Here is a 72089-nt window from a genome sequence, read left to right as displayed (position 1 = left end):
GGGATAGAGTCAAACTAAAAAGCTTTCTCTCAGCAAAGGAAACTATCAGCAAGTGAAAAGAGAGTCTACAGAGTGGGAGAAAATCTTTGCCACTCATACTTTAGATAGAGCACTAATTTCCAGAATATATAAAGAACTCAAAAAACTCTACACCAAGAATACAAATAACCCAATCAACAAATGGGCTAAGGAAATGAACAGACACTTCACAGAAGAAGATCTAGAAGCAATCAACAAACATAAAAAAGTGTTCAACATCTTTAGTAATAAGAGAAATGCAAATCAAAACTATGCTAAGATTCCATCTCACCCCAATTAGAATGGCGATTATCAAGAATACAAGGAACAATAAGTGTTGATGAGGATGTGGGGACAAAGGTACACTCATACATTGCTGGTGGGGCTGCAAATTAGTGCAGCCACTCTGGAAAGCAGTGTGGAGATTCCTTAGAAAACTTGGAATGGAACCACCATTTGACCCAGCTATCCCACTCCTTGGCCTATACCCAAAGGACTTAAAATCAGCATACTACAGAGATACAGCCACAACAATGTTCATAGCCACTCAATTCACAATAGCCACATTGTGGAACCAACCTAGATGTCCTTCAATTGATGAATGGATAAAGAATCTGTGATATATATATATGCAAATGAATGTTACTCAGCCATAAAAATAATAAAATTATGGCATTTGCAGGCAAATGGATGCAGCTGGAGAATATCATGCTAAGTGTGATAAGCCAATCTCAAAAAACCAAAGGACGAATGATCTCGCTGATAAGAGGATGATGACACATAGTGGGGGGTAGGAGGGAGGTAAGAATCCAGGAAGGAGGTACTGTATAGAGGGATAAGAGGGCTGGGAGGTGGCGTGGAGGGGGGCGGGAAATAACAGAATGAATCAAAAACTATTGCCCTAGGTAAATGTATGATTACACAAATGGTATGCCTCTACTTCATGTACAAACAGAGAAACAAGATGTATCCCATTTGTTTACAATAAAAATGAATTAAAAAGATAAAGAACTGAACCCAATTCAGTGTTTCAGGTTGTAAATATCAGGGTGGTTCAGAGGAAAGTGAGACCCATGCAGGCTCCTGGGAGGAAAATAAGCATCATGAGGGCTGATGGCTCTGTTGATTTTATTCAATGGTGTACCCCTTGTGCCTATAACAGAGTCTGGCTCATAGTAGGAGCTAGGCAAATATTTGATAAATTAATGAATGAAAGATGACAGGGCCTAGATCTCTCCCGGATTTAGAGAATCCAAAAGGAAAAGAAGCCATTCCAAATAGTGTGTGCATTACTTTTCCAAATCACCTTGCAAAATGTTAGGAATTTTTGTGAACTATTGCTACCTGACCACTCCAAAACTCGCTCTTTATCCTTGCTTGTCTCACTCTACAAAGTCCTGCTTTCTTTTACTGCAGTAAAGGAACAAGAATTCTTTCTAATGCTAGAATGCAGATAGACTCCATTAACCCAAAGAGTATTTTGGGTGAAATAAAGAAGAGATAAGCTAAGTTAAATACCTAAACTAATTACAGGGTATCCATGTGTTTAGATGAACTTATATCTTGATGTCCTTAAGCATATAACTGCTCATTATGTCTTCATTAAAGTATTCAAAGGTATTCCCAGATGAATTATAATGCTTAAAAATAATACAAAGGCAAAAGCTTTTGAATGCACATCTCTGAAAGAAAAAGACCCTTCTTAGAAGGAGATAGTTTAGTATTTTTGGCTCTAGTATTTTCATGAAACAGTCTAACATGAGGAGAACTCTATTACAGAAAATCTTTAAGGTAGAAAATATCTGATGATGGGAATATAAGAAGGCTTACCTTTAAAGAAAATCATCAGGGAATGTAATAACAGTTTACAAATCTTAGCAAGAAGTGACTTTTTTTTTTTTTTTTAATAGCTGGAATAAGTGAGCCATGGACTTCTTCATGAATTTCCTCTAAGACAGTAGATCTAATCCTCCTATTGTCCACTCTCACATCTATTGAGAGATTAGTTGGTAACCAAATAAGTTAAAGAAAAATTACCTCTTAATTTTCTAGGACAGTCAGAAACTAAAATTAATGATGAAATGAAGAAAAAAAAAAAAAAACTGCTCATCTCCTGTGTGAACTCAAATGACCTTCTGGCTTCTCAAAATGAGGAGTCTGACATTTTTTTCTGGCAGTCTGACTGAGAAGATAAGATAAATTGGAATTCCTGAGATGATCAGGGATACTTATCAGTAGGAATAGCTTCAAGGGAAACGTCTGTTTTCTATCTCCTAGATACTATGAAAGCATTGACAGGAAAAAATTTTTGTATTTGATTAAAAAAAAAAGCAACATGTATCAAAATATTCTACAGCATATCAGTTCAGTGTAAAAACAAATTTATCCTCGTAATAACTGAAGGTCTTTAAAACACTGTCCCCTGCCCCCTTACTCCTTAGCCACCCCCTGCTTGGCCACTGTCTTCCACAGAGATAGTGTTAGTTGGCCTCTATCCTGTGTTCATTACAGACATCATTACTTTAATCTAAACCTGACCATTCCGTGACATTCACAAGTATTCCTTACAGCTGGCAAGGGCCAGTAATGTAGGTAGTGACAATTGGTGACTGAGGAAATAGTTTATGGTGACAGTTTATTCCACTCTCTGTACTTCAGGGTCCATTTCTGCCCACTGGGGCCACCTATGGGAGTAACATTGGCAGTGTTCCAAATAGACTATGCACAATTTTTGGTTCTTTCCCAGCACCAGACTCAACCCCTAAAGGTCAACATTTATTTCACTTATTTCCTTAAGGCTCAGTGCTAACACTCTAGCATATTTTCCTGCTGTAAGATTTCAAGTTTTTATTACTCCCAAAGGGGCCAGAAAAGTCCTTCCTTGCTTGTAATGTCAGTTGCAAAACATTTGAGCTAAAAACAAGAAACTTAAAAGCATCAGATATAGTTTTTAATGGCTATTTGGATTTAGAGACATCTTTCAAATTTGCATCCTGATGTGAATCCTGATAGCATGATTAACACAATTCATATAAAGATAAATCTACATGGGAAGTGAAATAATTCTGCCTATTTATTTCCAGTGAGAGTGACCAGGATATGCTAGAAAAAACTGAGTAACAGCACTGCTCTCTCTGTGTTGCTGTCTTGCTTACACCCTTTCATAGTTTCCTTACAACATTAGCACATGTTCATCAGAATTTTGCTAGTAGCAAGGAACAAAAAAGCAACTTTAGAATGGTTAGGTAAAAAAATAGGCTCTTGGGTCACATGGATGAAAATTCCAGAGTATAGGACTGGTTCTAGATAGATCCAGAATTTAAAAATACTTCCAAGAATTTGTCTGTTTTAGTGTGGGGTATAGGCAAGTTGGGTGTCCAAGGTACAAGACTTGAGGCAGCCAGATTGTGTAAGCATTGAGTCCATGAGTCAGAGCCCACTTGCACAGCCTTCCCTTCTGAAACTGGTTCTTTAGTTATCTCATTTGCCTCATCCTAGCCTGATGATCGGCTCCATCTCTCAGCTCTTGTTTATGTGTTGCCTTCTTTCTCAGGTGAGTTTTTTTATAGGAAGTGCCCAGAAGCTCACCAAAGCTCCAGGCACAGTTCCATGAGTTTAGCAAGCTTTCTCCTCACCACGTGTGCCTGCTATAAAACCCATTCCCCAGTAATTTCAGGAAAGAATAATCCCACAGTTTGTGCACATTGGTTCCGATTAACCCACCCCAGATGTGTGAGAATCACTCAATGCACTCTGCTCCCCAAACTATTTCCTTTTTCTCCAGGATATTCAGCTAAACTACACTTCTCAGTTTCCTTGAACCTAGCTCTGCTCACATGACAAGTTCTGACCCATGAAATGTAAGTGGAAGTGAAGCCTCATCTCCTCTAGATCCAGACCCTTTCCATATCTGTTTCTTCATTCATTGACTGCTGGACACAGAACATTCAGCAGGTGACCCAAGGACTCTGAAGCTCCAGTGTATGGCAGAGCTAGTAGAGGAAAAGAGTCCTGGGTCCCTGTTTGGAGGAAGTCATCATTCCAGTGTATGGCAGAGCTAGTAGAGGAAAAGAGTCCTGGGTCCCTGTTTGGAGGAAGTCATCATTCCAGTGTATGGCAGAGCTAGTAGAGGAAAAGAGTCCTGGGTCCCTGTTTGGAGGAAGTCATCATTCCAGTGTATGGCAGAGCTAGTAGAGGAAAAGAGTCCTGGGTCCCTGTTTGGAGGAAGTCATCATGAAGCAGCACTTGATCAGGAATACATGAAATGGTGTGTGTGTGTGTGTGTGTGTGTGTGTGTGTGAGAGAGAGAGAGAGAGAGAGAGAGAGAGAGAGAGAGAGAGAGAGGTGGGGGGGAGAGAGAGAGAGAAACTACCACTGAGATTTGGGGAATGTTTGTTATGACAGCTAGTATGAAGTGTTGAGATGAAACTAAATTCCCTGCTTTGTCAATTTCCTCTGGGTTCTTGTCTTGCAAATTTTGAAGAATAAAATCCATGGATAATCATAGAAAAGTAAAGAGAGTAGGATTTATTTAAACAAGAAGAGATAGAACTCCTGCCATGCAGGAGGGGACTTGATAGCAGAAAAATCCATTTTGGTGTGCCAGCTTAGGAGTTTATACATGGTTCTGGGCAGAAAATGAAGCAAAACTATGTAAAATAGGTATTGAAAAGGCATCCTGGCCACCATCTGGGTTCATTTCCATTCTCCTTCCTGTAATTTCCATCTGGGTTCCCCCCCATCTTCCATTTTCCTCCTCTGGGAAAAAGGAGTTGGCTGGAGGTGTTCCTGCAGTTGAGCCTCAAGATCTTTTATATGTGAAATAGGCCTTGATTGTCTACCAGTTAGGCTCCAGGTGTGGTTGAATGAGGCCCATTATCCTGACTGCCTGGTCATTTTATTGTCTATTATTTCATCTGGATTCAGTATTACTTGTTCTATACAATCCACTGGGTACATGCCTTGTTTCTGAAACCATTACTAGTGTCAAAATAGATTGGATATGTTGATATTTAAAGTGTGACATATGTATAAAGCATATAGTTATTGTTTGCTTTTTACACATGTTGAACTTTTATACCTTTTAATTACAATAAAATAAAAGAGATTGAGTAAAATGCCAAAAAAAAAAAAAAAAGATTGGATATTCTGAATAGCTAAGCATGGGTCATGTGTTATCTTTGGAGACCCAAGTTAGGTTAGGTACAGTCCACAGAAAGAGCCATGAAGGAGCACTATCACAGAAAAAGGACATATGTTAGGAGAAAGATAAACAAACAAAACCAAATGTCCACTTGCACATAACTCTTCCTACTTTAAGAATATCCAACACTGAAGTTTCCTTTGCAACCTCTGTTGTTTCTATCTTTCATCTTCCTGTCTGCCTCTTTCTTTGACTCATCTTCTTGGTCTACTGTCTTATGTACCTTTCACTTTCATCTGAAATATTCCTACTTAATCTGAAAACACAGTATGGATCCTTGTCTTTCTTCACAAAGTTTCTTCACGTCCAAGGTAAGTTCCATGCTCTTCTTGCTCTCCTGAGGCCCTGTTGTTTCTCTTTTGTTGTCTGACCTCATTATAAATTATTTAACTGTGGAAGGCTCAAAGGATGAATGGGCCTAGTCATCATCTTGTTCCCAGCCCCTGGTGCAGTGCTTCCACCTGGTTGAAATATTCAGACGAAAGCAGAAAAGAAATAGTTCAATTATTCCACTCACTTTTCCCAGAGGATATCTACAAGATATGCATTGGCACTCCTATTATGGGAGAAATAAAAAAAATTCTAATAATAAAAAAATCATTAACTTCATGGATGTTTCTAAAGCATTTGTCTATTTTCCAAATCTTATTATGTTACTGAATCTAAGAGCTAAATTTAAGATAAGGTACACATAGTTTATTTCATGTAGGAGACATTATGGGAATTTAGTTATGTCAAGAACTTACCTGTATAGTTGCTGTGTTTGTCACGAAAAAAACACCAAGACAAAGAAAAATTTTGAACTAAAAATTTCTTTGTGGGAGTAGAATTCACTTATTTTTCTGTTTTTCCCACTTCAGAAATTCACAAAAGAGCCAACTAGTACCCAACACATGCCTGATAGAAGAATAAAACTGTAAGAATTTTTTAATTTTCTTGTGATCTTTCTCTCAAATAAAGATAATGTACTCATTGTCTGATGAAAACTGAAACTCTCCCTACCTCCCTATTAAAAAATGTAAAAAAAAAAAAAAAGCTAGTCAGAGGTTTCTGAAACCTCCATTGATAGCACACAATGGCCCGTTCTTACAGGACGTTTCTTGGCCCTTAAGCAAGTCAGTGTTAGTTAATATGATGAAAGGGTGAGAGATGAGAAGAGGGTCACTGAGGATTCATCAGCCACACCCTGTCCTGGCAGGGGACGTCGGGCAGACTGGGATAAGAGAAGCTGAATTTTTATCTTAATGATAAGAAAAAGATAAACCTTCAAAGTAATTGTTTCTCAGTATCTTTTAGGTTAGAGAAAGAGAAAGGAAAAGAGAGGATGGAGGAATGAATGAGCAGTTTCCATGAGCCAGAGCCCATGCCAAGGCGGTCTTGTACCCTCTCTCCTCATGAACTTCTTGGTGCCACTATGGTTGAGACCATTTTCCCACTATCTCAGGGTGCCTATGAAGATGTGTAATGCTGAGTAGTATTTTCTAAACTACATACCTGGGAAATAAGACTGCCACTTTCTGTCACTGTGACCTGGTGTTCATTCTTTGTGAACATACTGAGTCTAATCCCTAGAACCTGTGAATATGTCATCTTGCATGGCACCAGGGACTTTGCAGATGTGAGACTTAAACATGGGAGATTATCCCAGGTTATCTAGGTAAGCCCAACCTAATCACAGGAGAACCTTTCCTAGCTGTGGTCAGAAAGAGAGATGACTACAGGAGGTCAGAAATACAAAATTGCTAACTTTGAAGATGGAGGAAGGGCTATAAGTCAAGGAATGTAAGCAGCCTCTAGAACTGAAAAGAACAAGAAAATGGATTCTCCTCTTAAGCCTTCAGAAATAAAGTAGCCCTACTAAGTGAATTTTAGCCCAGTCAGATCCATGACCTATAGAACTATATATTACAAATTTTTCATTGTTCCAAGCCACTAATTTATGATCTTTCATGTTGAGTATCCCTTATCTGAAATACTTGAGACTAGAAACATTCCAGACTTCAGATGCTTTTGGATTTTGAAATATTTGCACATTCTTAATGATATATCTAGGAGATAGTACCCAAGTCTAAGGATGAATTTATTTATGTTTCATTTACACTTTATGCACATATCCAGAGGGTAATTTTGTATAGTATTTTTAGTGCACCTGAATTTTGGCTGTGACCCGTCACATGAAATTTAAGGTGTGGAATTTTCCACTTGTAACAGTAGGTCAGCATTTAAAATCTTCATATTTTGGAGCACACAGGATTAAAAATCTTGGGATAAGAGATGCTCAACCTGTATGTTAATTTATTAGTGCTATTAAGTTGTCCACTGGCATTTTCATGTCACAGCATGGTTGTGTGATAAACCTGTGAACCCCTAATCTGATTTTAAATTCACAATTAGGTGGTGAGATCCTTGAGGAATCTGTCATCCACTGGTGTCCCCACAGTGCTGGGCACCAAATAGGTGATTCTGATTTGCATCATATAGCAGGGCATTATTCGACCAGTGAGGAACTCCTCAAGAAGGTGGGCAAGTAAAACTGAATAAGAGATATGGTTGTGGAACCCCAACCCAGTCTATGTCTTTGCAACTATTGAATACTCAGGAAAGGCTTGGAACAGGGTCATCTGTGACACTTGGTGGCCTCTTCACAAATGTTTCCCTCTAACTACTATACAAAGATAAGCTGTAATATTCTAGAATTAGTTTGGAGAGCAAAATGAAGCTAGCAAGATGAATCCAAATGGTAAGAGAGAACAAAATCAAGAGGTGATGGGCCTGAAGCCACCCTGCCTCAGGAAGGAGCCCTCTAGGTCATAGTCCCACTGAACACCACTCAAACCTGAGTTCTGATACTCTGCAAAACTGAGAAGGCTTCTGATCTTCATGGTGTTACCTCATTTTTTTTCTAGAACTTTCCAGAAAGTTTCTAGAAATAGTTATTTTGTATGGAAGAATCCTAGGGTCCTTTTCTGGTTAACTTTGGCTTAAGTTCTTCCTCCTATCCCAATAACTCCCTTTCAATCAGTGTGACAACTACCTGCCCTTGAGACTGAGAGGCCAAAGCAAATAGATTAGTGCTGCTATCTTCAGAGTGCTGACGGCACTCTTGCTATTGGACAAGTAGCACAGTGGTTTCTGAATTGTCCACCAACCAAGTGCAGCCAGCCCAAGTCACTCTGCCAAATTTGGTTCCCAAGGGACCTTACAGAAACTATAAAACAAGAGAGAAAGATGTGCGTATTTGAATAATAAATGCATTTCCACTAGCACCCTTTTTCCCAGTCCCAATTCAGCAATATTGGAGGCTATTACAGAAGACTATGTTTTATCTTTTTTATTGCAAGTTCAGGCAATTATCACTTTATTGCTATAGAGTCTCATTTCACCCAAATATGCCCAAGAGTCAAACTCCTATATCTCTTTTCTCTTTCATGGATTAAAATCAATTATTTATCCAAATGAGACTTTTTCGTGTGCTGTATTGCCATGGCCACCTCCCCTCAGTATCTAATGTCTCTCATCAAGAGAATGGCTCTGTCGTTCTCTCTTCTCAGACTGAAGTCCAGAACAGCGACTTTGCCTACTCATATTGGCAGCCTCCACATTGAATTTGTAGGACTGGAAGTCTATGAATTCTTTTGATAACTCCACTTCCTTCTTGTTGCACTTCTCAATGCATCTAGTCTATCATGTTAGGATAGCTATGATCAGTTCCTGTCGTGATAATTGGGATATATTCCATTCTACTTTAAACATGGTTGTTTTATATTTTGTTGAGGAGATGGCAATTCCTACTTCCTTAAGCCCAGAAACATAGAATAACTTCAATTTCCAGTCATTGTATCATTTGAACTGGAGTTAGAAGGGACTCAGAAATTATCTGACTCAAATTCTTCATTTTTATACAGAAACAAAAGTCTCTTCCAAAGCCAGAAATTCATCTGGACAGTAGAATTTGCCATAGAATCAAACTCATTTGAAGCTTTTGCCATTACTTCAAGCCATTCCCAGAAAATGGCTGCTGGAAGCCTCTTGGTCATTCCACATCTCCTTGACCATAACCCCATATCACATGCTGCTCACCCCAAATTATTTTTCTATCTTTTTATTTTAATAAAGGACATCTTTATATCATTCAGCATGAGCTGTAGGATGGCTTCTATCTATCAGTGAGGTGGGGGCATATTGTTTCCCAGCCTAATGGCTACTCAGGCCCCAAGACTCTAGGTGTTAGACTGATGTCACTACTGAACTGGATTTTGGTTCTTTGTGCCAACATCATTCACTCTTACTGCTATGATCCATGTGGCAGCATTGTGGCCCTGGGATAGACACAGGTAAGTGTGCTAACTTGTCAGGTGGCATCTATATGCCGAACCTATTAAGCTCAACAGATTATGCAGAAAGACCTGAGTAAGCAAAATATACTTTGCCATAAAAACACCATTGAATCATCCCTCAGACAGAACTTCTTGGTAAGATACATAATTCTGTTTTACTTTCTGAATAGTCTTATGGTGAAGATGAAATAAGATGGCATGAGCAAGCACAGAAACTTTTCATCAGTAAAAATCAATGTAGTCAACATTGCTGTTAAGTACATATCTTTATTTTACTGGTCGCTTTATAAATTTTTCCTTAAAATGTGGACAGAATTGCCACATGTAAATGTAATAAAAATTATCTGGGAAGAATTTGCTAATTCTCTTATTTTGGTCAAATGATTCCCCCAGATGGATGTGGAACCAAGACCCAAATCCAATATTGGCTGTGTCAAATGAAGAAATGGAAATAAATTTGAAAAGTGGGAACTTTGAATGGAAAATTTTTTTCCTTGCTTTCCAACTTAGGGTATGCTTAGAAGTGTTAGTCAGCTTTCAGATTCCAGAGTGGGAGAACGGGATTTCAAATGGAAAATTTTAAGTGCCAAGAGCCTCTCCTCTTCAGGATAACCTTTTTTTTCCCCCTTGAATTCTCTGAGTTCTTTTCCTTTGCTGAACTATTTTCTAACCATTTTATTAGTCTTTATATGTCAAAATGGGCACACTTACGTTTAGATATTTCTGCAGTTTTTTCGATGATGCGAAATGTAAGTGTATTTTGTAAGATTCCATCAATATATTATAAATGAAGAATTTAAAGGGTAACAATAGACAGAGAAAATCAGGGCACTTGCTTCATCATAACCCTCTCCTCTTTCAGCATACTGGGTTTTAGGCAGGAGCAAGTCTTTCATAAACGTGAAAGGTAAATACCTTTAACTGGGTTTGATTTGAGTTTGATTGGTGTTTTTTGTTTTTTTCTCGGCACCTGTAAGTTGTTACAGTTGTGTTAAACTCTTAAGGAAATAGATGCACTCTACATTCAAGTTGTTGAAATTGTAACTACCTTGTTTGTATAGGTGGATTCCTGATGTGATTTATGGGATAATTAGTGTAAGAACATATTATGTATGCATTAAGATTTTAGATTAACTTGCCTCAAATGCTATGAGAGAAATAGGAAGTCTTTAGTCTTAAATTCAGTGTTGTACAACTTGCAAGATTGATGCACTGAGAACACACTCATCTTAATTCCTCACCTCAGGGAAATGGCAATCTTCCTCTCCTGCCCTCTGATGTGTTACAGTTTGTATCATCACCTGAGGAGTTCATCTGGGTATAATGGTGGTGTTTGCTTCCAAATACACCTCTAGTGATTACAGAACAGAAGGCCTCCAGACCAAATTAGTGTCCTTGAGTCATATGGTTTATTCAATCAATTTAAAACACAGTGAGAAGCAAGGGGAAAGGGCTGGGGTAAGAGTTTAATACACTTATATTAAGGAGTAGAAGGACCATTCTCCCAGAGTCCTCTGTCTTTAATCCAAAAGCCAGAGAACCTGGAGTTTTGTTGTCCAAGGGCAGGAGAAGATGGATGCCCCACTCCAAGAGAGGTACATAGAGGAAAAAGAGAAAGAGAGAGAGAGAGAGAGAGAGAGAGAGAGAGAGAGAGAGAGAGAGAGAGAGAGAGTATTAATTCCCTTTTTCTCTTCTTTTTTTATTCTGTCCAGTCTCTTGTTGAATGGATAGTGCCCACTCACACAGAGGATGAATCTTCCCTAAACAGTTCACTATTTCACATGTCAACCTCCTATAGACACACCCAGAAATAATGCTTTACCAGTTCTCTCAGTATTCCTTAATCCAGTCCAGTTGACATTTAAAATTAATCATACCCTATCTTCTGTCTCTCTTTGATATATACCCTTTTTATTTTGTCTATGTATAATGTCTTCCAGTTTACTCATTTATCTAAACCTAATACATGTCACAAATTGTGTATATTTCTCATAAACTACTTGTCTACATATCTTTGTTTTGCCCTATACATCTTAAAACTTGCATCTATTTCATTTATTTTCTTGTTTTCTATGGAATAATTAAATATTATCAAATATGCAACATACTTAACACAATATAGCACCTTCATAACTGGTTGAGCAGTGTGATAAGAAAAAGTAGAATTACTAGACATTCAATAAAACATATTATTTATTGCTGGGGGATATTTCTTTGTGTTTGTGTCCTCTTAATGGCCAAACAATAGGACCCCAGAAATCTAAGAAATTATTTCTTATTTCGGTTAATAGCACTATGATTGTCCCAGGTGCTTAAGTTCAAAACCCAGATACCATTCTTATTTCTTTCTAGTCCTCACTTTCCCATATATCAATACATCCTGTTGGTTATGCCTCCTGTACATATCTTAAATCTATCAACTTCTCTCTATATTTAATATTATCACTCATCCTCATTTAGGACACAATTTCATCATCTCTTGCCTTGACAAGACAATAGCCTATCAATAGCCAAGCATCGCTGTGACCTCACCTGTCCTTCTGCAGTTCATTTTTCACACGGCAAGCACGAATATGTAAATTGATGTGGGTATCTTCAAATTGCTTTTAATCAGTGTAAGTCAAAGTGAAGTCAGTGGAAATGGCAACAACCCAAATGTCCACAAGTAGACAAATAGGTAAGTAATATGTAGTATATCCATACCATGGGATATTATTTATTCAGAAAAAGGAAGAAATCTGAAACATTCTACAACATAGATGAATTCTTAATTCATTATGCTAGAGAAAAGAAGCTAGTTATAAAAGATCACATATTGTATGATTCCATGTATCTAAAATGTTTCAAACAGGCAAATCTCTAGAGACAGAAAGAGCAGTAGTGATTGCATAGAGCTGGGGAGGAGTGGATAAGGGAGTGGTGAATCAATTGCTAAAGGGTTAGGGTCTTTGTAGTGATGAAAATGTTCTAAAATTCACTATGGTAATGGTTGTACTTATCTGTCAACATATTAAAAATAAATGATTTCTTACTAAAGGTATTTATTAAAAATAGTCAGTGGACAGACTTGTAATTCATATGGGAGCTTGGAAAAGTACAAATTCTCTGGCCCTACCCAGATCCACTAAAAAATCTCTAGAGGTGAGCCCAGCAATTTGTGCTTTAACAAACACTAAACTTAGAGAAACACAAACATAAATTGCAATGCAAATTCCCTACCAGGTGCTACTGGGCCCCACAAGACCTCAGGAATGATTCTTTATTTGAGGTCTTTGTGTTATCAATTCACCTTAGCTAGAATGCCCTCCCCTAAGATCTATTTAGGTCTGGTTCTTTTTACCATTCAGTTTTTAGCTTAAATGTCATTTCCTCAGAGAAGTCCTCCTAGACCATCTCACCTAAGTTACACCACCCTGTTATATTTGTCTTCCCTACACTTTTAACTATATAATATCTTTTATTGTATTTATTTGTGGATTGTTTGCCTGCCTTCCAGAACATAAGCAGGTTCTTCCATCTAACTTAATAAATTTTGTTGAATTGATGAGGAGACATGAATATTAAGCCCAAGTGCCTGCGAATGGACAGTTTACCACTCAATACACCCTGTACCTGGTTTCTGAATCCTTTTAGTCTTGCCAAGGGATTGTGCTGAAAACTGTCCTACTTCAATGAGCCACATTTCCTAGAGGCACAAATGACCACCCTAAACTAAGGACAGAAAAGAAAGACAAGTAAATGAATGAGGAAGCAATTTTCCTTCTTAATCACACAAAAAAATTCCTCAGGAAAGGACCCCAAACCTGCTACAAATTAGATGCCAAAAAAGTATTTGGTTAACTCTTAACTACACGCTTAAGAAATTAAAAAAAAAAAAAAAAAAAAAAAACCTCAATTCATCCTGGCTTTATAAGAAACCAGATCCCTGAGAAATGTCCCCTATATTTCTCTAACTCCTTTGAGAATCATGTGGATGCTCTATTCCCTGCCCTCCCTGTCCTTTCTGTTAAATGAGATATTTGTGTTTTAAATGAAGACCATTGTTTGCCCATCACTAGTGGAAAAGAATCAGTGAGCACGCATTCCTCGTGTAATAAGAAATAAATCCCTTAAGCCTATAATTTGCTCCTACAGGTTTAAAATCTTGAGGTCCAAGAATGCATTTGCCATCAAGGAAGCTAATTCTGGGGCTGACTGGTTTTGCAGCTATGTATGTGGCCTTTGTTTGTGCCAGGGAAATGTTAGGAGGGGCCCAGTGCTCTGTTCTTATAATGAACCTTATGTTTCTAAACACAGGTGTGTTTAGATGTAGACATCTGTGTCATTAAATGGGGGAGAGAAGAAGGCATACAATAGCAGGTCAGAAGTAGACCTGCTGGAAATGCAAGACGCTATTATTGTAGTAGCGCTTATCAACATCATCGTCATTTCTTTGATGACATATCATGGCACAGAGATGGTGGTGACAAATTGAATTATCTCATGCCTGTTTTCAACATGCCACTCTTCGTGGCAGGGCAGGGGAAGGGTATCTTGCCAGGATTCACCTGTTGAAAAGTCATCCTATTGAAAAGTTGTCAGAGGGTTCCATTCCACACTATTATAATCTTTTCAACGTGATTTATACCCCAACTTTGTATTTCTTCTCAGCTGTTTGATGTATGTGAATAAAAGAGTTCTTGAGAAACACTTGTTCCCTGATGGTTCTGATGGGATGTCCTGGGAACTTATCAGAAATGTGCAGGGTGAGGAAAGGAAGGCTATCAAGTGACCCATGGGCATTGTCCTGCTGTCCCCGCTGAATAGAGCATAAATATGCTTGGTGTCTCAGTTACAGGATTCCTGCAATTCAGACATTTTAGGTATTCAAGATAGCACAAGCCTTATAACAATTGACATTCCTGGCCATTTCACAAGTACAGATTCTCTGAAAATTTAGATGCTTGTAGTTAGTTATATAGCACACTATAATTTGTACTTGTCCTATAATAGTGGATTTTTTAAATATGACAAAAGCATATTTTAATTTTAGTAAATGAAGTTAATTTTATTTTCATTTTTTATTAGAGCATTATAATTATACTTAGTATTTGGGTTTATTTGACAAAATCATACATGCAAGGAATTTGGTTTCAATCCCTGTCCACCCGTCTTTTCCTCCCCTCTTCCCTCCCCCTATTCTTTCTCCTCAATTCTACTATTCTTCCTTTCACTCCTTTATTAGTTAATTTTTGGCTGCTACTTTCTACATATACATAAAGATGAAATTCTCTTTTTTACTTTTAATGCACTTTATTGAGGTATGATTGACATACAATAGGCTGTCTGCATTCAATGTATACAAACTGATAAATTTAGATAAGTATATACCCATAAAACCATCACCACAATCTATACAATATATCTTTCCATCACCCCCCACTTGCATTCTTTGATTTCTAATTACTTTTTTTTCAATAAGAACACTTAACAGGAGAGATAATCTTTGGCCAATTTTTAAGTATGCAACACAGCACTGCTGATGCTATAGAGTAGATACTTAGGACTTATTCATCTGATGTAATTGACACTTTGTACAGTTTGACTATTACCTCTCTATGCCCCTGAAACCACTATTATACTCTCTGCTTCTATGAGTTTGACCATTTAAGTTACATAAAAAAAAAACAGATACCATATAATAATTATCCTGTGTGGGACATTGCATAATGTCCTCCAAGTTCAGCCATGTTGTCACAAATGGTAGGATTTCCTTCTTTAATAATGCCAAATAGAGTGAGAGCCTTTCTACACAGAGCCAGCCACAAGTCCTCAAGCCAGCAGTGACCTCCGGCCTGCAAGCAGCCTCTGGGACCAGGGCAAGGCAGCCAGAGACCTCTCCAGGGGGACCTGCCCCCCGCCCCCCCCCCCCCCCGGCTGCAGGCTTTTTCCACGGGGCGATCGAAGATGGCGAACTAGAGGGTGACTGCATCTCCAGTCACCCCAGAACTCAGGATTCAAGAAGGGGAGGCATTGAGACACTCAGACTAAAATAGAACCAAGGGGTGAGTCTCCCCCACCTGGTGAAGCACTGCCCGGGCAGCAGGCACAGATTCGGGTGGCTTATTAGAGTAGGGTAGGGCAGCTAGAGTCTTCCCCAGGCAGCTCTGTGCACTCCAGCAGTGGGCTCCTCCCACAGGGCCAGATTCTCCAGCATCTCGGAGCAGGCTCCCCAGTGAGAGTCTTTCTGCACAGAACCAAGCTTCAAATCCCTGAACCAGGGTGGCGAGTTCCTGCCCGCAGGTTGCTTCAAGGACCAGGACAGGGCAGCCAGGGACTTCCCCAAGCAGCACGCAGCCCGGCCCCCTCCGGTAGGAAGCGCCTTTCCAGGGTTGCTTCTCGGAGCAGACCCCCCAGTGAGAGCCTTTCCACACAGAGCCATCTCCAAGTCTTAGAACCAGTAGTGGGCTAGGGGCAGCTTTCCTTGGAAGCACTGCATTATCAAGTTACTCCAAGACCTCAGGACACTGAAGGCAGGAAGGTGATACACTGGAAATCTACAGGGACACTATAAGCCAATAGAAGAATTCTGCAATATCACAAAGTCCCACTGACATCTGACCAATATGAGAAAACAAGGGAAGAAAATGTCTCAAACAAACCTAGATACTATATCAATAAAACTCAATGAGAGCACAGTAGAAGAAATGTCAGAAAGGGAGTTCAAAATGTACATGATTAAAACAATCAGGGAAGCAAATCAGGGAAGCAATGCAGGCATTGAAGGAGGAGATGAAAGAGCAAATGCAGGCATTAAATGATCACACCAATCAACAGTTAAAGGAGCAAATACAGGAAGCAAGAGATCATTTCAATAAACAGTTAGAGATATTGAAAAAAAAACAAACAGAGATCCTTAAAATGAAGGAAACAATAAACCAAGTTAAAAACGCCATAGAAAGCATAACCAATAGGATAGAACACCTGGAAGACAGAACCTCAGATATTGAAGACAAAATATTTAATCTTGAAAACAAAGTTGACCAAACAGAAAAGATGGTAAGAAATGATGAACAGAATCTACAAGAATTATGCGATATCATGAAAAGGCCAAATTTAAGAATTATTGGGCTTAGAGAAACAAACCAAAGCAATGAACAATCTATTCAACGAAATAATATCAGAAAATTTCCCAAATCTGAAGAATGAATGGAAAAGCAAGTACAAGAGGCTTATAGGACTCCAAATACACAAAATTACAACAGACCCACAACAAGGCACATTATTATGAAAATACCTAACATACAAAATAAAGACAGAATTTTAAAGGCTGCGAGAGAAAAGAATCAGATTACATTCGGGGAAAACCAATAAGAATATCAGCAGATTTTTCAATCCAGACCCTAAAAGCTAGAAGGGCCTGGAACAACATTTACCAAGCCTTGAAAGAAAACATATGCCAACCAAGAATCTTATACCCAGCAAAACTTCCTTTCAGATTTGACGATGAACTAAGATCCTTCCATGATAAACAAAAGCTAAAGGAATTTACAAAAAGAAAGCCAGCATTGCAGAACATTCTCAGCAAAATATTCCATGAGGAAGAGATGAAAAACAATGATGCAAATCAGCAACAGGAGGAACTAGCCTAAAGGAATAGCCAAATAAAGGGGAAACCAAATCATGTCAAAAAACAAAAATGAGTCAAATGACTGGGAATACAAATCATATCACAATAATAACCCTGAATATTAATGGCCTGAACTCATCAATCAAAAGACATAGACTGGCAGAATGGATTAAAAAGAAAAATCCAACAATTTGCTGCCTGCAAGAGACTCATCTCATAGAAAGAGATACCCATAGACTAAAGGTGAAAGGATGGGAAAAAACATACCATGCACACGGACACAGCAAAAAAGCTGGAGTATCCATCCTCATTTCAGATAATGTGGACTTCAAGCCAAAACTAGTCAGAAGGGATAAAGAAGGACATTACATACTGCTTAAGGGAAGCATAAATCAGCAAGACATAACAATCATAAATATCTATGCCCTGAACATTGGCTCATCCATGTACGTCAAACAAATCCTTCTCAATTCCAGAAATCAAATAGACCACAACACAATAATATTAGGCGATTTTAACACACCTCTCTCACTGCTGGATAGATCGTCCAAACAAAAATTGAATAAAGAAACCATAGATCTCAATAACACAATCAACCATTTAGACTTAACCGACTTATATAGAATATACAATCCAACAAAGAACGAATACACTTTGTTCTCAGCAGCACATGGATCCTTCTCTAAAATAGACCATGTTTTATGCCACAAAGCTACTGTTAGCAAATACAAGAAGATAGAGATACTACCTTGTACTCTATCAGATCATAATGGATTGAAATTAGAAATAAATGACAGAATAAAAAACAGAAACTTCTCCAAAACCTAGAGATTAAATAATACACTATTATATGATGAATGAATAACAGAAGACATCAGGAGGGAAATAAAAATATTTTTAGAACTAAACGAGAACAAAGACACATCATATCAAAATATCTGGGACACTATGAAAGCAGTACTTAGAGGAAGATTTATTTCATGGGGTGCATTCAACAAAAGAAGTAGAAATCAACAATTAAACGACTTAACACTACAGCTCAAAGCCCTAGAAAAAGAAGAGCAGAGCAACACCAAAAGTAGTAGAAGACAGGAAACAGTTAAAATCAGAGCCGAAATCAACAAAATTGAAACAAAAGAAACAATCGGAAAAATTAACAAAATAAATAGTTGGTTCCTTGAAAAAATAAACGAAATTGATAAACCTTTAGCCACACTAACCAAGAGAAAGAGGGAGAAAACTCAAATTACTAAAATTCGGAATGAACAAGGAAATATCACAACAGACACGAGTGAAATAAAAAGCATAATTAGAAGCTATTTTGAAAATCTATACTCCAACAAAACAGAAAACCTCGAAGACATCAACAAGTTTCTAGAGACATATGAATTACCTAAACTGAACGAGGAGGACATACACAACTTAAATAAATCAATTTCAAGCAATGAAATAGAACAGGTCATCAAAAGCCTACCAACAAAGAAAAGTCCGGGACCAGATGGGTTCTCAGACAAGTTCTACAAAACCTTTAAAGTAGAGCTCATTCCAATACTTCTCAAAGTATTCCATATAATAGAACAGGAGGGAACCCTCCCAAACTCATTCTATGAAGCCAATATCACCCTGATACCTAAACCAGACAGAGATACATCAAGGAGAGAAAATTTCAGACCAATATCCTTAATGAACATCGATGCAAAAATTCTCAACAAAATCTTAGCAAATCGCATACAAAAATATATTAAAAAGATCGTGCACCACGATCAGTGGGTTTTATCCCAGGGATGCAAGGTTGATTCAACATCCAGAAATCAATAAATGTCATTCACCATATCAACAGACTAAAAGTTAAGAATCACATGATTATTTCAATAGATGCAGAAAAAGCATTTGATAAAATAGAGCATCCCTTCATGCTCAAAAAACTAGAGAAAATTGGGGTAGTGGGAACATTCCTTAACATTGTAAAGGCCATCTATGCTAAGCCCATGGCCAATATGATTCTAAATGGTGAAAAACTGAAAGCATTTCCCCTAAAAACTGGAACAAGGCAGGGATGCCCTCTTTCACCACTTCTATTCAATATCGTTCTTGAGACTCTAGCCAGAGCAATTAGACAATCCAAAGAAATTAAAGGGATATGAACTGGAAAAGAGGAACTCAAACTATCCCTGTTCGCTGATGACATGATTATATATTTAGAGGAACCTGGAAATTCCACCAGAAAACTCTTAGAACTCATAAATGAATTTAGTAAAGTAGCAGGTTACAAGATCAAGGCTCATAAATCCAATGCATTTCTATACATAAGTGATGAATCTTCAGAAAGAGAAATTAGGAAAACTACCCCATTCACAATAGCATCGAAAAAAATAAAATACTTGGGAATCAATCTCACAAAAGAGGTGAAAGACCTCTACAATGAGAACTACAGAACACTAAAGAAAGAAATTCAAGAAAACCTTAGAAGATGGAAAGATCTCCCATCTTCTTGGATAGGCAGAATTAATATTGTCAAAATGGCCATACTACCAAAAGTGCTATACAGATTCCATGCAATTCCAATTAAAATCCCAATGATGTACCTTACAGAAATAGAGCAAGCAATTATGAAATTCATGTGGAAGAATAAGAAACCCAGAATAGCTAAAGCAATCCTCAGTAGAAAGAGCGAAGCAGGGGGTATCGCAATACCAGAACTTCAACTCTATTACAAAGCAATAGTAACAAAAATGGCATGGTATTGGTACCAATAGACAGGTAGATCAATGGTACAGAATAGAGGACATGGACACAAACCCAAATAAATACAATTTTCTCATACTAGACAAAGGTGCCAAAAATATGAAATGGAGAAAAGATAGCCTCTTCAACAAATGGTGCTGGGAAACTGGAAATCCATATGCAACAGAATGAAACTAAATCCCTATCTCTCACCCTGCACAAAAATCAACTCAAAATGGATCAAGGATCTTGGAATCAGACCAGAGCCCCTACATCTTATAGAAGAAAAAGTAGATCCAAACCTTCAACTTGTTGGCTTAGGATCAGACTTCCTTAACAGGACTCCCATAGCACAAGAAATAAAAGCTAGAATCAACCACTGGGACAGATTCAAACTAAAAAGCTTTCTCACAGCATTGGAAACTATCAGTAATGTGAAGAGAGAGCCTACAGAGTGGGAGAAAATCTTTGCCACTCATACTTCAGATAGAGCGCTAATTTCCAGAATCTATAAAGAACAAAAAACTCTACACCAAGAATACAAATAATCCAATCAACAAATGGGCTAAGGAAATGAACAGACACTTCACAGAAGAAGATGCACAAGCAATCAACGGATATATGAATAAATGTTCAACATCTCTAGTAATAAGTGAAATGCACATCAAAACTACCCTAAGATTTCATCTCACCCCAATTAGAATGGCGATTATCAAGAACACAAGCAACAATAGATGTTGGCGAGGATGTGGGGAAAGAGGTACACTTATACATTGCTGGTGGGGTTGCAAATTAGTGCAGCCACTCTGGAAAGCAGTATGGAGATTCCTCAGAAAGCTTGGAATGGAACCACCATTTGACCCAGCTATCCCACTCCTTGGCCTATACCCAAAGGACTTAAAATCAGCAGACTACAGAGATACAGCCACATCAATGTTCATTGCTGCTCAATTCACTATAGCCAGATTGTGGAACCAACCTAGATGCCCTTCAGTTGATGAATGGATAAAGAAACTGTGGCATATATATACAATGGAATATTACTCTGCCACGAAGAATGATAAAATTATGGTATTTGCAGGCAAATGGATGAAATTGGAGAATATCATGCTAAGTGTGATAAGCCAATCTCAAAAAACTAAAGGACGAATGATCTCGCTGATAAGCTGATGAGGACATATAAGGGGAGGTAGGAGGGGTTAGCATTAGGGTTGGGGTTGGGTTTAGGGTTAGGGATAAGGAGGGAGGTAAGAATGGAGGAAGGAAGGACTGTATAGAGGGAAAAGAGGGGTGGGAAGGGTGGGGGATGGGGAAAATAACAGAATGAATCAAACAAGATTGCCCTATGTAAATTTATGATTTTTAATTAAAATAAATAAATAATAAAAAAATAATGCCAAATAGTATTTCATTGTATGCATAGACCACATTTTCTTTATTCATTCATGCCTCAATGGGTATTTAGATCACTATTGTGAATAATGCTGCAGTGAACAAAATTTGTTGCAAAATTCATTTTAAGCTTTCAAACTTTTGCAAAAAAAATATTGCTATGGAAATTTAATTTTAATAGATGTTTTAGATACATAAACACATTTGACTTAAACAATAACTTTTTTTCTAGTTGTAAAATTCTGGGTAATATCATGTCTTGATAAGTTTTGAATGCTATGGTGATATTTCACAAACTTCCTCAAACTTGGAGCTGGAGTTACCACTAATGCTCACTTAATCTGACAAAACAGAGATGCAGAGAAATCAAGTGATGGGCCAGATCCACACAGCTAGTCAAGGCTTGGACTTAAATTCATTTTCCAATGTGAGTCCATCATCTCCATCATACCATGTGTATTGGTCAAGGTGCAACTGGAGAGGCAGAACTATTAGAGTGATAGGGAATAAGGGATTTTTACAGGGACAAGATTCTCCACAATCATGGGAGCTGGTGAAGAGGTCTTTAAAGGATGTTGTTTCTGTGCTTGGGGTGAACCTGAAGTAGCTGCACGACAGCAGGGAAGACAAGGTAGATGTCAAGTTGTAAAGAATAAGAGTCAACTGGAATCCATGGGAACAAACTCCAATCTGCTTCTCTCCTCCCACCCCCAGCCTTAACAGTGTGAGTGACTTGTAATTCACTCATCCTTTTCACAAAAGCACACACACACCCAGCCCAGGACACAGGACAGCAGGAGGAGGAGATGGGCAGAAGCGGAGATATCTGAGCCCACCAAGGGAAGCTCTGATCAACAGTCCTGTGGAGAGCCACAGTGGCACCAGGCACCCTGCACTGGCCTTGGGGATACAATGACTATTGCTTCACTACCACCTTCCAAATCTCACTCAGATTTATCTTATGACCAGCTCTAAGAACCAAACAACAAAGTGAAGTCTAATGAAATTAACACTATCACACCACATTACATTTTGTTGATATATTCATAGAGTATATTTTTCCTTGGTTGTGTAGCCTTGAGTACTCAATTGCTCTGGATTGTTTTCTGACCAAGTTGTGTTTTCTGAGATGAATTTTATCACTTACATGTGAAAAGTGGAGTTGATCATAACTGCTGTGAAAATGAGGCTTCCAGTATTATGCATATCAGATAAATGAGAATTAGACAAAATTCAGAATACATTTGTTGTTACTATTTATATAACTATGTATTTGTGCAATTATTTATACAGGTATGAGTGTGAATGTGTTATATCTACCTACCTACCTATCTGTCTGATCACCTCTTTCTAAAAGAAGATAGTGCTACATAAATTTAAGAAGAACCATTTTGAGGAGCACACAGATATCTAAAGACTGAGGGCTAGGAGACTGAGAAATTGGGGTAACTTCTGAGTTATTATTTCAACTACTAAACACCTGTCACTAATCTGAAAAGCTGAAAGAACTGACAACTAGAAGTTGTTTCTTCACTTTGACCTTTGGAAATTACCAAAGTAACTATAGATAGGAAATGCAGAAACAATAGACAAACAATCATAAATTTGTTAAGATCTCAAACTTTCAGCTTCTGACTTCAAACACTTGTTAGAGTCTCTAGTCTGGTAGTTTGTTTTTCTTTTTTTCTTTTCTTTTCTTTTTTTTTCTTCTCTTTCTAGGGGAAAAATACAAAGTTAGGACTAGGCAAATAAATTCTGAGATTTTGACACAATACACTAAGATTATAACAACCTTCTTTACCACCAACCCAGAAACAAAAGTTGGAACAAATGGTTTCCATAACACTTGATAAAACATGGATTGTGGTTTTGGGCCTAGAATAACCAGATTCAATCCATTTATCCATTTGTTACATCTTAAGCATTATTTAGTAGGGTTTGTGTTTCCTTTTCTGCAAAACAACTGTAACTTTATCTGCTTTCCTTGGAAGATGTAGGGTCGAATGTATTAACTCACATGTTGTCTTAGTCTGTTTCTTTCACTATAATGAAATGCCTGAAACCAGGAAATTTATAAAAAAGGAAGTTCATTTGATTCATGGCTCTGGAGACTGGGAAGTCTACAAGTATGGCACTAGCATCTGCCTAGAATCTGCTGAAGGTCTGTTGCTGCATTATAACATGGAGAGGACATCATATGGAGGAAGAGGGCCAGCGTACTAGCTTGGTTCTATCTTTCTCTTCTTATGTAGCCACAAATGACATCATGAGAGCACCACCCTTTTGAGCTTATCTTATCTGAATTAGTTCCCAAAATTCTGACCTCCAAATACAAATGACTGCAGATTAAATGTCCAACACATGAATTCGTGGGGGAAGCATTCAAATTATGACTATGTCTACCTCCTAATCTTCCTCAGTACCTTTGACTCCACCCATCTTATAATTTCCCAGGGATCATAAAATGACTGATATGTGTAAATTAGACCAGCACTAGGTACGGGGTCATAGTAAATAGTGAAATTACCAGCTAAAAGCAAAAAAAAAAAAAAAAAAAAAAAAATGTGGCATTAAATACACTGAAGAGGAATTTGTTTATAGAATAAGAGTTGAAACATAAAGGTGGAGCTATGCTCCTGTGACCTCAACGGGGAAAGTACTTGTTGGTACTTTACCGCTTTGCTCATTCAGGTTTGCAGATGTCTGCAAATATGCCAGGAGTATTGATTTGTGGACAAGAAAGAAACATTAACAAATAGACATATTCACAAGTACTAAATCAGCAAACAATGACAACTGATCATATTGTGTCTAATGAAGACACAATCCATTTCTTTCCACACCTCTCATCATGGAAGAAGCCAGTTTTACAACTAATGACCAAATTTATTTTGTCCACTCCTGAGCACTTATAGAAGACACATGTTCACTCCTTGAATTCTCTTCATTAATTAGTGAGATAAAAATATTTCCCAGGTGTTCCCTTTATATTTATACAAGAATCATGGTTTTACCATTTTACAAGAAGATCCTTAAACTATTTAGTCTGAATAACATTTTTGGCATGGCAGTTTTATGTAATTCTGTGAAACCACCTTCTCAGAGAACATTCAGAACATGACTTTCAAGGTGTCCCAATTCTTTTTAGGAGACCCTGGATTTGCAAATAAGACTAAGGAAACTTACATTTAAATTATGTGACTTGCCCAAGGTCACATAGGTAGAAAATTTTAGTGTGTTGTTAAAGCATAAGAAGACAGGAGTTTAACAAATCATAGATTCAGGAATTTCTGTGCAAATAATGAAGAAATCAGTCTCATTTGCCATAAGAGTTAGAATCCTCTTTCACCTTTTTGCAACTAAGGAGAATGATTGTTTCTGGGACTTGTTATGCAGATCAAAGGGAAATGGGTGGTTAGTGGGGATTAATGAATAGCCTCTATCCTGACTTACTTTATTTACATTGAAAAGTCAGTCACTATAAAATAAGAAAATAATGGATTTTTGATAAAAGCTAGTGAAAGGGGTCAGCAAGGGCTAGATTGGGTTTTGGTATTTGGGAATGATGAGGAGGTGGGTGGGCAGTTTTCCTGTTGCCATGAATGGGACTTTAAGTAAACAGGAGACTGGGTGTTGGACTTTAAAAAGAAAATTCTAAAATTTAAGTACTTGTCTTGCTGGAGGGTTACTGACATCTAGTATTACCTAAATTAGGCTCATATACTTTTTCAATGACGCAATGTTACCAGGTACCTTTGTGAGGTGAAACAGAGGCAGCCATGGAGGCCCCCTTTTCACCTTGGTTCTTGTGATCATGCCAAAAAGATTTCAGACATGTCTCTCCGAGTAGCAAGCATGCGTGTACTACGAGTAAGAAGTGGGAAAAGGGGACACTCTCAAGGGAAAGACAGTGTCTTTTAGAGAAGAGAACAATGCACACCCATCCTGTCCTCTACCTTTAATGGGGGTCCCAGGGAAGTTTCCAGAGAATCCCATCAAGGTCTATCTCTTGATTTTTGACTGACAGCAGGACTTTTGGTTGACTTCAGACTTTCAAGGCCCACTGTGCGTAACAAGTCTAGGTCACTTTGGCTCATGCTGACTGATTCTAATTGGAACCTGTTCTTACAGATTTTCTGGTTAGTGGGAATTATCCTTATCTCCCTAAGCTCTGAGATCTGGTCTGTTTAAGGGAAACAAAATTCCGTACCTCAGGATAACTTATGGTTTTCTTAACAGGATTTCAGGCTTGCATTTCTCCTGAAAATTATCGGTAGTTTTCTACCTGAGGACTGTAACATAACCTGTGAATTTAAGCCAGAAGAGCTACAGGTAAATTGCTTTCTAAAAGAAAGCATGTGGAAATCAGCACAATTGGACCATTTTATAGAATTAGTCCCTTAAGCTTATGTTCTTACCATTCACATTTGTCTGTTCCCAATCAAGAGGATCCCAATAAGAAGAGTTGAAGGAACTCTGGCCTAGGATTCAAAGTTAACCTGGGATGATAAAATTTTGGCCACTAATTCTATAAGGAAGAACAATTTTCTCCAGCTAACTTTTATTATTTTTAATTCTCTTTCTGTTTTGGGGATTCAGAAAATGATAGCCAAAGTATGTCACCTTGGCTTGTAGAGTACTTTGAAGAAAAGGACATTAGAAGGCCCAAGATGCATCCTCAGAACCATGGTCTGTCTCTCACCCCTCACTCTCCCCCAAAGTGAGTTATGGAGACTAGAATTCCTCTACCCCACAGTGGGTCCGAATCTAGAACCCTTTACCTTAGAAGCACAAGCCACAAAACCTAAAAGTATTCCTCTAATGTTCCTCCACACTTTTTTGTAACAGTTGGCCAGAAAGAAATTCCCCAACAAGCCTGATCTTAGAGTAGACCTTAAGACCATCATTCCAGAAGGCTCCTGCCCTATACCTGGAAGGAAAAAATATTGCACAGAGAGGCCAAGATGATTCTGAACAGATAGGCATTACTGGTTTCCTCACTTAGTCTACTAACATTAGGTCACATCCTTTGTGCCCAATTGCATTTCTACATGACTTTCCATTGTTTATCAAACCTAAAGCTAAAAGTAGTCAGTTTTCCCTGGGTCTTTGGGTGTTCAATCAAGATTCCCTCATATAATTTTTTTTTCTCTTTTTAAAATTCATTTTAATTAGTTAAACGTGACAGAATGCATTTTAACACATCATACATAAATGGAGTATAGCTTCTCATTCTTCTCGTTGTACATAATGTAGAATTACATTGGTCATGAATCATATATGTACATAGGTTGATAATGTCTGGTTTATTCTACTATTCTTCCTACCCCCATTCCCGCTCCCCTCCACCTACTCCCATCTGCCTAATGCGAAGTACCTCTGTTTTTCCCTAGCCCCACCCCCTTTTTGTGAATTAGCATCTGCATATCAGAGAAAATATTCAGCCTTTGGTTTTTTGGGATTGGTTTATTTCACTCAGCATGATATTCTCCAGCTCCATCCATTTACCTACAAATGTCATAATTTTATTCTTCCTTAAGGCTGAGTAGTATTCCAATGTGCATATATGCCACATCTGCTTTATCCCATCATCTGTTGAAGGACATCTAGGTTGGTTCCATAGTTTAGCTATTGTGAATTAAGCTGCTATAAATATTGATGTGACTATAGTATGCTGAATTTAAGTCCTTTGGGTATAAACCAAGGAGTGGGATAGGTGGGTCAAATGGTGGTTGCATTCCAAGTGTTCTGAGGAATCTCCACACTGCTTTCCAGAGTGGTTGCATCAATTTATAGTCCCACCAGCAATTTATGAGTGTACCTTTTACTCCACATCCTTGCCAACATTTATTGTTGCTTGTATTCTTAATAATTGCTGTTCTGACTGGAGTGAGATGAAATCTTAGGGTAGTTTTTACTTGCATTTCTCTAATTGCTAGAGATTTTGAAAAATTTTTCATATATTGTTGATTAATTGTATTTCTTCTGTGAAGTGTCTGCTCAGTTTCTTAGCTTTATTGATAGGATTATTATTATTATTATAGTGTTGAGTTTTTTGAGTTCTTTGTCTATCCTGCAGATTAATGCTCTATCTGAGGTACATGTGGTAAAGATTTTCTCCAATTCTGTAGGCTCTCTCTTCATATTATTTATTTTTCCTTTGCTGAGAAGAAGCTTTTAAATTTTAATCCATCCCATTTATTAATTCTTGATTTTACTTCTTGTACATTAGAAGTCTTGTTAAGGAAGTCAGATCCTAAGCTGACATGGTGAAGATCTGGGCCTACTTTTTCTTCTGTTAGGTGCAGGGTCGCTGGTCTGGTGCCTAAGTCTTTGATTCACTTTGAATTGGGTTTTGTGCATGTTGAGAGTTATATATGGATTTCCAATATTCCTGGTACCATTTCTTGAAGAGACTATCTTATTCCAGTGAATGTTTTTGATGCCTTTGTCCATTATGAGATAATTGTATTTATGTGAGTTTGGCTCTGTGTCTTCTATTCTGTACTATTAGTCTACATGTCTGTTTTGGTGCCAATACCACGACATTTTTGTTACTGCAACTCTGTAGTATAGTTTAAGGTCTGGTATTGTGATGCCTCCTGCTACACTTTTCTGAGAATTGCTTTGGCTATTCCAGGTCTCTTATTTTCCAAATGAATTTCATGATCACTTTTTCTAATTATATGAAGAATTGTCATTGGAATTTTAATAGTAATTGCATTGAATCTATATGATGCTTTTGGTAGTGTGGTCATTTTGACAAATTAATTCTGCCTATACAAGAGCATGGGAGATCTTTCTATCTTCTAAGGTTTACTTCAATTTCTTTTTTAGTGTTCTGTAATTTTCATTGTAGAGGTCTTTTACCTCTTTTGTTACATTGATTCCCAAGTATTTCAATTTTTTTTTGAGACAATTTTGAATGGGGTAATCTTCCTAACTTCTCTTTCAGTCAAGTCAACACTGATGTATAGTAGCACAATTGATTTATGGTATTAATTTTATATCCTGCTACTTTGCTGAATTCATGTATGAGTCCTAGAAGTTTTCTGGCCTAGTTTTTTGGGTCTTCTAAATATAAAATCATGTCTTCAGCAAATAGGGATAGTTTGAGTTTTTCTTTTCCCATTGGTATCTTTTTAATTTCTTTCTCCTGTCTAATTGCTCTGGCTAGAGTTTCCAGGACTATGTTGAATAGAAGTGGTGAAAAAGGGCATCCCTGTCTTGTTCCAGTTTTTAGAGGGAATGCTTTCAATTTTTCTCCATTTAGAATGATGTTGGCCTTGGGTTTAGCATAGATAGCCTTTACAATGTTGAGGTATGTTTCTACTATTTCTAGTTTTTCTAGTGTTTTGAACATAAAGGGGTGCTGTATTTTGCCAAATGCTTTTTCTGCATCTATCAATATAATAATATGATTCTTGTTTTTATGCCTATTGATGTGATGAATTACATTTATTCATTTCTGTATGTTGTACCAACCACACTTGATTGTGGTGAACTATCTTTTAAATATGTTTTTGTATTCAATTTACCAGAATTTTATTGAGAATTTTTTAGTCTATGTTCATCAGATATATTGGTCTGAAGTTTTCTTTCCTTGATGTGTCTTTGACTGGTTTGGGTATCGGAGTGATACTAACTTAATAGAATGAGTTTGGAAGGATTCCTTCCTCTTCTATTTCTTGGAATACTTTGAGGATAATTGGTGTTTTCTTTGAAGGTGTTGTAGAACTCAGCTGGGTGTCCATCTGGTCCAGGGCTTTTCTTGGTTGGTAGGTTTTTGATGGCGTCTTCTCTTTCATTACTTGAAATTGATCTATTTAAATTGTGTATGTCCTCCTGATTCCGTTTGGGTAAGTCATATACCTCTAGAAATCTGTCAGTGTCTTGATTTTCTATATTTGGAGTACAGATTTTCAAAATAGGCAGCATACTGTTGGGTCTTTTTTTTTTTTTTTTTTTAAATCCAATCTGCCAGCCTATTGATTAATGAGTTTAGGCCATTAACATTCAGGGTTATTATTGAGATATGATTTGTATTCCCAGTCATTTTGGCTTATTTCTGGTTTCGATGTACTATTATTCTAGTGTATTTCCTCCCTTTTCTGGTTTTCACTTTTTCTTCATGAAATATCTTATTGAGTATATTTTCTAGAGCAGGAATTCTAGTTGTAAATTCTTTTAACTTTAATTTACCATGAAAGGTTTTAATTTCATCATCAATTCTGAAGTTTATTTTGCTGGGTATTGTATTTTTGGGCTGCATCCATTTTCTTTCAGAGCTTGGTATATATTACTCTAAGGCCTCCTAGCTTTGAGGGTCTGGGTTGAGAAATCAGCTGAGATCAGGGTTGGTTTCCCTCTAAATGTTATCCATCACTTTCTCTTGCAGGCTTTAAAATTCTATCATTCTCTATGTTAGGAACTTTCAAAATAATATGACTTGGTGTAGGTCTGTGATACTTTTGTCTATTTGTGGTCCTATAAACCTCATGTATTTGATTTTCTGTTTCCTTCTTTGGATTTGGGAAATTTTCTGATATGATTTCTTTGAAAAGATTCTGCATTCCTTTTGTTTGTATTTCCAAGACTTCATCTATCCCAATAAATCTTAAATCTTTTTCACATTATCCCACATTTCTTGGAAGTTCTAATATCTTTTCTCCATGGTCAACTTTATTTTCAAGATTATATATTTTGTCTTTATTGCCTGAAATTTTGTCTTCCAAGTGATCTAGTCTGTTAGTGATATTTCAATTGAATTTTTAATTTGATTTATTGATTCATTCATTTCAAGAATCTCTGCTTGATTTCTTTTTCAGAATCTTTATCTTTTTAGTGAAGTGATCTTTCACTTCCTGTATTTTCTCTCAAATTTCACTCCTTATATCATCCTTTACCTCATAGATCATTTTATCTATGTACATTCTTTTTAAAAACTTGTTCTAATTATTTGTACATGACAGTAGAATGCATTTATACATTTTGATAGATCATGCATAAATAGAGTACTATCTCTCATTTTTCTGATTATACATATTGCTTCTAAATTCCTTCTTGAACATTTCTTCCACGATGGTGTCAATGGCTTCTGTTTTTAGAGTGTTTTAATGTGTTTGGGGTGATTTGTTCCCTTGCTTTTTATGTTTTTTGTGTGTCTATCCATCTAAAAGTATGGATTTGAGGTAGTAGAGTTTCTACCCTGTGGACTTATAGGTCTCTGAAGTTTTCTAGTGCCTCACCATTTAAGGGGGAACAAATAATAACAACAAACAGTACAAACAATATTCACCATTAAACCAAATAGTTACTGCTAAGATGTTTGCAATGTTGATTGTCACAATAAACAGAAATTATATGATCAGTCATTACCTATAATAAAAATGATAAGTTTGCGAAAGTGTTTACAATTTTGAATGGTGAACAGGGAGAGAACAGAAGTGATACAGGATGTGACAATTATGAGGGGAGGGAGAGAAGATAGAAGTAAAATATTAAAAGAAGAGTAAAAGAAAGAACAATAGAGATTAGCAGCTAGCAGAAGAAATGTGAGAAAGCTAATCAAGAGAAACAAGTTAGAGAAAAATATATATAAAGTAAAAATTTTAACAAATTAAAAATAAAAATAAATACAAAACAAACTGAAATATACTAATTAAACATCCTAGTCATCAAAAAAACTGATCTATGAAAAATAATTGGTTTCAAAAATTCTAGAAATGAGAAAAAATATGAATATCTATAAATGTCCATGAACCATTAATGTCACAGTTAAACAGAGAAAAGAAGAAAAAGAAAAGAAAATCATGATGAAAAGTTATAGAATTGTTTCCATTGGCATTCAAAAGGTTCTCAGATTCTCTTCTTAGCAGTTTTAGATGGAGTCATCTGAAGCATGGTGTTCCACCCTCCAGGTGGATTGCTGGAGTGATAGAGGTAAACTCACAGGTGGAACTCCTGGAGGCAGGGTTTAGGCTTAAGTGGACTCCAGGTTTTTGCTTAATGCCAATTGGTCTGAATATTTTAAATCAATGCATCTCCAGAGCCCAGAAATTGCTAGTCCACACTGGAAAACTGCACCCCAGTGATCTCTCCTGAGTTCTCATGTGGTGGAGGAGCCAAAGCTTAGTCCTCTAGGTCACCTTTGGACCCCAGGTTTACCTGGTCTCAGATTCAGTCTTCAAACTCAATCTATCCCACTCCCATCCTTTTGAATTCCCAGCCAGATGTGTCCCTCCCAACCAGTCTTGCAAGCAAAATTGGGGTTTGAGGGGGATCTAGGTGGGTTTCCATGACCAGTTGTACCCTGTGTAAACCTCTCTCCACATTTGATTTTCTCCTGGTCACTTAGGTACACTCCAGGCCATGCAGTGTGGGTTTATCAGGCCTGTATTTCAAGTGAAACTCAGGTTTGCTCTGAATTGGCTCCCTCAGCTGCCAGACCCCATGCCACAACTGCAGAATGGTTCCTTTCTCTGTCCTCCATACACTACTAGGAGAAATTGTGGCTTCTTTACCACACAAGGATACTGTGTAGCTCATCTTTCAGTTTAGTCAGTGTCTTTGATCTCTAAACTCTCCATACTCAGACCCAGAGTCTCATGAATTCCCATGTTAGCCTCCTGTAAATCTAAATTACTCAAATGAGAATTAGCATCATGCATTATGCAATAGTGGAAATTTTTATTTTGTCTTCTTTAGTATCTCTAAATGTGCACAGTAGTCAATAATTTTAGTGCCTTTGCAAATTGACACAAACCTAACTATTAGGTAGATTATCAAAGCAAAGTAAAAAAAAACAAGTCATATTAGTTATTTTACTTGTGAATGCTGAAAGTAACGATAATTGATAGTTCTCACCTTCACTGTGACTGAGAGGTCTTTCTCCTCTGTTTTCTTAGGTTATTGATGAAATTTCTTCTCTTGGTAAAGATCAGGCTAATCCCTCAAAGTCTAATTCTTGCACATTTTTAATAAAATTATAACATAACATCTCCATTATAAGTTTGGATTAATAGAAAAAGACAAACTATGTTAGTTTTCCATCACTATGACAAAGTACCTGAGAAAATAAACTTATAAGGAGGGAAGGTTTATTTCAGCTTATGGCTTCTGAGGCTTCACTCTTCTGTCTTTGAGCCTGTGGCAGCACACTACATTATGTTAAGAGTTCATGATTGAACAAAACTTCTCACCTCATGGTGGCTGGGAAGCACACCAAGAGAGAGGAAGGAAATGGTGCCCCAATATTTCCTTCAAGTCTAAAGACCTAGCTAACTTTCACTAGGTCTCACCTCCTAATGGTTCCACCACAGACTGGAGAGCACACCTTCAACACATGGCCTTTACAGGGGACATTTAAGACCCAAACCATAACACAAACCCATGATGACTCATCATATTGCCCCTTTTACCAGTCTATGAGTTCTTCAGGATGGAAAACATTCTTAATTCTTCACCCTGTCTAATTGAGCCCAAATAGAAATGCTTAGTATTTTTAAAAAATTTTATTTAATTTTAATTAATTGAATAGTGGACAATACAGTTTTAATGAATTGGTACACATTTGGTCTGGATAAATATTTTGGTCCTTTTTAAAACCAAAAGCATTTTCTGGATAACCCCATTCAGTGTTAAAAAATAAACTAATTCAAATGCCAGCTTGGAGAAAGTGCATTCTACTGTCATGTGTAACTATTTAAAAGAAATTTTTAAAATTCTCATAAAAAAGGTTAAGTTTTTTGAGTTTTATAGATATAGATATAGATATAGATAACCTGGAGATTAATGTTCTATCTGAAGTGCATGTGGTAAAGATTTTCTCCCATTCTGTAGGCTCTCTAAAAGAGTGAGATTTTGAAAACTGGTCTTCCTTATTCTGTCACGAACAGGTCCTAGGACCTGCTCTTAAGTCTCTTCTGTGCTAAATTAACAGACAGAATTTCAGTGGATTGAACTAAATTTTAAAATATAAATGATAAAGTAGTTACTGGGTCTCTCTGAGCTACATAGCTTCCTTTGTACCCCATAGATGGTGGATCAACTAACAAAATGAAAGCAAGAACTGAAAATGTTAAGACTTCCATATTTGTTCAACATGGAGTTGGGGCATCTAGTCAAACCACTCTCTGCATCTGCATAAGGTAAGGGATAAAATTCCCAAGTGCTTCTCCTATGGTTAAGTGACTCTTTCAAACTATATTTATTTCAGAAATCATTCACTACTCATAGCCAGATGCAGTGGCACTTGCCTGTAATCCCAGTCATTTGGGAGGCTGAGGCAAGAGAATTGCAAGTTCAACGCCAGCCTCAGCAACTTGGTGTGGCCTTAAGCAACTCAGAAAGACCCTGTCTCTAAATAAAAATTTTAAAAAGGTTGGGGATACCTGTCTTCAAAAGCTGGCAAGTTGCCTCACTATGTCATCCAAGTCATCTATGGTTCTGGATTATTGGGATATTCGTAGGCTGGTGCATGCAATCTGCCTGCTCCTGGAGTTCACTGATAGGATGCTATGAGGAGAAACGGTACATTTGCAGAGAAGCTCCTATGATCAAAGTCAATGGCTGGGTGCAAAGTTCAAGCTAAACCTGGACTTTCCTAATCTTCCCTACCTCATGGAAGAACAAGATCACCCAGAGTAATACCATCTTAGGCTATATCATTCACAAGCACAACATGTGAGGTGAAAGTGAAGAAGAAAAGATTTGAGTAGACATTATGGAGAACCAAATAATGGATTTATGCATGCAACTAATTCACTTCTGCTGCAAACTTGATTATGAAAAAATGAAGCCTCAGTACTAGGAACAGCTAACTGGACAACTGAAACTATTCTCCTTGTTCCTGGGGAAATACTCATGGTTTTCAGGGGAAAGCTTACCTTTGTGAATTTTCTCACCTATGATGTCTTAGACCAGAACTGTATGTTTAAGCCTAAGTGTCTGGATGAGTTCCCAAATCTGAAGGCTTTTAAGTACCACTTTGAGGCCTTGGAGAAAATAATTGCCTACTTACAGGCTGACCTCTTCTTCAAGATGCAATAACAATTACAAGATGGTCAAGTGGGGCAAGAGAAACTTCTTGTTTTATTCCATCCTATACACAGGGGCCTGTACTCTTCTCTGCTTTTTCCAATAAATAGCACTTAGTTTAAAAAAAGGTGGTGGGAGGAGATGTTGGGATGTGGCACAATGATTAAGAGCCCCTAGGTTCAATCCCAGGTACAAAAAAAAAAAAAATATATATATATATATATAGAAAAGGAAAGAAAAGAAAAAGAAGAAATTTTGGGGTACCAGGAATTGATCCCAGAGGAGATTAACCACTGAGCCACATCCCCAGCCTTTTTTAAAAATTTTGAGACAGGGTCTCACTAAGTTGCTTATGGCCTTGCTAAGTTGCTGAAACTGGCTTTGAACTTGTGATCCTCTTGCCTCAGCCTCCTGAGGCACTGGTGTTACAGACACGCACCACCATGCCTGGCACTATTTATTTTTCAAAGACTGTCTTAGAGGTTCAACTAAGAGTTTTCCAGATGCAAGTCCACAATTAATCACTATAATAGGTTTCACACATAGTATCTGTTCAATAAATATTTAAGCAAGTGAATTTATAAGTAGTCTATAAAAGAAGAGAACATGTTTAGTTTTTAAAGGTCAGTTATCTCAGTAAGTTCTTAATAACCATTGCTTTGAATGATCCAGAAGTCCAAATGCAGAAATTCCTGTATTTGTAGTTTCATATTTTTCCATTAAAGGATTTCTAACTTCCTATTTTTAGAGAAGCCTATGCTTAGATGTCTGTCTAAAAAGCATTTTCCAGAGACATATGTAAATTTTTGCAAAGAATCTACAAAGTCTGGTATCTTCCAAGGACTATAACACAGAGTATAAATTTAGGAGCCAAACAAATCTGGGCTCAAATCCCAGCTCTGTTATGATGTAGCATGATCTTGCTCAAATAAGCGGACTTGTCAGTCTTAGCTATAGAAAGAGAGGAAAAAGGAAAGAAGGAAAGGAGGATGGACGGATGGGAGGAGGTAGGAGAGAAGAGCAAAGAGAGGAGGGAAAATGGAAAGAGAAAGATGAAGGGAGTAAGAGGAAGAGAGAGAGAGAGAGAGAGAGAGAAGGATAGAGAGGGAAATAGAGGAAGAATGAAATAGCCTCTTCAGGGTTGGTATGGCAGGAGGGAGATTAGAGATAAAATAAGGTAAAAGGAAATAGTATGGTTCTTGGCACAAAATATATATTCAAAATGTTAATTACAGCAGCAGCAGCATCATTTGTGATGAATGATTTGTCATTCTAAATAAAACACATTATTTTATGAAAAGATACAATTGATCTTTTGCTTTGATAATTCTTCACATTACCTACTTTGTTGCACTTATTGCAATTATGATCTGAATGACACTGTTGATTCATAAACTGATCCGTTTGTCTAGGGGTTGGATTTGACCCTGACCTTTCATTATGTCACTTGATTGCTTTTTGTACAATGGTTCAATGGTTCTTCATTTTACTCATCAAAAACCTCACCTTCCCAGAGATGGCTTTGGAAGAAATAGGGAGTGGTAGATGAACCTGCAGTAAGAACCTTGCAGAGTATATTGAAGTACATAGCACAGGGCATTCACCGACAGCACCAATTAATATTATCATATATTTCAATCAATATCTTGTCCATCAGATGAACCATAGGCAACTGCAATTGAAAACACTAAGAGCTGCACAAAAAGCACTGTGTAGATTGTTGAAGATCCTGAAACAAGCAGGACACCAACCCTAGAGACTATGCTGTAAGGCAAGAATAGGAGGGAAACTCATGTGGAGAGCTGACCAGGACTAAATGAGAAGAAGAATCCAGAATTGCTCAAGGCTGAAGCAAAAATGAACCTCTTAGGCTCTAGACTTCTCACTAATTCGTTAAGGAAAAGATATCCTCATTTTGATCTTCCTGCTCTACAGAATTATTTTCTTGTTTATATGTTTACATTCAAATTAAACTTAAATAAAACGCTGATGGTTATCATTGCAAAGTATAGACCGGTTTGCACTCATGCAACTCAGGACTTTATGAAGACAAAGAACTGCTTCAAGTGTTAGACAAAGGAACTTGGATGATTTAGTCTATATCTTACAATTAATATCAACATTTCAGTGCTCTGAGAATAGATGTTTTACTTTGTGTCTCTCCAGAACGTGATCCTGAGCTAAACACTTGAGTGAAAGTAGTTTATCTGTGAGGTGAGCACAGAATTTATTTGTAGGGAGAAGGGAGTCGACATAGGGAAGGGAAACATAAAGAGTGTGGAAACTGGAGGCCAGTGTGGAGCCAGTACTGAAGAAGGAGGAATGGGGATATTTATAACAAGCATGGGAGTGTCATAATTCCAGGGCAGCTCCCAGGGAGCTTTAATTCCTCAGGACTACTGATATTGATCAATATGATTGTTAATCATGTTTTCATTGCTGTGACCAAAATATCTGACAAGAACAACTTAAAGGAAGAGAAGTTTATTTTGGACTTAGAGTTACATTCTGCTGGGCCTTCCTTTTAAATCTTGATGGACGCCTCTGTGACCCCCTACCTCCAGCAGCCTGCTCTCTTGTCGAATCGACACCACATGAACAATGCCAAGGTCTGCCACCAGCTCCAGCAGAGGCTGGGCCCCTGGGAACATGGCTTCAGGGATCTCAGAGTGCCTGGACAGCTAAGCATGATGAAACAAATCCTGGGGAAACAACTCCTGGGCACCCTATGCAAGCAGAGGGCCCCCGTGATTCACACCCCTGAGCCCGTCATGTGTGTGGTCTTGCTAATTCTTGAGAAGTCCTCAAATCATTTTTCCTACTTGTCTCCATGTAAAGTACTTAGCTTCTCTTTAATGATGGGACTCTCTTCTGCAATCACAATTTCCTTGGCCCCAATTTTACATGTACTTTTCTGGCCAAATAGGAAGTTTTTAGTTTCTTTCCTCTCTGCTCCTTCCTCCTGATTTTCACTGTAAACTTGGGTAAAATTCGACAGTAATATCTATGCCATATATATATATATATATGGATAAAATCTCTGGCTACATACATATATATATGTTATGTATGTACTTTACACAGATTCAATAGGAAAGATATATATACATTATACATTATATATTATATAGATTTTTTTTCATTGTACACAAATGGAGTACAACTTTTCATTTCTTTGGTTGTTCATGATGTAGAGTAAAACCATCCATGTAATCATCCATGTACATAGGGTGATGATGTTTGTCTCATTCCACCATCTTTCCTTCCCCCTGCTCCCTCCCCTCCCCTCATTTTCCTCTACACAATCCAAAATTCCTCCATTCTTCCCTTCCCCCCTGCCAACCCCCCTTTATGTATCAGCATCCACTTATCACAGAAAACATTTGGCCTTTGGTGTTTTGGGATTGGCTATTCTCAGCATGATATTGTCCAACTCTGTCCATTTATGTGCAAATGCCATAATATTATTCTTCTTTAAGGCTCAGTAATATTCTGCTGTATATATATATATCACATTTTCTTTATCCATTCATCTGTTGAAGGGCATCTAGGTTAGTTCCAAGGTTCAGCTATTGTTTATTGAGCTGCTATAAACATTGATGCGGTTGCATCACTGTAGTATGCTGATTTTAAGCCCTTTGGGTATAGGCCAAGGAGTGGGATAGCTGGGACAAATTGTAATTCATTCCAAGTTTTCTGAGGAATCTCTATACTGTTTTCCAGAGTGGTTGTACCAATTTGTAATCCCACCATCAATGTATGAGTGTACCTTTTTCCCCACATCCTTGCCAACATCTATTGTTGCTTGTGTTCTTGATAATCGCCATTCTAATTGGAGGGAGATGAAATCACAGGGTAGTTTTGATTTGCATTTCTCTAATTACTAGAGTTGTTGAATATTTTTTCATATATTTGTTTAACAATTGTATATCATCTTCTGTGAAGTGTTTGCTCAGTTCCTTAGCCCATTGACTGATTGGGTTATTTGTATTTTTGGTGTTAAGCTTTTTGAATTCTTTTTTTTTCTTTTTTTAATTCATTTTTATTGTAAACAAATGGGATACATCTTGTTTCTCTGTTTGTACATGAAGTAGAGGCATACCATTTGTATAATCATACATTTACCTAGGGTAACAGTTTTTGATTCATTCTGTTATGTTTCCTCCCCTATCCATCCCACCCCTCTTATCCTTCTATACAGTACCTCCTTCCTCCATTCTTGCCCCCATTCCACCCCCCATTATGTGTCATCATCCTCTTATCAGTGAGATCATTTGTCCTTTGGTTTTTTGAGATTGTCTTATCTCACTTAGCATGATATTCTCCAATTTCATACATTTGCCTGCAAACGCCATAACTTTATTATTCTTTATGGCTCAGTAACATTCCATTGTATATATATATATAAAACAGTTTCTTTATCCATTCATCAACTGAAGGGCATCTAAGTTGGTTAGATATTTGGCTATTGTGAATTGAGCTGCTATGAACATTGTTGTGGCTGTATCTCTGTAGTATGCTGATTTTAAGTCCTTTGGGTATAGGCCAAGGAGTGGGATAGCTGGGTCAAATGGTGGTTCCATTTCAAGTTTTCTAAGGAATCTCCACACTGCTTTCCAGAGTGCCTGCACTAATTTGCAGCCCCACCAGCAATGTATGAGTGTACCTTTGTCCCCACATCCTTGCCAAAACCTATTGTTGCTTGTATTCTTGATAATCACCATTCTAATTGGAGTGAGATGGAATCTTAGGGTAGTTTTGATTTGCATTTCTCTTATTACTAAAGATGTTGAACATTTTTTTCTTATATCTGTTGATTGCTTTTAGATCTTTTTCTGTGAAGTGTCTATTCACATCCTTAGCCCATTTGTTGATTGGGTTATTTGTATTCTTGGTGGAGAGTGTTTTGAGTTCTTTATATATTCTGGAAATTAGTGTTGTATCTGAAGTATGAGTGACAGATTTTCTCCCACTCTGTAGGTTCTCTCTTCACATTGCTGATAGTTTCCTTTGCTGAAAGAAACCTATTTAGATTGAATCTATCCCAGTTATTGATTTTTGCTTTTATTTCTTGTGCAGTGGGAGTCCTCTTATGGAAGTCTGATCCTAAGTCAACATGTTGAACATTTGGACCTATATTTTCTTCTATAAGATGAAGGGTCTCTGGTCTGAATCCAAGGTCCTTGATCCATTTTGAGTTGATTTTTGTGCAGGGTGAGAGATAGGGGTTTAGTTTCATTCTGTTGCATATGGATTTCCAGTTTTCCCAGCACCATTTGTTGAAGAGGATATCTTTTCTCCATTGCATATTTTTGGCACCTTTGTCTAGTATGAGAAAATTGTATTTATTTGGGTTTGTGTCTGTGTCCTCTATTCTGTACCATTGATCTACCTGTCTATTTTGGTGTCAATACCATGCTGTTTTTGTTACTATTGCTTTGTAGTATAGTTGAAGGTCTGGTATTGTAATATCCCCTGCTTCACTCTTCCTGCTAAGGATTGCTTTAGCTATTCTGGGTTTCTTATTCTTCCAGGTGGATTTTATGATTGCTTGCTCTATTTCTGTGAGATATGTCATTGGGATTTTAATTGGAATTGCATTGAATCTGTATAGCACTTTTGGTAGTATAGCCATTTTGACAATATTAGTTCTGCCTATCCAAGAACGTAGGAGATTTTTCCATATTCTAAGGTTTTCTTTAGTGTTCTGTAGTTCTTGTTGTACAGATCTTTCACCTCTTTTGTTAGATTGATTCCCAATTATTTTATTTTTTCGAGGCTATTGTGAATGGGATAGTTTTCCTAACTTCTCTTTCTGAAGATTCATCACTTATGTATAAAAATGCATTGGATTTGTGAGCATTAATCTTATATCCTGCTACTTTATTGAATTCACTTATGTGTTCTGAAAGTTTTCTGGTGGAATTTTCTGGTTCCTCTAAATATATAATCATGTCATCAGGAAATAGGGATAGTAAGAGTTCTTCTTTTCCTGTTCATATCCCTTTAATTTCCTTGGTCTGTCTAATTGCTCTGGCTAGAGTTTGGAGGACAATGTTGAATAGAAGTGGTGAAAGAGGGCATCCCTGCCTTGTTCCAGTTTTTAGGGGGAATGCTTTCAGTTTTTCACCATTTAGAATCATATTGGCCATGGGCTTAGCATAGATGGCCTTTACAATGTTAAGGAATGTTCCCACTATCCCTAATTTTTCTAATATTTTGAGCATGAAGGGATGCTCTATTTTATCAAATGCTTTTTCTGCATCCATTGAAATAATCATGTGATACTTGACTTTAAGTCTGTTGATATGGTTAATTACATTTATTGATTTCTGGATGTTCAACCAACCTTGCATCCCTGGGATAAAACCCACTTGATCATGGTGCACGATCTTTTTAGTATATTTTTGTATGTGATTTGCTAAGATTTTGTTGAGAATTTTTGCATCGATGTTCATTAAGGATATTGGTCTGAAATTTTCTTTCCTTGATGAGTCTCTGTCTGGTTTAGGTATCAGTGTGATACTGGCTTCATAGAATGAGTTTGGGCGGGTTCCCTCCTCTTCTATTTCATGAAATACTTTGAGAAGTATTGGAATGAGCTCTTCTTTAAAGGTTTTGTAGAACTCGGCTGAGAACCCATCTGGTCCTGGACTTTTCTTTGTTGGTAGGCTTTTGATGACTTCTTCTATTTCATTACTTGAAATTGATCTATTTAAATTGTGTATGTCCTCCTGATTCATATGTCAGGCAATTCATATGTTTAGGTAATTCATATGTCTCTAGAAAGCTGTTGATGTCTTCAAGATTTTCTATTTTGTTGGAGTATAGATTTTTAAAATAGCTTCTAATTATGTTTTGTATTTCACTCGTGTCTGTTGTGATATTTCCTTGTTCATTCTGAATTTTAGTAATTTGGGTTTTCTTTCTCCTTCTCTTCGTTAGTGTGGCTAAGGGTTTATCAATTTTGTTTATTTTTTCAAAGACCCAACTATTTATTTCGTTAATTCTTACAATTGTTTCTTTTGTTTCAGTTTCATGGATTTCAGCTCTGATTTTAACTGTTTCCTTTCTTCTACTACTTTTGGTGTTGCTCTGTTCTTCTTTTTCTAGGGCTTTGAGCTGTAGTGTTAGGTTGTATATTTGTTGATTTTTTCTTCTTTTATTGAATGTGCTTCATGAAATAAATTTTCCTCTAAGTACTACTTTCATAGTGTCCCAGAGATTTTGATATGATGTATCTTTGTTCTCGTTTACCTCTAAGGGTTTTTTTTATTTCCCCCTGATGTCTTCTGTTATCCATTCATCACACAATAGCGTATTATTTAATCTCCAGGTGTTGGAGTAGTTTCTGGTTTTTACTCTGTCATTTATTTATAATTTCAATCCATTATGATCTGATAGAATACAAGGTAGTATCTCTATCTTCTTGTATTTGCTAACATTAGTTTTGTGGCATAGAATATGGTCTATTTTAGAGAAGGATCCATGTGCCACTCTTTGTTGGATGGAATATTCTATAAATGTCTGTTAAGTAAATTATTGATTATGTTATTGAGATCTATGTTTTCTATGTTCAATTTTTGTTTGGAGGATCTGTCCAGTGGTGAGAGAGGTGTGTTAAAATCACCTAGTATTATTGTGTTGTAGTCTATTTGATTTCTGGAATTGAAAAGGATTTGTTTGACGTACATGGATGAGCCACTCTTTGGGGCATAGATGTTTATGATTGTTATGTCTTGCTGATTTATGCTTTCCTTAAGCAGTATGAAATGTCCTTCTTTATCTCTTCTGACTAACTTTGGCTTGAAGTCCACATTATCTGATATGAGGATGGATACTCTGACCTTTTGCTGTGTCCATGTGCATGGTATGTTTTTCCCCATCCTTTCACCCTTAGTCTGTGGGATACTCTTTCTATGAGACGAGTCTCTTGCAGGCAGCAAATTGTTGGATCTTTCTTTGTAATCCAATATGCCAGTCTATGTCTTTTGATTGATGAGTTCAAGCCATTAACATTTAGGGTTATTATTGAGATATGAATTGTATTCCCGGACATTTGGCTCATTTTTTTTTTTTTTTGACATGACTTGATTTCTCCTTTTTTTGGCTGTTCCTTTAGGGTTGTCCTCCCTTTGCTGATTTACATCGTTGTTTTTCATCTCTTCCTCATGGAATGTTTTGCTGAGAATGTTCTGTAATGTCGGCTTTCCCTTTGTAAATTCTTTTAGCTTTTGTTTATCATGGAAGAATTTTATTTTGTTGTCAAATCTGAAGGTAAGTTTTGCTCGGTATAAGATTCTTGGTTGGAATCCATTTTCTTTTTTGAAAGTGTGGTTCCAGGCCCTTCTAGCTTTTAGGATCTGGATTGAAAAATCTGCTGATATCCCCCTGAATGTAATTTGATTCTTTTCTCTTGCGGCCTTTAAAATTCTGTCTTTATTTTGTATGTTAGATATTTTCATTATAATGTGCCTTGGTGTGGGTCTGTTGTAATTTTGTGTATTTGGAATCCTATAAGCCTCTGGTACCTGGTTTTTCATTTCATTTTCAGATTTGGGAAATTTTCTGATATTATTTCATTGAATAGATTGTTCATTCCTTTAGTTTGTTTCTCTAAGCCTTCCTCAATCCCAATAATTCTTAAATTTGGCCTTTTCCTGATATCCCATAATTCTTGTAGATTCTGTTCATGATTTTTTACCATCTTCTCTGTTTGGTCAACTTCATTTTCAAGATTAAATATTTTGTCTTCAGTATTTGAGGTTCTGTCTTCCAGGTGTTCTATCCTATTGGTTATGCTTTCTATGGAGTTTTTAATTCGGTTCATTGTTTCCTTCATTTTAAGGGTTTCTGTTTGATTTTTTCCAATATCTCTATCCTTTATTGAAATAATCTTTTGCTTCCTGTATTTGCTCTTTTAACTGTCGATTGGTGCGATCATTCAATGCCTTCATTTGCTCTTTCATGTCCTCCTTCAATGCTTGCATTTGCTCTTTCATCTCCTCATTTGCTTCCCTGATTGTTTTAATTATGTACATTCTGAACTCCCTTTCTGACATTTTTTCTGCCGTGCTATCATTGGGTTTTATTGCTATACCATCTAGATTTGTTTGGGACATTTTCTTCCCTTATTTTCTCATATTGCTCAGGTATCTACCCCTCTTGTAGTGAAACTCTGGGATATTGCAGATTTCCTCTATTGACTTATATTGTCTCTATAGATTTCCAATAACTCACCTCTTAGCCTTCAGTAGCCTGAAGTCTTGGAGGAACTTGATAATGGGTTGCTCCACCAGGAAGTTGCCCCTCTAGGGGTGGTGGCCTTCTGGTGGGGTATATTCCCTATCAGTGGGCAAAGGTGCCTCCACTTGTTGACTGATGGTCAGCTAAAGGGGGACTAGACTGCAGACTGGGGCACGTCTGATCTGGGCCTGTGTCTCTGGTTCTACTGCCCTGGTGGGAAAGCCTCACCCAGCAGGGAAGACTCACAAGGTGGGGAAGTTTCGCTGGGCAGCTCCCTTCTAAGCAGTTCCCTTCAGTCCAGAACTACCACCTGGACTGAGAAGCCCTCCTCTGTGACGTTCCCACGGGTCCTGACCTACCACCTGGACTGGGGAGCCTAGACCCGTGAGGGATTCCCTCACTCAGCGGCCCTCCTCTGCTACGTTCCCTGGGGACTGGAGCTACCACCTGGGCCTCAGACCCTCACTCTGCATCAAAGCGTCTCACTGTGCGGCCCTCCTCTGCAATGTTCCCGGTTAACTGGGTTCTCGGTTCCAGCAGGGAAGTCTCACTGGGCCACTCTCCACGAAGTTCTCTGCATTTCGGGACTGCTGTCCCATCTGGGGAGCCTGACCAGTGGGAGCGACTCACCCGGTGGCTGTTGGGTTGGTTCCGAGTCTCTCAATACCTCCTCAACTCCTGGGTCTTGCCAAAGGTCCTCTAGCCTCCTGTAGGTGTCTCAGGGAGGGAGCTGCCCTTCCAATGATGATGGCCATGCCCTCAGGAATAATTCAAAATGCCTGCACCAGCCTATAAAGAAGCCTCTGGCTAGCTCTGCGATGCAGGCGGGCTGGCTCATCTGCTGGCTTGTTCCATGATGGCAACAGACTTTGGCGTGGTGATCAAGCGGGGTCCCTCAGTGATGGCATCTGTGCTTGGCCTGATGGGCAGGCTGGCTGCCGGCACCCAGCTCCGCAAGGCAGGCGGGTTGGGTGCCCACCTGCTACCTCTGTGGTGCAGGCGACATGACTCACCTGCCAGCTCGCTCTGCGACTGCGAACAACCTGTGATGGCGCCGTCCCCAGTGCAGGGGTCAATTTTTTGAATTCTCTATAAATGTCCACATCCTTATCCACATCCTGAGGTTCCCACCAAAATCTCCCATTGACTCTGCTTACAACATTCTAAGTATTCTTCATCCTGCATCTTTAAACTTTTCCAAACTCCTCCCACAAACCTCTTTCAAAGACTTCTGAATTGCATGGTCAGATTAGTCACATCAGTGATCCCATTTCTTGGTTCCAATTTCTGTGTTAGTCAACTTTTCATCGTTGTGAATAAAATAATCACTATCGATATTTCCAATTTCCATTTTCAATGAAATGGAAATTTGGTACACTTACAGTAAAGAAAGGAAAAGAGGATGATGAAAAGGAAGTGACTGAAACAAAGTTTCTCCCACACCCTACCGTCATCTCTTACTCATGCCCAAACACTATGCACCCTTCTTTCTTCTTGTGCTTTGCTCCAGTGTGCAGTTTCAGCACCTGGAGCACACACAGAGTTCATCACAGATGGTAGTTTTTTTTTTGTTTTTTTTTTTTTTTTGTGGTTGTTTTTGTTTTTTGTCATAATAAGCCTGTTTCCATGATGAGAGAAATCTGAAAGGCCCACATCAAAATATAAATTATAGTCCTTAGAAAAGTAAAGAACAAATACCAGCAAAATATTTAAGCATGTACATTAGACTTGTAAACACACTATGCTTTCCCTATTACCTGAGATCAAGAGTGATATTGCCAGCAGAAATCAAACAACTAAAGTTCAAATTCCACACTGAAAAGGATTCTGTTACCTTGCTATCACATCAGATGCCTGATACTTAAGTGACTCCATCTCTCCAGATGTGCAGTAGTCCAGTTTCCTTAGCTCATCTTGTCCCCAGCTCCCACTCCTGGAAGCTGTTACATATCTTGGGAGCTGTGCCTTTTGGCTCCTACCCAGAGAACAATCATTTCCTACAGAGTACTTATGGGCCCAGAGTTCATGGGAGCCTTCAAACTATGCTCCTCTCTTCCCAGGACTTGACTCTGTCCTGAGAGACTTGAGTTACATAAAAATTTAAACCCAGTGTTCTCTTTGAGAAGGGAAAACGAGTGATTTATTGAAATTATAGACGTGGTCTTACTGCTTGCATGGGGAAAGATAAAATCTCTGGCTACATTGACCTGTGTATCCTTGGACTCTAGCTTCCCATTAAGTAAAAATAAGGAAAAATCCAAATTCATAACATAAGGAATATTTTATTATCTGATTTCCTCTACCTCTGTCTTTTGTATGGAGAAACTGAACTGACTATGAAGAGAGAAGGACTCAAACAGACCATTGTGACTGATGAGTCCAAATGCAGATAGGAAATTACTGTTCAGGTGAGGACTGAGTCTAAACACAGGTTTTATTAGAGTGGCAGAATTTCTCCCCAAAATGTCACTTAGTTTCAAGTGATCTATCTCCTCCCCACCACCAGGGTTGCTGGGGATTGAACCCAGGGCCTTGTACTTATGAGGCAAGCACTCTACCAACTGAGATACATCTGCAGCCCTTGACCTGTCTTTAATGGTGGAATTCTTGAATCCTCTCAAGTATGTGCATACACACACACACACACACACACACACACACACACACACACAAAGACACATAAACACACACATACACAGAAACACAGACACATTGAGACAGATAGAGCTCTTTCAGCCTGGAATTTTACTGGTTTGATTTTAAGCTAAAAGAGAAATTTTACTGGGAGAAAGTTTTAGATAAATCATCAAACTGCTAGAGAATTTCAGCACTTTTAAAAATGAGAATGTGTGGAGGGATTTTTTTCCTTTGCTATATTTCAATTCCCCCATCCATAACTCAAAAAAGATTGCCCTTTTATAAGGTCAGACTTTATGTATTCAGTTTTCATGTCAGATTGTTAGGGAGAAATATAAATTTCTTCATGTTGCCAATGTACCATATTTTAAAGAAACACAGAATTCCATACACTTTTGAAGCTGACATTGTTAGGAAAAAAAAAACTGAGTTATCCTATGACTTAGGCCATAAAGTATCAGGTTGGGAACAAGATTTCCCCTGTGAACATAAAGTTCATTACTGTCCATAGATCCCCGCATAATTGGTTTAAATGTTTCCCACTGTTGCTGAAATAGTAAGTTGTGCTAAGATGAGCATAAAACTGGATATTTGTTTTTCATCCTAAAATATGTTCCCCTTGCCATGTTTGACCTTAAATGGTTTGTACTATGTCTGATTCTGTTTTGCTGATGCTCCTGATCTCCTGATAGAAAACGTGCTGGATGAGTCACGAGTGACTGCTTTTAAACATCTGTGCCTACAAATAGTTACTGTATTTAATATTCACTTAGTTGATATTCTTTTTGTTCCTTATTCCTATGTGTTAAATTATGCACATCTCTTAAAATAGGCCTCTTAAAGACCTAAAAAATAAAGAGAAATGCATGTAAAAAGGAGAACATTTAATAGTTCATTTTGGTTTCCCAAATACAAGCCCATGTGGAAAATCTTTTACTTACCACCTCAGTCTCTTCCATCATGGGGTATACTCTCATTGATTCTGGAAAGTTCTATAAAGAAAAGATATTACAAAAGGAGAGACAAAAACAAGGGATGGTGAAGTTTCAAACTTGACTAGCTTGACAAGATTGGCCTAATTCCTGCTTCAAAAATGTGCATGTATCTACAACATACTTGGTTTTGCTTACTTGCCATCACTGACATCAGGATAGGGACTCCATTCTTACACTGCCCAGTCAGGCAGTTCATACTGAAATTCAAAGGAAGAATCATTTTTATCAGCAATGGACTAGTTAATACTGGTAAGACCTCAGAAAAGAGAACAATTTTAATGCCATTGGACATCACAGGCTTACCTGTTGATTAGATTATTGTTTGCCTGTCCCTGGGGTCTCTAAGGTCCATGTCGACCTATAGTCTTATGATTTGTTTTCAGTTCTATCTCAGCACCAAATTAGTCCTCACACATACTAAGAAAATACCAACAAAAAGGGTCCATGGATGTGTCTCTTCTCAGTTCAGATGTCCTCAACTACTTGGACATGGATGCCCTTGTGTTCCATGGGCTTTATCCTCTTAGCCTAAATCCTGACAGAGTCTTCTCCAGCCCCTCTGTGATATATTACAATCCCTTCATCACTCTGGCTAACTGAATTTGAGGACTGCTGCTTCTACTTCTTCTCTCACCTTCCCCATCTTTTTTCCCTTCCCTTTCTACTTCTCCTGTTTTCTTCCTTTGGTTCAGTCATGCACCACTCAATGACAGGGACACATTCTGAGAACTGTGCCATTAGGTTATTCTGTCTTTGTGTGAACATCATAGAGGGCATTTATACAAACACGGATGATAAGACATACTACACACATAGGCTATATGGCACACATTGCTCTTGGGGCCATGATGAACAAACAATATGAGACTAAATTAAGCACTAGAGAAAACGATGCAATCGAGAGACTCAATAAACATGAGATGTGTTGAAGCTACCAGCAAAACATAACATACTATTTTACAGTGCATTGTTTTTATATACACTCATTATGAAGTTTAGTATATTAAATGCATCATATTATATGCTGAACATATTGTGTGTGCTATAGTTTAACATGACTGGCAGCACGTAGGTTTGTTTACACTAGCATCACCACAAACCTATAAAAATTTCATTTAGTTTCCATAACATAGTTGTATTAGCATGATAAAATTATGTGGGTAGTTGACCATTTTAGATTTAAACTCTTCAAAGATTTGCATAACATAGGGAATGTTTTTTCCTAGAAATTTCTGAACAAAGCCTTGTTGTTAAACCTGTCTGGGCCTTTTGTTTTTGGAGAATAGTATTTTGATTCCTGTTTCTTGAGTTGAATCAGGTGGTTTATTTTAAGTGTTACTTTAAAAAAAACAATATTTGCATTTAATATTATAAATTTGACTTCAAAAATGACTTTTGCTCCATCCCATAAAGTCTTGACATTACTATATGACTTACATTATCTTTCACAATTCTCACTGTAATTTTTCCTCTGAAACTGAATAATGCTCCACCACTCAAAAAAAAAAAAAATCCATGTTCTAATTTCTGGAATCAATAACTGTTAGCTTTTATGGTCATGTTAGTTAGATTTGATTTGCATCACTATAATAAATACCTAAGGTAATAACTTATAAAGAAGGAAAGTTTATTTTGGCTCATAGTTTTGGAGATTTGAGTCCATGATCAGTTGACACTATTGTTTTAAGTTTGTGATGATGTAGCATATCAGGGAGGAAGTACATGGCAGAAAAAAATCACTTGACCAGGAAGCAAAAGAGAGGAAGAGGAAAGAGTTCAGGGTCTTATAACCTCCTTCAAAGGCACGTCCCCAGGAACTGAGAGATTTCTCACTAAGTCCCCACTTTCCAAAGGTTCTGCTACCTATCAATAGCACCACCTTAGGAACTGAGACTTTAGTACATAAGCCATTGGAGACATTCAAGATCCAAACTGGAGCAATGGCAAAGAGGTCTTTAAAGAGGTGATTAAATTAAGGATCTTGAGATGAGTAAACTATGCTGAATTATGTGTATGGGCATTAAGTGCAATCACATGTACAGAGAGATTTATAGTGACAGAAGAGAGATTTACACTGACAGAAGAAGGGGAGGCAGAGACTGAGGTGATTCAACCTCAATCAGACGTATCAGAAGCCAGAAGATAGAAGGAAAAATTTTTCTCATAGAGCCTCTAGGGAAAACATAGTTGTGACACCTTGATTTTAGCATAGTGATACTGATTTCAGATTTCTGATCTATATAATGGTGAGAAAACACATTTCTGTTGTGTTAAGCACCATATTTGTGGTAATTTGTTACAAGAACAATAGAGAATTAATATATCCATTAATTCTTTGGAAGCATATTTGTAAGTTTCTTAATACACATTTATCCATTGATTTCTATTTTAATTGTGTTTAATTAGAAAGAAATTATTCAAAGAACACTGGCTATTTGAAATTTTTAGATAATAATTTTGTGACCTATACATAGTAAATTTTATAAATATCTTATATGAACTTGAGAATAATACATATTCTTTTTCTTTTCTTTTTTCTTTTCTTTTTTTTTTGTTTTGTTTTTGTTTTTGTTTTTGTTTTTGAGACAGGAGCTGGTCTTAAACTTGAGATTCTCCTGTTTCAGGCTCCTGAGTTGCTGGGATAACAGACATGACCCACAAACCACAAAACCTGGCATGGGTGTGCTCTCTCGCTCTTTCTCTCTCTCTCTCTCTCTCTCTCTCTCTCTCTCTCTCTCTCTCTCTTTCTTTTTATTAATTAATTTTTTTTTTTTTTTTTTTGGTACTGGAGACTGAACCCAGTTAACTTTTTTAATTAGTTTTTTAGGCTGGCTTGAACTTGCAGTCCTCTTGCCTCAGTGTACTGAATAGCTTTATTTGGCATTGTAGGATTTTCCCTATACTTATTAGAGCAAACTTTTCATTTTCCTCCTCATAATTTCTAGATTCTCCTCTATTTAGAGTCTACTCAATCAATCATACCTGATACATATTAAAATATACCTAAGGGTTTATGAAGTAGTCAGATTTTCCTTACAATGATGTCAGGGTTTGCTGTTTTGTATTTTGAGGCCATGTAATTAGATACATACAATTTTGTGACTTTCGTATTTCTTCTCCCTAAAACCCTGAGGCCTCAGCTCTACACCAATAATGTTTGTTTTCCTGTCCTATATCATGTCACAAAGTTACCAATTCAGTGGTTGAATTAACCCTAGTACAGCATTTCCCTTTCTCCTTTAATCTGGAGATTCATCAACCAGACCCTAGTATTGAGCAGTGAACAGTCCTCTAATTTCTTTTTTTTTTTTTTTTCCTTTGTGTAATAAAACTGTCCAGATCAAACTCCTGGTTCAGGCCACCTTCTTCTAGACCTCCAACACTTTCTATGATTTTTTTCATTTATGGTCCTTACATACATTTATGTGGCTTTGAGTCCTAACTATTCTCATTCTTATCTATTTTTCCTTGCATGTATTTGGAGGAGCACCCAGAACCATCTTGCCTGGAAATATGTCTGTATTGTTTAAACTAGTCTGAGTCGGGCAATCTGACATTTGCTACTTAATGACAGGATATTAGTTTCTCCATTTTACAGATTAAAAAACTGAGGCAGAGATGCTACATGGCTATCCCAAGACATATAATTTATAAACAAAGGAACTAGAAAATCAGTTTAAGTTGTTTGACTGCAAAATCTAGGGTCTTTCATTTTTACTATGCTTGTTCCAAAATAACATTGCTGGAATCGTAAAAGGAGCAGGGCTTTGTTTTTTACCCACACTTAGACCAAGCCAGATTTGTCCCATCCTCCACCAGCTGCTCACTGTTGTTTCTGCTGCCTACACCCATAATTCTAGCTTATTTCATTGATGGTACCACCACAGTTAGATTTAACCAATGTTGCCAGCTGTGGGGTTTCCCAGCAATATTTACTTTGCTGGCTTTGTTTGGCTCACATGTTTCCTGTGTGTGCCTGCCATGTGTAGCATACCACCTTACTGTGATTCTGGCTCCTCTCTACCAGACAATCATCTACAAAATAGACTCCAGAAAACATAGCAGTTCTCTTAAATGTCTGAATCTTCATGCAAATGCTTTTTTTAAATTATTTTTGGTCCTGGGATTGAACCCAGGGTTGCTTTACCACTGAGCTACATCCTCAGCCCTATTTATTTATTTATTTTTAAATTTTAAGACAGGGTCTTGCTAAGTTGCCCAGACTAGCCTTGAACTTGTGATTCTCTTGCCTCAGCCTCCCCAGTTGCTGGAATTGCAGGTATGTGCCACTTTATCTGGTTTGCAAATGCTTTTGAAGGATTCTCAAATGTAATCATATTGTCTTCATCATCAAAAAAATTAGTACTCTTACCTGCCTTGTTCTTCATCATTACTTTCTTTCAGCTTTAACATTTAGCCAATTACAGTCATTTCAAAAGAATACAGTTCCATTTTCTGGTCCTTTTGTTTAACATAACCGTCTTGAAATTTGGGCCAGGCAATACCCTTTTTTCCCCTTTCTTTTTTCTTCCCACTGAGCTAGACAAGAAACTGCTGTGTCTTCCTTTTCCCTTTTCTATTTGTAAGATGATATTTGCCACACTGGCCAAATGAGCAGGACTGGAAGTACTCCATACCCGTAAGAAACCTTCCAGTTATCATAGCATGCAGTCAGCAGATACGAATACAAATAAAGTTAAAATTAAATCAGCTCCAGGAATGTGCTTTCCAAAGCATATAAATAGTTCTTTCAAGAATGCACTCTCTCCTGACTTAAAAAAAAGAAGCACAGTAATGAATTTTGCAAAATTAGATGATTGACAGTGTCCCTTTAGTACGGTTAGGAAAGTATATGGTAATACCAGAATACAAAAGTAGGATTTGAGATATTTTGTTAATAAAGGGATCATATCATGGCAATATAATAATGAAATGGGTTTCTCCAAGAGCCTTCCTGGAGTACACATTTCATAAGATGTTCCCTAAACTAATGGGTGTAGGATTGTATGAAATACCTTTCGTGCACAACTTCAGATTCTCTTGGCCTCAACTATCTTCTAAAGTTAATGGCAGCTTCTGTGCAGGTCAACTTCCTTCAGGTGCCATTGTTGTACTTGTAAAAAGCAGGGGAAGCAGGCACTTAGACATCCAGAGCATGCACAAGCCCGGAAGGTTAGGCCCTGCAGAATGAACTTTAATTAATTGTGGAGGAAACCAGTGCTTAACTTCAGGCTTCTTTCTTCTTCTTCTAGAAAGCCCCCAGCCTGGTTTCATCCAGCTTTTCAGATAAGCCCAGATACAGGATGTTCTTAACATCTGCTGATGGTTCTTCCTCTGTCCATGCCAAATCCCTTTCTACTATAGTTTGGATCTGAAATATACCCCAAGGACCACGTGTTAAAGGCTTGGTCCCCAGTCCATGATGCTATGGGAGGTGGTGGAACGTCTAAGAGGTAGAGCCTAGTGAGATGTCCTGGGTCACTGGGGCCAGGCCTTTGAAGAACGCTAGGGGATCCCGGTCTCTTCCTTTTGTGCTCTTTTATGTCGCAGTCATGAATTGAATGATTTTCTCTACTACACTCCTTGCCATGAAGTGCTACCTCACCATAGGCTCAAAGCAAAAGGATCAATCTGTTATGGACTGAAATTTCCAAAATTGTGAGCCAAAGTAAATTTTTACTCTAAGTTGATTTTCTCATGTCTTTTGTTAGAATAATCAAAAGCTAGCTAACAAACTGTCCTTCTCTGGATTATGCTCCCTAGTGAAAAGCTTGAACTTAAACCTATTTGAGTTCTGCTTTCTGCAGAACCCAGGAAACACACATAATTTAAACATTCTCACTTGGAAAATGCCATGCACCATATTTCATTTCTGAATGGCCACAATGCCCAACAGCTTCTTAAAGGTCATAAGAAATTCCGCATTTAAACAAACAAGGAAGCAAAACAATAAAAAACCTGCTTGCTCTTTAACTTTGGTCGCCAAATGAACAACATCATTTGACCATAAAACACACTGGAGAAACTGCTTGCTATGGTTTGGATATGTGGTACCCCCAATCTCATGTGTGAGAAAATGCAAGAATGTTCAGAGGTGAAATTATTATACTGTGAGAGATGTGACCTAATCAGTACATTAATCCACTGATAGGGATTAACTAGATGGTAGCTATAGGCAGGTAGACACAGGTCACTGGAGGTATGTCTTTGGGGTTTATATCTTGTCCCTGGTGAGCAGAGCTCTTTGTTTCCTGATTGTCATGTCCTGAGTTGCTTTCCTCCATCACACTCTTCTACCCATGATGTTCTGCTTCATCTTGCATTCAGAACAGTGGAGTTGGCCATCTATGGATGTAGACCTCTGAAACCAGGAATCCTAAATAAACATTTCCTCTTCTACATTGTTTTTATCAGGTCTTTTTGGTCACAACAACATAACAGATGACTAAAACACAGTTCTTTAAAACTGGGTGTAAGAAATGCATCCTGGGAAATGAAAATTTAGAATTTACTGTATTCACATTAAAGATTTAGAACTCTTCAGAGAGCTTATTAATACAAGTGAGAATGGTGGTCTCCAAAAGGTATGTCAATGTCCTAACCCCTTAAATTGTGAATTTTACTTATTTGGAGAAAGGATTCTCACTGATGAGATTAAGGATATTGAGAAGAAAAAATCATCTTAAATTATTTGGGTGGGCCTTAAATCCAATAGTGTTATTATATGAAAAAGAAGGAAACAAGACAGGTACAGAAGGAAAGGCCATGTGACCAGGGAGGCAGAGGTTGGAAAGAATAGCTACAAATCAAGGAATGGCAAGAACCACCAGAAATTAGAGGAGACAAAGAAGAATTCTCCTCTAGAACTCTAGAAGGAAGTACAAACTGCCAGTTTTGGACTTCTGGCCTTTCAAACTGTTAAACAATAAATTTCTGTTGTCCTAAGTCACCTAGTTTGTGATAATTTGTTATGTCAGCCACAGAACACTAACGTAGATCTCATGCCTAATGGAAAAGACACACAGAAGGGACTTGCCTCATCACTGAAAGCCTGAATTTGGAATTGTTTACATGCAAGCATGTTATTCTTGGGGGCTTGTTCTTATAAAAAGAGATTCTGAAGGCCTTGTTCTATGTTAGGGTGAGCAGAAGAGAGGAGATGGGAGGAGGGTGGTGAAGAAGGACCCAGTGCCTGGGAGACATGCATTATAAGCACAATATACATCAGTCTACAGTTCTGGATCTTGCTTTTTCTCATTTGTAAAAGGGTTTGAGGAACTAATCATTTCCCTTCTAGCTCCAAACTTTGATCACCCACAGGAATCCTTAAACCATATCTTCAATACCCTTTAGACTTTTGTTTACTTAGTTGTTTTTAGTGGTGCTCAGGATAAAACTCAGTGTGAACATACTAGACAAGTGCTTTACCACTGAGCTATATCCCCGACCTTTAAACAACTTTTAATACCCATGGTTTAGCTTCCCATAGTTTTGGTCACCCACAGTCAATGGCAGTTCAAAAATATTAAGTGGAAAATTCCATAGTTATTAAAAAATAAACAATTTATTAGTTTTGAATTGCATGAATCATCTCTTTATCCAGTGTATCTACACTGTATACAGAGTCCTGCAGAACTCTGTGAAGTGCCTCTGACAGGTTGGCTATGCAGGACGGCAAGCATTATACAGCTTCGCAAATGGAAAAGGCTCCAGTGGGCATGCAGGTGCACCTCCTGCTTGTGATATGAATCACCTATTTATTCAGTGTATCTACAGTATATACACTACCTGCTGGTTAGTTACCTAGTAGCTGTTTATGATTATCGGCTTGACTATCATAGTATCACAGTTCTTGTGTATAAAGTTCACTACTATCTGCCATTTCAGCCATCTAAAGGGAATTTTGGAATGCTTAGGAATGGATAAAGGATGAAAGGAGAAAAGAAGGAAGGAAACAGTGTCCTCTTAAATAGTCAGGAACATGCTTAATACAATAAAATAGATTTAATCATAAGTTTATTCAATTATGAACATCCATACAAGACCATGTCCTCTTCTTTTGCACTTAAACAATTATAAAATTATATAATTTAAAAAATTATCAGACTACAGGGGCGACAGGTGCACTTAAAATATTAGGTAACTGTGGCTGAGTTACTTTCAGTATAGTTAACTGACTATTAATTGCCTTAAGTTTTGCTTCCTTGACCTATTTCAGAAGAAAATTTGGAGAACAGTCTTGATTGCAAACTCCTTTGTAAATATAGATTTTCCTGAAGTTTCTCTAAAACTGTAACTTCTATTATCTTATTGGTCTTTGGGGAGGGAGTAGATTTTTCTTTTGAAACCCTTAAGTTCATGGGGACCTAAAGTTCCATACAAAAGATTCACCCACCCTCAGTCTTTTGGAAATCCAAATGTTTCCTTTCAATAGTGCTTTTAAAACCTGTGACCCATGACTATTTCAGAAAAGTGAAGTTTAATTTTTTTTCAAGAGTTGAATTATATAATTTTTATATTATATTTTTAAAGTTTACTGGAGTTATTCACTACTTTAAAGTTCCATGATGATCAGCAGGTAGTTATTTGTTTTTGAAAAACAGCCTCCTTAAAGGCCTTTGCCCTTATCTTAAAGTGAGTTTGCACCTAGTGAGGTGTGCTGCATGCCTGGAGCCTTTTCCATATGTGAAGCTGCACAGTGCCTGCTGTCCTGCATATCCAACCTGTCAGAGGCACTTTACAGCATTCTGCAGGACAACCTCCAGGCTCCAGTAAGCAGCAAAGAGATTCTTGAAATAGAGCCAGATGCAAAACACAGTGACAGCTTTGGATTCCTTCCAGGGTTCCAAAAAGAAGCACTGCAGATACGATCATTTCTTCACAGGATCTTTAGAAAAGAGGTGTGGGGGGAGTTAACTAACATCTGTAGAATCTTTCCATGATCAGAAGTAAACAAACTTATTAAAGAGTATATATTTCATATAGATGTTTTCACAGGACATTTGTAGAATGTTACAACTATAGCCTTGTGAGTGTAGAAAATCCAGGACAAGAAACAAGAATGCCTGAAAGGCAGTCCTGATGTGGCCGTTCACTACAGGCAGAACTGCAAGCTGGCCCTTCACAGCTCACAGCCTTAGTTCCTTCTTTATAAAAGGAGAGGAGGAGACCTGTTTCTCAGGGTCACTGTGAGGACAAAATGAGTTTGATGAAAATATCTGTCATACATATGTAAAATATCATTAAGAAAGGTTCCAGAGAGCACTTTCCCAAAAAGGACATGCATTCATTCTTGGATGGTTACACAATTCTCTACCAAGCAGCAGAAGGGTGCCCTAAATGTCCAGAGTGATTTTTCCTTTTTTGAGAAAACAGGTTAGTATTGAGAATCTTTACATTATGAGGCAGTCAAAGATTTATGTGCACTATGGTTCCCCTGAGTGTGCAATGGCTACAGAATGTTATTACAATAATTTCCATCTGCGGAGATGTTGGGGGTTAAATTCAAGAACTGGAGTACTCAACCTGTGTGACAGAGTCAAAGAAAGGTACAGCTTCAAAATATTCCCATTTATTGGAAGGTTCTAAGTCTACAAATGTTATCTTTCTCCTCCCCACTTTCTGTGTTCTTGAAAATATGTCATCGAATGGAGCAAGGAAGCTCAACAAAATTTCCCAGAGAAATTATGCATAATTATGGGTCTCTGTTCTTGGTCAAGAACTTGGCATTAAATGGACCATTGATATGCTACAAAAAGAAAAACACCACAACTGCAAATCACTATACTTATTGAGACTAGGGATACTATGTTCTAAATGGTAGACTATGCAAACTAGAATCTTAAAGGTGACCCAGGCCAACATCTCATTTCAGAAAAAAAAATTAAAACCCAAAATGTTTCCTCTGTTCACAAAGACCCAAGGGTTCCTGATTCAATATTTTCCCTATATTCTACTTTGTGAGTAAAGAACTAGATGAAGAATATGCCCTCCACTTGGCTATACAAAGAAATCACAAACCCCATAATTTATCATTTTTATAAGTGAGAAAAGTATAATTCAGAGAGTTTTAAAAGCTTGCTTGTAGTTGCCTGGATCTGTACCATCCAAAACCAAATGATCTTATTATGATCATTAGAGTAATCACTGACTAGTTGTACAACCTGAAGCTAGCCACTTAAACTTGACCTTTGATACTTAGAAAAGCAATCATTGGGTCAGCAACTTCAGTATCACCTGGAAGCTTCGTAGAAATTCAGAATCTCAGGCTCACCCCATTCTTATTGCAGCATAATCTTCAAGTGAAGATTCTAGAAGCTTTCTTCTTTTTTGTTCATTTCTAAAAAAGGACATGGATTGGGGTGCTCTAGACCATCCCTTTGAGCACTAATAAACTATGAGTTCATCCTTTCTTACCTCTCTACCCCTCCACAACCTTGCATCCTAAAAAAAAAAAAAAAAAAAAAAAAAAAATCATAAATGTAGTGTAAAGGTAAAGGTAAAGGAAAAGTTAACAGGGACAGCATTTCTTTTTATTGGGTTCTTCTTTGAGTCAAATCAAAGAACCACTCTCTTCTCTTTGTCAATACCTTTCAGAAGGGCTAAGGGTGAGTATCCTCCACAAAATAAAGAGAATGAGGATGCCATGCATATATTGGTTGGACAGGCCTATCTAGTAGAGGGGAAGGAAGGAAGCTTTGGCAATTAAGACCAGCTGAGAGGCTTTCTTCTCCCTCTTCACTGTCCTCTGAGATTCTCCTAATTCTTTTCAGGCATATGCATGACATTTGGATCCAATGACTGATGGGCCTTATCTATCAGAGTGAACAGAGCCCTCAACCAGGAGTCAAGGAGACCTGTGTGCTTGTCTCAGTTCTTCCACCAGAACAGCCATGGTGGAGAAGCTTACATGATTGGCGCAGGCTCCTCCTTTCTATAATTAAATCATCGTTGTTGTAGTTTTTTTTTAAGTACTTTCATTGACACTACCAATCTGCAAAATCAGTTGTTAAAAATCATCTGCTTATGTGTCTAACTGGCCTGTTGTTTATTGGTACACGTTTGGTAATAAATCCTTCATTTCTAGCCCAGGAGTTTCTTGCCCAGTGGAACGAGAATGCTCCGAGTGAGGGTCACAAGAACCAGGATTCCCATAGGTTCAGAAACCTAAATCTTTTAACTCAGTGGTTTTGTCATTTTGTGTCAGATAACAGATCAATCGCTTTTCCTTTGGTCCTGAACTTACTTAAAGGTGCTACCTTTTCTCACAGTCTTCTTATCAACTTCTACATTTTTACATGACCAGGGAAGCATATACCCAAGAGATTGATCAGCTGAGCCTGTTTTTGTGTCCATGGAAATTAGTTCAAAGGCAAATTTAATAGACCAAGTAAATTTCCTCTTTAAAAAATTCCAATGGCTTTCCTCTGGATTTAGCCCCATTTCTCTGAGGCTGCAGCCAGTGTTCATAGCTAGAGCACATAAAAGCCACTTCTTGGTCATTAGCCTCAACCTTTGCGCACAGAGCAAGGCAGAGTTCTTCATACGCATTGAGCTAAATAATGATTTTCCATTCTCATAAACATGCAAGTTTTAGGACTCTGAAGTTGACTTTGAAAGTGGACACAGAGTTACACAAAGCTTTTGTTTGCCAAACACTTTGCAAATCATTTCCCCCTCCACAAAAGCCTTTAAAATGTTGACTTTCTGAATATCTGTGCCCATGGGGTGACTCTCTTCCATGGGACCTTGGAAGTAATTTATTGTTCAGGATCTGCCAGCTCCTGGATCAGGAAAGGTTGTGAATGTTTATGGCTCTTCAGGAAAAACTTTTCTGAAACTAACTGGGAGAAGTTAGGGTCCTTTCATTTCCCCCTATGGTACTGAAACATTCTTGTGAAGCTATTTTAATTTTAAATAATTGAACTCCACAAGTAAATATTAAGTCAGAACTAATGAAATGCTTCAAAATAGAGAGATGGAACAAAAAAATCTTGGGTGTAGTAAGGTTTTGGTTTTCTTTACTATTTCTTTCTTCTTTTTTCTTTCTTTCTTTCTTACAGGAGTAGATACATGCAAAACTGACATTCAGTCTCTCTTTGAGAATGAGTTCTGTGTAACTGAAATTAGCTCATGTAACTAAGTCAGAGTTGAATGGGCTAAAAACAGATCTACAAATAAGAGCAAGGCTGTAGACTCCATTTTCCCACAGTTACTATATGAAGGAAATAATTAGTCATCTTCCTGTACCCGCTTTAATCAATAATTCATGAAGATCACATTTTGCTGTAAACACAATCACAAATCACCAAGAGAGAAGTAGAATTTATTTTTATTCATAGATGGGCCAAAGAATCATCTGCTCAGGTTCAGAGGAATTAGAGGTAGAATTATGGGCAGGAGGCACACCCAAATATTTCCCCAAACACATTACTCTCTATTTGACTATCACAATATTCTCAAAAACAAATGAAGAACATGGCATAGCGACTTGTCTTCCAGAATGAGGAATTTTAACCCATATGCAAAATACACCACTGCAGTGTTTTAAAGCATACTTCAAGCGTGCATTCAGTAGCTGCTTGGTTTTCTCACCACAACCACATTCTGTTCTAGGCACTGAACAGGATATATGGAGATTACCAAGTCACTCTCACTCTGAAGTCACTTTCCTAGCACATATTGAGTCTGACTGACTTTATGGACAAGAAAAACGAAAATGAATTTTGAGAATGATAAAGTTTTATGGATTCTGTGTGACAGTGTCAAACAATACAGTGAATACTGTGGACACAATTGGATTTTATTTTGCTTTTGCATTGAATATTCTAAAAGAAAAAGAATTTTTTGAAAATGAAAAAAAAAAATGTACAGATAAGGATGATGGAGAATCTTACAGACTTCCAAAAATAGATTGAACATTTATTCAGAACCCAGATTTTAGCTGCATTGCATTCTTTTAAAGCTTTGTTTATGCAATTCCCCATCCTTGCAGTTTTCATGTACAGAGCAAACATTTGTAAAAAAGCTCCAGTCCCAAAGGATCCGAACATCAACTCCCCAGTTTCATTTCTAGAAAGCTAAATAAACTCATTTATTTTGAAGCCAATGAAATAACAATAACATAAAGTAACCACTTTTTGCTCATGTTGCATGAACAAAGATGTGCATGTGTACACACATACATACACAGAAACATGCACTAATCACTCTAAAACAAAATACAAGGCCTTACTAAATGACTTGAAAGATCATTAGCTTTACCCAAAATTGGCAAAGAAAGAAAAAAAAAAAAAATACAATTAAGCTTTAGCTGTCAAGGCCAGTATAAAGAAATGAGAATATTTTTAAATTTCCCTTTTGTATGCCACTGATGCTAGAGGAGATGTAGGTCTTCCCTTCTCCTCATTGGCTTTTCCTGGCCATTTATCCTCCTTCTGCCATAACCCCACCACTACCTCAAATCCTGTGAAGTTCAGCCATAAGATGATGCCACATGCTGGTCTTCCCTGGGGCAGTCCCTAGCCCCTCTCTCTCATTTCTTGAAGAGTTTAGTTTACTCTTTGCTTCACTGTTGTTCTCTCCACTGCTACTTCTATTATGATTCATGAAGATTTAAGTATCCACACAGTACTTCTGATAATTTAGGTTCTCGATTCTCCCTTCTCTGAATCCTTACCTCCTATGAACTTGCATTGTACCTCTATCTCAGCTGCCCTCTCCAAATGATCCAGCCCTCGCTGGACCTTATAATTACCATGAGCTGTGTCCCTCCAATGGTCTCAATGTCAAGCTTCTACTTTCTGACCATCAGCTCCTATTTTTCCTGATCACAATCTTTCCTGCTCTACCTCCAACAACACCCATAGTCCCTAGGACCTCTAATCACCTCTCCCTCATTGTTTCCCTGCTTCTTGCCCTTCATGTCCTCTTCTTCCTTGACCTCACCTCCCTCCCCTTCCCACTATGTGCTCCATTGCTCTACTGTCTTTGTACCCAAAGTTCTACAAATAATTTTCTAAATTCATTGCCACCAGATTTTCTCTGAAATACATTCCAATCAGTTTTTGCCTCTGTCACTCCGCTACAACTCAATACAATTTCCTCTCTTAGTCCTCTTCTTTTTTGGTCTATCTGCAGAATTTATGCCAGTTGATCATTTCCTTCTTCTTGCATCACGTTCTTTAACATGGCTTCAGAACACTATTTGCTCTGAGTGTTCTCTTTATATCATTGCCTACTCTTTCTTATAAGCTTTATTGGATTCTTCACATTCTCCTGACATCTAAATGTCAGTGTGTTCTAGAGTTCAGTCTTCACATCTCCTCCCTATTTATGCAGACTCCCCATTTAATCTCATCTAGTAGATGTCATTGCTACACTGATGACTCCCAAATGCCTGGCAGCAGTTTGGGTCATTCTTCAGAACTTCACATTTGTTTATCCACCTGCCTTCTTGGATATATAATGCGTATCATAAACATAACATCTTCAAAGATAAACTCTTTTCCTCGCCATATCCCCATCTCATCTCAGTAAATTACAACTTCATCTTTTCAGTTGCTCAGGCTCAAATTCTTGAAGTCTTCCTTCCCTGGCTCCTTTCTCTCAGATCCTTCTAATATAATATCAGTTACTCTTGGCTGTCTCTTAGGAGTTATATCCAGAATCTTGCCACTTCTTAATTTCTGCTTCCAAATTTCTTGTGGCGAACACTGCACTAGCCTTCTGAAGTTTGCCTTATTCTGTCTTTGCTTCTTTCTCTGTGGTATGTATGTGTGTGGTTTTGTTTCGTGTTTACACAACAACCAGAGTATTTTTAAGATCTAAGTTGGAGCTATAATTCCTCTGTCTCAAATCTGCCAGGAATTTCTATCTTTCTCAGAGTACAAGTTTTCACTGTAACTTGTAAAGCCCTACCTGGCCTGGCTCCTGTGATTTCTCCATCTCATCACCTGTGATTGTCTCTCATTCACTCCACTTTCGTCCCAACAGGATATCAGCTCTGAACAATAGTATTTACTTTTCCCAGATATGTTTCTTCTGACTCATGCAGAGATTTGCTCAAATGTCAATTTACTAACTATAAAATTAGCACCATGCACCATTTCTTTTTTGTCCATTTACCCTGCTTTATTATCCCTTCACACTCACTATTATCTGACACAATATATCTATGTTATTTATCTGTTGCCTGCACCAGAAACCAAACTCTCTGACAATAATACTTTTGCTCATTTCATTGCTTGGCTCAGGACCTTCGAAATACAATGGATGACCAATTAGCCTATATTGCCTGAATACATTAATCTTTAATCAAAGTATATTTGCATAACTTTACACACTCCAACCCACCCCTACAACCAAATTCAACCACTAATTTGGCCATTAAGTATTTTTTGAGCCACTTCTTTAGGTACAATATAGCAACAAAATAAGAACACTGAGAATATGAGGAGAAATTTGCTCACAGAAGTTGGCACTGATAATCACTTAAATTTTTTTCTACAACTCTCCTAAGATGATAGTTTGAACAATATCTCAGTCAAAAAGCAGGAAATCAATTGTGGCATTTATCTGTCTGTGAAAGATAGATGCAAATACCAAGATAAGTAAAGGTTTAATACCTGCACATTGATTAAATGAAGTAAGAATATAAAGAAAATTTTCAAGGAAATTTGCATGGTATATTTTGATGGCCATGGAGGACTTTGAGTCATTGTAAATCTCTTATGTTACACTTGTGATTGATGTAATCTCTCTCTTTGGCTCTCAAAAGACAAAAAACAACTCTACACAGAAAAAACATAATAAAGTTTATTTGCAAATTAATATCTCTAATGAGCAGCCTGACACTTTCTGGAAGATATTTCAGATGTGCAAAGAGTTGTTTTTACAGATTTATTTTATTTACTTCAGTAAATCCTGAAAGCAGCAGCATACTGATATTGGGGTTGGACAAAGGATGGCTGTCTTTTATTTGTGCTGCATTGAATTTGTGTTTTGCACATGTGAAGTATGGTCTAGTGGGAAGAACCAGAGAATGAAAAATAGTAAATAATTAGTTATTCCTCTAAAAACCAATGAAGTTAAACTTCTTTTCACACGCTTGCTATTCTTTTAGGCTTCCTTATTTGTTTTTTGCTCAGGTTTTGAATTTTCTCTCTTCTGCCCAGAACTTACTTCCCCCGGGACCTCTCACAATTTCCCTTTAACTTAAATGTCACCCCCTAAGGGTGAGAAGACAGCAATACATAATTGGTCCAGCAATATATAATTCTTGTTGGGGGGGATAAATTTTAAGAGTGCTATTGAGCAGTAGGATGACTAAAGTTAATGACATTCTTAAACATGTAAAGAGAACAGATATTATGGTTATGTGCACTCACCATAAAAAGAATGACTATGTGAGGCAATGCATTTTTTTTAGTCAGATGTGATCATTCCTACAATACATATGCCTCAAAGCATCATATCACACATTGTAAAAACACACAATGTCGCCCGTCAACTTTTTTAAAAAAATTTTAAACTACAAATAGAATAAGAGAAAATTTACTTCCTCAAACAGCCTTTAACTGACTGTTCAAAATAATTAAACTCCTGCTCATATGCTGTCTTTGACATTACCCTGCTTTATTCTCTTCTTAGAAGTTATCACTGCCTGATTCGATTTTTAATTCCTCAAAACTGTAGGAAGTTCCTAATATTTGCATACCCCCTCATTAAAAATAGCTAATGTCCTTGAAGATTGCCAATGATGGTGTTTGTATTAATGCTATGTTTATTATCATGACTGGTAACCATTTGAATTCTTTTAAAAGATACATTTAAAATGGAAATCTTAAAAAAGTATGTCCACAATTTTAAGAAGAAAAAAATTCACATCTGTCTGAAGTTATTTTGTTTACCTATTTATTTATTTGTTGATTCACCTTCCTTAGCATCACCAGGTGACTTACTAGAAATGCAGATACTCAGGCCCTGCCCCAGACCTACTGCCTCTAAGATTCTGAGGGTGGGACCCGGTGATCTGTGACTCAGCATCTTACCTGAATGTGCCCAACAATTTGAGAATCACTGTGGGAGATGCTTGCTGAGACCTCTTCTCTTTGTTGCACTTAACTTCTTTAGCATTGAAATTACCAAAGAATTTCATAGGCAGAAATGAGAACAGAAAATAATATGATGAATAACACAGTGGAGCCCAATGGCTCTACTTAGCAAATTTTAGTATTATGTCATGTTTATTTTAAAATATTAAAAAATACATTTCAAACATATTTGGAAAATTTTTGGTGCCAATGGTTTCACAGTTCCATTCTCTTCCCACCCTTTCTAGAGAGGTCGCCTTAATTAATTCAGAGTTCACCGTTTCCAAAGGACTCATATAAATTTACATTTCCATTAATAGGGCATAAGAATATCGATTTATCTATATACTTCCAACATTATCTTACTCCCCTAAAGACAGATCTATGTATTATAAATTAAATGAATACTGCTCTTCAATCGCCAAGGGAACGAGAAGTAGTAGAAAAGATTCCCAGGGGGAAGACTGAGACTTTAGGCTAAGATTCCTAAAGTGGGTGGACTGGGACAGTTCTTTTTGTTAGCAGAGTTTTCAGAAAAAAAGAACTTATGCAAGGAGTCAGGGTTCCAGTGCACATTCAGGAACTTGGGACTCTTATTCCCACTTTGACCCATAAAAAGACTATTGGCTTCTCCTTACAAACCCATCTAGTTTTTCAAGCTCCTCCTCCCACCCTAGGCACCCTAGGGTTTTGCATTTATTTGTTTGTTTTTTCTTCATCCCTCTGAGTTCACAGATCATACTTTCTGGTACATGAACCCTGAAAACATATGTGCTTGAAGATTTTATAGCCCCCATTTGAAACCTTCTATGAAATGTGCTAAATTCAATGCTTATACTATTCCCAGTTCCTGAAGGGTTGAGGATAAAGACAGGATCATGACTTCAATTAGAATATCGCAAGTTGAGTTCTAACAATGGACCACTACTTAGCCACAAAGTTTAATATTAGAAGCACTGGTGTGTGGGGGTGGTTGAAGGCATCTGATTTCTAACTTGGCATAAATTCCATCCATTAGCTTCACTGTACTGATTTATTATAGCAGTGAAATGTCCACTCACTGAGCCAATGTTGAGCTTTATGATCTATGTGTCATCCTTTGCATTTTATGTAGGACAGAGAGGTAAACTGAGTGAATGAGAAATGTGACTGTATATTCTTGAATTAAAAAATGCTTTCTGCTTTTATAGGGCATATTGTGACCCAATTTAAAGTGTGCTTTTGAACTTTTATTTTAAATTGGTTTCCTTAGATAATAATTTGATATACTGTCCTGGCTTCCAGAACTTCTAAAGTATTATCTTTGATTGTCAGTGTGCTCAGGAAAGGAAAAACAAAGGATAATGAAGAGAAGAGAAAAAAGAAGAAATTATGACAGGGGAGGGAAAGAATATAAGAGGAAAGGAATGGGAAGAAAGAAGAAAGAAAAGAGAGAAGGGGAGGGAAATGTAGAGGAGGAGGATTTACAATGGTAAGATGGTTTTGTTTTCATGGGTACATAGTTGTCCTTAAACTTTCACAAAACATGAAATGCTGAGAAGTCAGTAGGCTTTTCAAAATTACTTGGGATATCCATGACTCAAAGTCTTGCTCCTATTTTTAATTATCTGTCTCCAAAGAAATATCTGTAATATCTATTTGAACACAGTACTAGCTAGGGACAAGTATGTTGTCTTGTGCAGCCTGTCTTGAGGGTACAAAGGGACATAAAGCAGGACAGATCTCTTGGGGCTATGCTAAATTGGGTAGACTTTTTAGTTCTCAGTTGTTGGATGACTTCCTGCAACCTAGAAAAGTTTTGTAGTTTAGTTCCAAGAAGTTCATGCCAGCATATCTCAGCTTTATTTTGAGCAGAGGCGGAATGACACTATTCAATCCTAACAAGAATCTACTTATACCAAAGGAAGAATATGGAATAATTATATGTGGACATGTTCTCAATATTTATTTAAAAATTCAATAGAAAGAAACAGTATTTAAAATTGTTCAAAGGATCCATGTTAATTCTGGGTATTCTCAACTATCCTGCTTCAAGGAAGATAATCAAGAAGTCTAGTCCACAAACTGCATTTCATTTGATCTCTACAGAATTATTTTTTAATATTATGACTTTAGGATTATAAAAGCTGAAATAAGGGTCATTATTTGAAAAAAAAATCTTCTGAAACTCCAATATTAAAAAGGATATTGTTGAGGACATTTATTAGTATGATGTTTGTGAGGACTTGTAACAAGACAAACTGGAGCTATTTTCAGTGATGCACTTTATTGTTTTCCATCTTGAAAACACTGTTGTATAAATGACCAGATTAGAGCATATCTTCAACATGACCTAAATAAATTTAGATCAATACACTGCATGTTTTTGAAGACTCCTTCTTTATTTATTCTTTCCCTAATATATCTTTCTTTTTTCACCCAAATTACATTTGACACTACATCTTATATTGATTGTACACATCATTTCTGAAATTAGGTGAAATTTTAAATTAATAAATAAGATCTAAATCTTGGTGAATACTAAGATCTAAATATCATTTAGGTAAAAAGAAAAATTTTTGAGGTCAGAGTGTTCAAAATATAGTCGTACTACAAAAAAAAGATAGTCAAAGTACCATACTAAAAGATTTTCAAAGGGAATATAGTAAGTCTTAAGGAAAAAGAATGATTCTATCCCAACAATGTACTAGGATAAAAAATATCCTGCCCTACACCCATGTGTCCCAACTGTATTTTCTCAAACTTTGATATATGATTATTTAGATTACTGGTTGTACCTCTGGCTGAATCACTCAGACAACATAGAGAGCATACTGTTAGATTTTACATTCAACGAACTCTGTCTTTAAGATGCCCATAAAGGTGCTGAAGGAGGAGATCAGATCATTATGGACCATAATTCCTAGCTTCATTCTTTCTTTGTGTTCTTGCCTTGGTCCATTTTTCTCCTTTTACCTCCTTTTATATTTAAAGATATGTCTTATTTTTACATGCTGTTATATGCTGTTAACTTATTTCTGGAACTAAGTGGAATGTATAGCAATAAACAATTTCTTGATCTAAAAGTTTGGTGACCTCTAAATTGCAAACATCTGTGCATTTTCCAGTCTTAAAATGGGTCCTTTGGTGCTATTTCACTTGTGGAAGGGAGATTAATGTCCCTTTCCTGAAGCTTGAACATCCTAACCTCCAAAACTTGTGATTGTTAGCTTACCTGGCACAAGGGAATGAGATTGGATGGGAAGATTATTTTGGACTTCTTTGGGTCCAACTTCATCAGAAGGATCCTTGTAAGAGAAAGGCAGGAATGTGAGAATAAGAGGAGATTTGATGATGGGAATAAGGTTAAGAGTTAGAGGGGAATTTGAAGATGCTACACTACTGGCTTTGAGGATGGAAGAAGAGCCACAAAGCCAAGTAATAGGCTCTACAAATTGGAAAATGAAGGGAAATTTGAGACTCCAGCAGAAACATGACCCCACTGATACCTTCATTTTAGCCAAGTGAAACTTCTGAACTGTAAGATTTTAAATTTGTATTGTTCTAAACCAGAAAGTCTGTGGTCATTTGTTATAATAGCAACAGAAACTAATACAATATTCTTTGAGAAATCTAGATCATCATAACATCACAATCGTGCTCATGTTTTCTCTAGTTTTCTTGGCCTCATGGACTTTGGTGTTGTTAATTTCACAACCCTGAGTTTGCTCCTGTTTAATGGAGGTTTGAACTCCATGGGTCCAGGTTTGAACTCCATGGGTCCATTTTGGAATTGACATATAACACCCATTCTGCCTTGCTACTTTTCCCAGAGGTGACATTACCTTTTACTACTCATCTCTTCAAATAGGTGGTGCCTACCTCCAAGTGTTGATAACTTCCCGCATCTTTAAGATGCCCACTGTGCAGCCCACTTGCCTTCATCCTCTAGGCCTCAGTTCCATCAACAGAACTTTTTGTAATGATGGAAATTTTTAATCTGTGTGACATGGTAACCACTAGCTGTCTGCGCCTAGGGAGCACTCAAATTATGCTAGTGTCACTGAAGAAAAAATATTTAACTTTATTTTAATTAATTAAAGTTTATTTTAAATATCCACAAGAAGCTAGTCATTACCACATTGGACAGCACAACTAGGCTTTCATTGAATGCATTAATTGAAGCAATTATCAGACACTTATAATCCTTAAGCTCAAGTCAGTCATTTTTTTTTCCTTTAAATATTACTTGAAAGGAATAGTTACCAATATGAAAATATCTAAAAATCAAAGACATTCATCCATGAAACAGGACTCAGTTTCATGAGAGAACAGTCAGTACTTCAAGAAAATCCCTGAACTATTAAATCCCTGTGCATGGTGCCATTACCTTCAGGAACTCATAAAAGGAAATGTCCTTAATTAAAAGTGATTTTTTTGTGGCTCTAGGGACATTTAAATGTCTGGGGTATAAATAAACCACATTTGTTTTTGGATTTGAAGCTGTGCCCTTAATTTGTTCTGTTTCTACCACCCCAAAATTACACTGATGCTCAATTATGTAAAAATCCAGTCTTCTGCTACAAAAACCAGAGAATGACTATTTGTGCATGTTTACCAGTAGCTGTGTCCCCCATGCTGTTTTCTGTGATTACTCTTCCATGACTGTCTTTCCATGTATAAGTAAAAAAGGAGTAGGTGGGAGTAATGGGAAATTTGTAAGCATCAGATACTCGCTGGCTACATTAACTGGAGGAAATACAGCAGGAACTTTGCCAGGGGAACACTTAGCTTGGACTTCAGACTAGGCAGTATTAGGTGAGCTGTGTGATGCTAAATGGAAATTGACATGGTTCCCATGACAAAAACCAGATGGTTCAATGGAAAATGCCATTGTAACCTTTTGCCTCTCTCCTGGCTTCTGCAAGATGATTCTGTAGGAGCATCAGAATACTAAATTTATAGTTTACATTTGCCACCTCTTACTTTTATGTAAACTATTATCCAGACTATTCATTTAGTTTTGCAAATGTATGCTGATCAAGAAGAATGAAGTCACAAGAACCACAGTGATGCTGATTCATCCCAGAGCCAGGATCCAATGCTCCAGTGAGATGGATGATCTGACCTCTGGAGAGGCAATGGACTCCCACATTTGGGCCTTTCTTTAACAGGTTTCAGAATCTATTGGTGTCATATTTGTTTTCACTTAATAATGTAAGAAATAATTTAAGAATAAGAAAATTTAGCTAAAATTTATATATCTATAATGTATATAGTCTATTTGTTCAGATGACATAATGAATTCAATCTTATAATGAAATGTTCTCAAGCTCCCTGTATCCTGTATCTCCCAGTTTCTTCAGAAGTGCTTCTCTGGAGCCAGATACGATGGTGCATGTTTGTAATTCCAGCAGCTGCGGAGGCTGACGCAGAAGGATCACAAGTTCAAGGCAAGCCTCAGCAACTTAGTGAGGCCCTAAGCAACTTAGTGAGAACCTGTCTCAAAAGAAATAAGTAAAAAGGGTTGGAGATATAGCCCAGGGGTAAAGTACCCCTTGGGTTTAATCCCCAGTACAAAAAAAAAAAAAAAAAAAAAAAAAAAAAAAACAAAGAATAAAAAGAAATGCTTCTTTAGAGACTTCAAAATACAGCATGATTTTATGCACAAGTCAACAAATCAATCACATACTAAATATTGATAACTTATGAGATATTCCAAACATTTAATGTTGCATAAGAATTAATTCTGTAATTTTCCCCTCAAAGGTCAAGAAATCTGGGAAAAACTCCATTATACTATTCCTTTCTTAAACACATTTCTTTTCCCTATATGTGCAGAGTCGTTAACTCTGCCAGAATTCAACAACCCCTCTCATCTCTTATGCTCTATATTTTCAAAGGCAGATGCTGCCACAAAACATTTGGTGTGGTTCAGATGAAAGTCTTCCACTTTGAATTAAAAATTGAATTAAGATTCCAAGTTTAATACCCTGTAAAAATATTATGTTCAAAATAAAGGCACAGATATTCCTAAAGTGAGTAAAATAATAAACTTTTCTTTAATAGCTTATATTTCCTGTGAGTGCAATTATTTTCTTTATCAAACTTAAAGCCAGCACCACATATTCCTTCATTCCTTACCTTGCCAGCTAAGACCACCTTAATCAAATTCCACAGTACTTACAGAAAAGGGAAAAGGACCATGTAAAGCAACGGAAATCAGATGCTCTGAATCTGAAAGGTTGCAGATGTCTGAGCTTGATGGGGGTCTGGTGGGTGCTGTGAGCAGCAAATGCATACTATTAGGTTTCCAAGGGACATTTGAAAAATAATACTGCCTATTCTTTCCTCCATTTAGCACATGTGGTTGTGAGATCTTAAATACTTAGAAGAAATGATGTCTAGCAAGGAAGGAGAGAAGTCTAATTGATAAAGAGACCAAGAGTCTGCTGCCAGGAGAGAGGGGAAAAATTCAGATGGTCATATTTTTAATAAAATAATTTCTCATGCGAATTACACCTTTCCTTCTTAGGAGCAGCCAAGAAAATGAAGTTATTGGTACATTTGAATTTTCCTCTCTTCTGTCATTTCAATTTAATGATTGCTCAGACATTTGTAATGGAAAGAACAAGGGGATTAGAGCAGGGTTTCCAGCTTGGATTTTCTAAACCTGTCCCCAAATAGATGATGGAATTTGGACAAGGGACAATGACCATCAGAGAGATTTTTTGTTGTTGATGTTTTTACCCAAAACCAGGGGATCCCAATTTTTATATTTCAGTTTTGAGAAGATGCAATGAAGTAATGAATGACAGACACTAAGTCAATGCTCATCATATTATTCACATCTAAATTCAATTGTCATTTTTTTTTTAATTACGAAAGAGTCTTACTATCTACAAACCCTGAAGTTTTGACTTGAGCGCTTTCAATTTGTAGTACAGGATTTCACTTGTGGCAAATTTGTTTGGATTTGTGGAGAAAGGCCACTACACGGTGTCAGATAGAAATACCTCCAAAGACCTGGACGCATGGAATTTATTGAAACGCACTCTTTAAATTTTGGGAATAGATGAGAATAGGACAATCCTCAAATCAGATGAAATAATCTTATAGAATTGTGTGGTTAACATTTAAAGTTTGTTTATTTGTTCTCTGGATTCTCATGTAATGTGAAATAAGAAGGCTCTGACAAAAAATTCAACACAAACATTAGCTCAACTCTGACCTGGCTCAGTAACCCTTTATATTTAGAACATTTTAATATTTTTTAAATAAACAGATGCTTTTCCAAGTAGCATTTATAATCTCAGAACAATTGTAACCCTTTGCCCCTCTGACACTTTATTCTACAAATTTCTGGAATTCCAGAACTAAATAGAAGCAGAGAAACCTTTTCAACACACAAATAATCACAGTTTGATGTGGACAGACTTCCTGTCAAATTAAAGCAAGCAGGGAATGCCATGCTGAGGACCCTGAGCTCATTTTACAACTTCAAGCCCTTCACCAGGGTTTCTTAGAGTCTGTTTTGGGGAGCAAGGGACCCTCTTTAACCAAAGGGAATGAGAGGAACCCTGCTATCCACCACTCATGTGTTCATTCCAGTTCTGATAATAGATTTTGTCAGCAGAAGCCATGCCAGGCTACTGCGGCTCATTCCCCACCAACAGCATTTCCCTGTGGACTGGGTTTCTTCATCAATCATGCATTGCCCATATCGTGTTTCCTGGTTCAGCTGTTCATACCACCATCTCCAAGTTGGGGGTATTGTGAGTCAGTATTAATCACAAGACATGTCACTCTCAGGGTAGG

General features: G+C 37.4%; 1 long non-coding RNA gene and 1 pseudogene across 2 annotated transcripts; one reads left to right on the top strand and one right to left on the bottom strand.

Annotated features, from left to right (window-relative positions):
* Positions 1–14284: 14284 nt before the first annotated feature.
* LOC306645484 lies at positions 14285–51758 on the bottom strand. Its single transcript, XR_013759667.1, has 3 exons — positions 51572–51758; positions 47146–47196; positions 14285–14400 (listed from the first exon to the last, which is right to left on the bottom strand). It is a non-coding gene; the product is annotated as an uncharacterized lncRNA (long non-coding RNA).
* On the top strand, positions 33707–34427 carry LOC306645828 (glutathione S-transferase Mu 3-like; annotated as a pseudogene). The gene has a single exon. The product of its transcript is annotated as a glutathione S-transferase Mu 3-like (transcript).
* Positions 51759–72089: the final 20331 nt, after the last annotated feature.

This window comes from Sciurus vulgaris (genome assembly GCF_902686455.1).
Source record: "Sciurus vulgaris genome assembly, chromosome: 15".
Lineage (NCBI taxonomy): Eukaryota > Metazoa > Chordata > Mammalia > Rodentia > Sciuridae > Sciurus > Sciurus vulgaris.
This window is presented reverse-complemented; position numbering and strand designations above follow the sequence as displayed.